The sequence below is a fragment of the Zootoca vivipara genome, chromosome 4 (genome assembly GCF_965207765.1).
Source record: "Zootoca vivipara chromosome 4, rZooViv2.hap1.1, whole genome shotgun sequence".
Lineage (NCBI taxonomy): Eukaryota > Metazoa > Chordata > Lepidosauria > Squamata > Lacertidae > Zootoca > Zootoca vivipara.
This window is the reverse complement of record NC_142587.1, coordinates 47,039,606-47,100,553: the sequence shown is the minus strand read 5'-3', so window position 1 is coordinate 47,100,553 and position 60,948 is coordinate 47,039,606. Positions and strand designations below refer to the sequence as shown.

The window sequence follows — 60,948 nt, the reverse complement described above, 5'->3', positions numbered from 1 at the left end:
TCCTCAAACACCTGCCCCCAAGAAAGAATCTGAGCACCCGACTTCCCCAGAGTTGTGCACATATTATGCTTGCTTCAATTCAGAGAGCCACAAACACAGCCAAAGTCTGTGTGCACCCATTGCTGCACTTGTGAGAGCTTCCTCCTTCTGTCCAAACACCTCCCTCCCCCTCCCCCTGCGCCAAGGTCATTAGCATCTAGAGCTGTCACTACGTCCTCCTTTGCAGAGCTCTCAAATGTTCCCTAAAAGCAGTGCGTATGTGCATTTGCGGGGAGGGTGCAATTTGCAGCAGACAAATTGCCCTTCAACAGACATAAAAATGACACAGCTTGGATGATCTGGGGTGTTTTAAATGGATACTTTAATGGCGATTCAAGGAATGTTCAAAGGCACATTTCACTAAATCACACAGATAAGAGGCACAAATCATAGCTACCATTTTACAAAGGTAGTTAACGATGAGAGCACCAACAGACTTGGATACCCTTATCACCAAATTGTCAGTTATCTACATACCTGTATAACATTACCTGAAGTAAATTGTCTTTTCCAGGAACCATTGGTCACATTATAATTGGACATTAACAACATACAAAAAAGCTGCTGGATCAGGGTAGGGGCCCATCTAGCTCAGCAACATTCTCACAGCGGCTAATCAGATGCCTGTAGGAAACCTCAAAGAGGACCTGAACACAAGGTAACTCTCCCTTCCTGTGATTTCCAGAAACTAGTATTCAGAAGCATCATGGTGGAGGCAGAGTATAGCCATCGTGGCTAGTAGCCACTGATTACCCGCAGAGTACTGTGTAAGGCTGGGGAGAACAGGGTTCAAATGCCTGTCCAGCCACCATGCTCACTAGATGACCATGAGTCAGTTTCTGGGGGGTAGTCAACCAAGTTTTACTCAGAACAGACCAATTGAAAGTAATGGATCTAACTCAGTCATGCCCGTGAATTTCAATGGGTCTACTCTGAGAAACTTAGTTTAATTCCACTCATTGTCTGTCAACTTAAACCAGGGGTCAGCAAACTTTTTCAGCAGGGGGCCGGTCCACTGTCCCTCAGACCTTGTGGGGGACAGGACTATATTTTGGGGGAAAATATGAACCAATTCCTATGCCCCACAAATAACCCAGAGATGCATTTTAAATAAAAGGACACATTCTACTCATGTAAAAACATGCTGACTCCTGGACTGTCTGCGGGCCGGATTTAGAAGGCAATTGGGCCACATCCAGCCCCTGGGCCTTAGTTTGGGGACCCCTGACTTAAACTATTCCACAGAGTTATGAGAAATAAGGACGCTTAGCAGAATACAACCCATTTTCATTTAGCTGATTTATTTTTATTTGTTTGTGTCAGAAGGGAAACATTTTGTCTAGCTTTCTACACAAATGTGACTCTACTTCCCTACATAGCTGCCAAGTTTTCCCTTTTCTCGCGAGGAAGCCTATTCAGCATAAGGGAAAATCCCTTTAAAAAGGGGATAACTTGGCAGCTATGCTTCCCTAGTTTCTATTTTTAATTAAGGGCTTTGTAAGTTACTCCTATTTCAAAAATGGCAAAGCAACATCTTATGTGTTCAGAGCATAGTGAGGGATTCTACACTTTTTTTCTGTAAAGTAGTACATGTAATATAGTTACACACATTTCGTATCATAACCCCATTTTTATTTATAGAGCCTTGGGAACCCTAAATTATCTCTTTTGCTAACTTTATTACCTTGCTTTTGCACTTAATGCTAGTTATTTCTCTTTAGTCAAATCCATGCCGAACCTTGTATCTTGTAATAACTGAAACTACATTTACAGTTACAAAATTTACAAAATTACAGTTTTGTCATTTTAAATGGCAGTAGACTAAGTACAACAGGCACTTGACAGCATAAACATCTAGTTTAATGAGCCACTAGAGTAAGCCTTTAACATTGATTTGTTCACTGTGAGACTAAAAAAAATTAATTTTTCCAAAAGCATTGTGAAATGTGCAAAGTATCTGTTCTGGCTTGTTCTCAAAAGGCATAAGGGATAAAAGGCCACTGACTTTAATCAATAAAAGTAAGTGAGGAATCATAGAATTCTGGAGTTGGAAGGGACCACGAGGGTCATCTAGTCCAACCCCCATCAATGCAGGGTTCTTTTGCCCAACATGGGGCTTGAACTAGAAAATAGAACCTTTGCTTCACTACTACTTGATTTTTAAATGGACACTAAAACTATTTTTGATGTGTTGATTCAGGTGCCCCAAAATGCTTCTCTCCAAGAACAACATTTGTTCATTAAAAATATTTATAGGCAATCTTTATGGGTAAAACTCACCCACTCAAGGCCACTTATACAGCAACAGATAAAAATACAGTTCCCACGATAAAAATACAATACCCAGCATGAAGGGCAAAATTGAAAGAGTTTATTCAGAAGCTTTCTCGGAAGATAAGTCCCTTTTTATAGGCAAGAAGTCCAGCTGCAGCCAGTGAGGTGAAGAAAGCAGAACATCCGAGGAAGCTCAAGAGGCCTGGGACAGATGGCAAGTTCCTCTCCAAAAACGTGGTAGTGATTGGGAAAGCCGGGACATCCTAGGTAGAATGTGCAGTCATTTTTAGAGAACAGCAATTTCAACAACAAAGAAAGCAACTGTACGATGCAGTTAAACAGGGCCCCAGAAAATAACTCTTGCTAGATGAAAGCTAGAAGAACCCCTATCTGGTATCTCAGCAAATGAGTGAGACTACAAGACTATCAGGAACTAGAAGGAGGTGGAGACAGGTACTATGGGATAGAGATGGGCAGTTTGAGGAGCAGAACGAGAGACTTGCAAAGCACGTGTCAGGGGGACTCCTTACAGGGACCCTCCCCCAGTCATCCTGGCCAGCACTTCGTCCAGTGACAGCACTAGCAGCGGGTCAGGAGGAGGGAATGAGGAATGGAGCAGGGTGGAGAGAGGGCTCTCGGATGCGTCAGAGCCTAGGCACCGACCCAGCTGGCCAGAGAGGGAAGGGCAGCGCAGCGAGGTGCCAGAGCCTCTGCAACACTCCAGCCAGAGGACGGAAGAAGGAATGCAGCCCTTTCCGGCACCCGAATTGAGGCGCGCGCCCACACACAGGGCTAGGGGGAGGCGCTTTGGGGTGCCCAGGCTTTTATGCTGGCCGAAGAGCCGGAAGCAGCCATTGCTGGGTTATGAATCGGACTAGGCAGTCATGTTTTCTGATACCTCTGCACTGTAAATAATATGCACAATAAAACTCTGAAAGACAGAGCGGACTGGAGCGTCTTTACTCGAGAGTAGCCGCAACAAAACAGCACAGGAGTAACTTTTCCCCCAGGACTTAACTAACTAGAAACTATTTATGTGCTATTTTCCCAGTGGGAGACTGCAGGGCTGTTTGGGCTTCTATTGATGAAATGTGCCCGCCTTGAATGCACACACTAGAAACTAGGCCAAGATTTCCATTTTAAGTTCATGGCTATTTTTCTATTAGGTATCCTCATAATAATATGGTAATAAATTATAGTGATGCAGTTATATAATCTAGACCAGGGGTGGCCAACTCCCAAGAGACTGCGATCTACTCACAGAGTTAAAAACTGGCAGTGATCTACCCCCTTTTGGGGGGTTCAGGTCAAAAGTTGTTGAGCTTTTTTTAGGGAGGAGGAAGGCCCATGGGGGGGGGGTTCTGGCCAAATTTGTTGAGTTTTTTCAAGGAGGGGGTAAAATTTCGAGCTTTTCTTAGGGGAGCCACAGTTGTTCAGCTTCTTTGGGGGGAGCCAATGACCTACCAGTGATCTACTGCAGATGTCTAATGATCTACCAGTAGATCACGATCTACCTGTTGGACATGCCTGATCTAGACAATGAAATGTTGAGTTCGGCCGTACAAAAAGAGCATGAGAGATCATACTTGCCTTTGATTCTGGTTCTGTCACCCAAATTTCATTTTTTGAAATCCTTCCCATACTGCACAGTATCTGGAAGACAGAAAATGATATCCCACTAACAGTAATTCTTTTCATCACCATGTAAGTCATGAAGGGAGAAATGAGATAAAGACAACTGAGGGCCAACTCTTGCATTGTACATGGTGTTCAGACACTGTTTCCACATACTAGAATCGCACACTGCAAGAGCGATGTCGAAGATCAGAGACAGATCATACACTTAACTTCCCTGCTAGCTCTCTTGGCTTCCCAGAAGGTACACCACTGATGTGGTAAGCACCACATTGTCTGACCATCCCAAATGATCCCAATTTCAAACATTACCAGTATGTTGGTGGTGCAAAACCAGACCATGTGGAAAAATAAACACACCACAAGGGCCACTAATAATTCAGTAGGGCAATGAGGTGAGATATGAATTGGTTCCATGTTTACTTCCCACAAATACTGCAAGCTAGGAAGATTCATAGATCCAAGTCCTCAATATCTAGCCTATACAGAAAATACCGCTGTTTACAAAAGAGGTCCAGATGTCACAAGGAAGTTAACTGACACCCACCTAATACCTTTATCGTTTGAGTCTTCTGAAGTGGTTTACTTGATAGCTGAATGGTGCACATTTGACTACTAAGAGCTATTGTTTAAATTAAAGCAGCTGCTCCACCCATTCAAGTTTATTCTGGCTTAATTAGCATTCTGTTTGAAAAAATCCTATTGTACATAAAAACTTTGATTCAGGCATTTCAAGGATACATTAAGCAACAATAGCTGGGATTCATTAGCTGCTGATTGTTATAAAAGAATGTTAGTGTCTTTGGTCCTTCTGATTTGCTGAGAATTCTTTCTTTAGCACAGTAAAATTGAGATCTGAATACCAAGCAGACCCAAAATCTCATTGGTACAGCTATTTAGGTCTTTAATGAAGATGCCCATTGAATTCTGGCGCTCTTTACCTCTCTGGCAGCTCTCTCTCCAGCTTGCACTGCACCTTCCATGTAGCCACTCCACTGAGTAGCTGTTTCTGTGCCAGCAAAGTAGACCTTACCTACTGGCTGACGAATGACCCTGTAAAACAAACATCACAACACCTAAGTCCCACTTGGTAGGCACTGAGAGCAAAGAGCTTTAGGCTACTGAACAGTAGCTGGCAGTATAGCATCAAATACTCATGATGTTCGACTTTTGCTATTGTTACAGGTCTGGTATAAATACATGTAAACACGTGTAAATAAATCATATTTCAAAGATATTGCAGACTCAACTGTGTCTCATTTTCTCCAAAGGAACAGAGACCCTGGTTGAGTGCCAAGACCCTCTTTGAAATCTCATGCACTGCTTGGCAGAGATTGGGGTGGCCATTAACACTGTGAAAGTTGTTTCAGGGAAGGTGCTAATGTTTGGAAAACTCACAGAACCTTCCACTTCACTGTTCATTTTTTCCTCCCATTCATGATTACCCCATTACCCTAATTGGCTATTGTTTCAGATGGAAAGGAAAAACATCTCTGCTTCCCAACTGTGCCACCCTTGACTGTTCTGTTGACAGCATCATTGTCAATTTGTGTTGTGCAGTAAGACTCTGCCCTCCCTCCAATTATCACCTCTAATTATGTAGTACTTATCGTTGCAGGATGTGGACTTGGTTGCACATTCAAATGTGCATCTCTGTCCACATTGTAGCCCAAATATTCTGCTAATTGTGATTGGAGCCGGAGGAGAGAACATTGGGTCCAGTTGCCCATGGTGACATGCCATCTAACCTAACACAGTAAAAAATTACCAAGGGAATGAGTGGGTGATGTGTACTGCAAGAATCAAAAACGCTGTATGAAATGCAGCCTTCCCATTTTGACTCAGCACTAGCAATCCCCAGTTCCAGAGGTTTAAATATATCCAACATCTTTTAAGAGGAATCAAACAAAAGGGAACTGGAAATATGTGGGCCATTTTGGGGGTGGGAATCTCCAAACTGCATCCCCCTGCCCCCCACAACTGTCTTCTCCTTCACAGCTCCCAAGCAACATATTTGCTAGCAATCTGTAGTTAAGCCCCATGACTGTAATTGAATTGTTTCTCTTCAATGATGCCTAAATAGGGAGCATGTTATCTACAACCTTAAAACAGATTATTATGCTTTTACAGAATGCTTTACAGCATATTACAGTATTATTTTGCCTACTGGCAAAAGCTTCAGTTTTCTGGCATTTTTCTCACTAGGAGAGTGTATTAGTATGCCTAGGTGTAGCGGGCTTCATATCTAGAAGGTTTTATAGTTCAACAAATTTCAGCTAGCAACAATGAAACAAGAGTACATTATTAGCTAGTTTTACCTTCCATATTGGCACATAATGCCTGGTGGCAAATAGGCTGAATAGCAGCCACCAGAATATTGTTCGGCACCCCAGTTCTTTTCTTCATAATGCACTGGCTGCAGGAATAAATCAAACAAAGTTAGTTAGTTTTTTAAGGCATTGATGCATGGCAGAATTAATATTGAAAATGCTGGATATTTTTCCAGGTTTCCCTTACTGGATTACAGGGAGGTGTGTTAATTTACAAACAAAATACTATTCATATAAATCAAAGAAGGAGGTTATGCTACTACACAGTGCTGACTCAATACTTTGGACTGAGCTGGGTTTCACTGTTACTAGCTATGAACAAGGCTGTGATTTTTCAAGCATTTCTCTAACACAAAGCCTGATTCATATCTCCGAAGAGCAGAGTGCTTTATAAGATTGGTAGGTAAGAGAAATGATTATTCTTGCAGTATGTCTATGAAGAAATGGTAATAATGGAGCAGAACTTTAATTTCCAGAACTTGCATTGTTTTCACATGTTGCAATCCCGTGGTATGGACTCATAGGTTATGCTTTTCAACCCCAGGGGTGGGGTCCTTGATAGAAGTGACTCCTCCCCTGCAATTTCCCCCCCTCCAGGAAAAAGTGAGAGTCTTCATGCAAATGGGGAAAAGTCTGCATTAATTTGCTCCTATCAGTATTGAACATAATCTACTTTTTCTAAACTTTATTGATTTGGCTTATTTTTATTTATTTAAATGATTTATATACTGCTTAACTATAATCATTTCTAAGATGTGTACAAGAAATGCAGTACAGAAAATATAAAAATGTGCTACAACTATAAAACCAGACTTCAGTTCAAATGTCTTTTGGAACAAGCAAAAAAAGTATTCAACAGGTATTGGAAGTTCAACGGGGGAGGGGGGCCTGCCTGACCTCAGCTGAAAGCGAATTTCATAAGATTCGAACCCAATATGCTAAAGGCACAGCATATTGGTGGATATGAGCTATTTTCATCCAAGCCATGGGCAATCGTTAATAATGACTCCTCTGAAGATTTCAGCGATGGAGCAGAGACAAGGGATTAGGCAATACTTTGTAAACAGAGTGTTTTAACAGTACAAAAGAATATGGCAGCTGCCTTCTGAAACAATGTTCTAAGGGTAACGGATAACATGTTTTAAGAAAGCATAATTCCACCTCTCAGGGTTGCCTTTGGATAGTCTATAAGATAGGCAAACAAACTCTGATCATCTTTAGATGTATAGCGATTGGTATGATTGCCATTGAGATTATGGTTGCTTCCACATAGATCCAAAGTAAAAGTAAGTTTTACCAACTAAGGTTTGCTCATAGGTAGTCCTATTGAAATTAATAAACTTAATTTAGCTTTGTTCCTATGTAAATATCGATGGAGCAACTCTGATTAAAAGGTAGTTGACTATCACTACATGGTTCTTTGGTTCTTCCTGCATCAGATCCCCAAATAACGTTCCTCAAAGATACCTGCCTCTTTCTGCCTCTGAGATTCTAAGTAATTAAAGACCATCAAGCTTCTTTTGCTAATCACCCATTTGATGCAAGATAGGCCCATACACATTAATCAAAACCATTAACAAGATTGCTGTCGTATTAGATAAATTACATTTCCCTATAACAGAAGCACTGCTTTCAAGTTAGATTTGTATTTTGCTTTACAAGGAAAAATAAACAAAAGAACACTCCATTAATCAATTACATGCTGTAAAATATATATTTCTAGATAAAAATAAAAGAATGCTTTCACAAAAAAGGGGAGTTTTCCTTATTTTTGTCTTGCATTCTAATATAAAAGGATCTTCATTCATTTTCAAAAAGATTGTTATCACATACCCTATTCCACCCATAGTGATTGTGCTAATTTACTTAACACACCTGTATCTCCTAATTTGTGGCATGCAATTCTGAATTTTTCCCTTATTGATTCTGAGGGGTCTGCTCTGAATATGACTGGATATCACCTGATATTTACATTTTAGGATTTCATTCAGATGGCAAGAGATAAAATAGTTGTCATCTATTACCTTTTCACCTAAGAACCAAATAATAATATGAACACAGACCCCAAATGTTCATATAGCTAAACCATAAAGTTGTAATAATTAATACTCCACCAATTTTAGATGCTCTTCTTCCTTACATGTAAAGCTTCTTCTGATCCAAAGACTTTTGCATAGAGTTCACAGATTTTTCTCTTCCTACATAAAGAAGGAAAAGATACAGACAAAATGTGAAAGGACCCAAGTCTATGATCATTAGGTTTTTGAAACTAATAAGATAGCAAAGAAAGATTTCAAACAACTATCAAAGCCACTGAACAAATCAAATCTTCCAGTGAGTGTATTTACTCAAAAGACTACATTTTTCGTACTAAACTGAAGTTCATACACAAAGATGGCAGACTTTCGCCTCTTCCAGAGAGTTGGAGCAATGGAGCATGCTTTTTAGTTGGTGCTCAGCTTGTTAGGTGACCTTGTCCAAGCTACTATCTCATAACAACCATGAAGTTAAGTTTGACTGTATATATCTTAAAAATCTGACTTCTGAATCTTAAAATTACAATGATCTTAGCAAGAATTAATTTTTGTTAGAGAATACAAACAGACTTTTAAATCAGAGATATGTTTAGGAGTTGCTTATTCTTACCTCTCCTCTTTGCTAAGATCTGCTAGTCTAAATGCCTTTCGTGTAAGGATAAAGCTAAACAGGGAGGAAAGTACATGTCAATATTGCACACAAAGGTACCAATTGGAAAAAAACACCACATGCCACCAAAGTGTAAAAAAAGAAGAAGAACAGCAATACGTAAGAGCTACATGTAACTAGTCTTATACTTCAGAAATTGGTAACTTCAATACTGGATTCCTGCAATGTCATGTAGATTCCCTTGTGGTATGTGGGGATTTGTGGGCACAGCAACAAGTGCTAAAAGATAATGTTTGCATGTGTGTGAAACAAAGGACAGCTCAGGACATGTATGATGGAACTAACAGCAAGGCATAAATACATCTTTCTATAGGGTTCTCTAATGTTACCTAGCATACATTCCACAACTTCACACCAGCTGGTCTTCCACAAGTCTTTCTGTCCTTATTTTTTGCATCTAATATATAAAAGCAGGCTTCATTACCCCATAATAGCAGGTACAGAGTCATCAGGTTTAGTGTCATCTAAGGTGATTGAAATTGGAGCCTCTTCGTCCAAAATCATTGCACAGCCACAAAAATCTGAAAGGAAAAATAGAATGTCCACCAGAAATACTCAAGTGTGGAGTACTATTTCCAGGCACAAATGCACATTTATTTTAACATTAAATATCTTGTTAGGCATTGCACATTTAGAACTCTTGTGCTGCATAATACTTCCTGTTCAAACTTCCAAGGAATGCACTTTCTAATCTTAACTTCTTTACAATAAACATTTTTGCTCATTGCAATACTCAAAAACTCTTTGATATGCCTCCCTGTCTCCCATTGTCATATACAATGATATTTCAATTAAACACAGTTACTGAGATAATACACTGCATATCTATGTTGTGATTAATATGAGTTAGAGAGGGAAGGTGCATCAACACTAGTGATTGTACATATTGACAGGATTACATAACTTGTGTACCCATCAGACAAAACTTAGATGCTTGATAACTCCACCCTTATCACAGTTTTACTTTGAATGTTGTTAGCTTTTTTGAGCTCTCCAGAGGCAGATTTAGGGCAGCATAACTGGTTCTGCTATAGCATAGCTGCCAAGTTATCCCTTTTTAAAAGGGATTTTCTCTTATGCTGAATAGGCTTCCTCGCGAGAAAAGGGAAAACTTGGCAGCTATGCTGCTATAGGGATGCAGGTGAAGCTGTGGTCTAAACCACAAAGCCTAGGGCTTGCCAATCAGAAGGTCGGTGGTTCGAATCCCTGCGGCGGGGTGAGCTCCCATTGCTCGGTCCCAGCTCCTGCCAACCTAGCAGTTCAAAAGCATGTCAAAGTGCAAGTAGATAAATAGGTACTGCTCTGGCGGGAAGGTAAATGGCATTTCCGTGTGCTGCTCTGGTTTCACCAGAAGCAGCTTAGTCATACTGGCTACATGACCCAGAAGCTGTATGCTGGCTCCCTTGGCCAGTAAAGTGAGATGAGCGCCACAACTCCAGAGTTGTCCGTGACTGGACCTAATGGTCAGGGATTCCTTTACCTTTACCTAACTCAGGCATTCCCAAACTTCGGCCCTCCAGATGTTTTGGACTACAATCCCCATCATCCCTGATCACTGGTCCTGTTAGCTAGGGATCATGGGAGTTGTAGGCCAAAACATCTGGAGGGCCGCAGTTTGGGGATGCCTGACCTAACTGGTTCTGCTACACTAGATGGATAGCCTAGGGGGCGCCACATGGTGCAACAAGATTTTGACCTTGCACAGTGTGCTACTCAAATTGGAAAGGCCAAAGTCCTCTCTGTTTTAGTAAGCAGAAAGTGGGATATAAATGAATCAATTCTTAATTGTGCCAGACTGAGGCACACATACCTGACTTCTTCCAAAAGGCTTCTTTGTAGTACATCATGCATTTGATAACAAAGCCCATGGGGATGCGCTGGATTAATTGGTTTCTTTTTGTTGGTAGTTCTGGCTTGAAATGGATCTTTGTGGTTAAGGCTGGTGGGATGGCACTAATCACATACTTGCTCTGTAAAATGTAAACAGGTAAACATAAGACACATATCCCAAAAGAGCAACCATGGCAGTTAAAGGCTAACGTTGCTTTGTTAAATGTTGAAAGAGTAACATTTATCGGGGGCTAAGCTTTTCATACAGATCTGTATGAGGCAATGTTACACACTTTTGAGAGATGTTCGCTCAGTACTTCAATCATTCTGACATTTACATTTGTACAGGATAAAAGCTGTGAGCACTGTAGTGGCAGTCCAGTGACATAACTATAAAAGGAAGGAAGCAAGTGACAGCAAGGACAGGAAAATGTCAGAGGCTGATGAAGCTCTCATAAATAGATCAATAAAATAGATTTCAAAGATTTCCTCAGTACTGAGAGAAGCAGAGTAACACACAAGGGTGGGGCTGATTACATTGGCTTAAAAGCTATAGCGGACATGCCCCCTATTAAATGCATACTATGTTTTATTCTTATTGGATTACCTTATATGTCTCATGGTTCAGTGTCTCCACAATGACACTATCACCTGAATGATCAATGTGGATTACAGGCCTCTCCAGTTTCACAGTGCCTTTGAGTAACGCCATTATCTTCTCTGTTATCTGTCCAGAACCCCCGACAAACTTCCTCTCCTGGGAACACCAGCACCACCAGAGAAATAAGATAACAATGTTGTTTTTTTAAAAATGGCGTAGTCCATCTTTAGTTAAGCTTGAGAGAAAAAGACATTGAAAGCTGGATTTCTCAAGTAATCAAGATCAGCAAACATCTTCAACATGTGTTTGACTTGATTGACTACTGGCGTCAGCCCTGAACCAGAAGCATATCTGGACAAAAGCATATTAGTTTTCTTCTATGGGATATGGTATCTCTAATACATTTAGTATAATTATGAAAGAGGTGATCATAGACAATCTTTTGCTATCATTTCTAGGTCAGGAGAATTCACAATTGATATGAGCACAGGGAAAGCATAAAGCTTCCAACTTATGAAATATTGCTTTCACTGGGGACAGTGTTCCTGACAAAGTGTTCCTTGAAATAGTGTCTCTTTATTACTTTCATGTTCTCAGAAATAATAAAAACTATTTTATAAATTCTGCTCTAATTGAGGGACCTTCCCAAAGACCCTTGTGATTACGTCAGGCAATTAGTAGTACTGTGCTTTGGGCGCATGTTTATTAAACTAGAGACTCTGGGCAAGGGGTGGTGGTGATGAGATACAGAATTCTTAAGAACACAGTAACTGGCTAGTAACCATAGAAACTAAACTGGATCATTATCACAGTAGCACAGTAAAGCCTCCATAGTATGGGGTGTATGAATGTGGGAGAGGAAATAATATTAATCTAATTTCAACAGGAGTCTAAATGTTCAAAATAGCATGATTTTCTGTTTGTTTATTCCAGGACTGTAAAAACACATTGAGTTCTTGTCAAATGTTCTTTCTCCATCAGTTAGAGAAGATGCAGCAGCACATTCCTCTCACAAGGAAGAATCCATGTATGATTTCACATACCTGCCCTCCATTGGTTACAGAAAATATCCTGGTTGTTCCTCCACACAGCTTCACATACCACAGGAACCAGAGAGCAGAGACCATGTGTGACTCCGAAGTGACGTTGATATCAACAAAGAGCGTAGCAAAATCCCTAGTGGTTCTTTATACAATGAAGAGGTAGAGACAACAAAGATTGAGAGCTATTGATATTAATTTGCTATTATCAACAGTACTTTTCTCTACAAATTTTTTATCTATTATTATTAGGAAAACAAACAAAGATTCTATTTAATTTGCCTTCTTGGTAGTTCTGTCACCCTCGGAAGCTTGAGGGGTGGCAATGTGAGATAAGAGTAGCCCGTAAACTGCGGAATTCCAACCAAACAGAGGTGTGCCTCCAGCAGTATCATTATTTGGCTTTTATCACGCATTGAAGATGCACTTATTTATCCAGGGCTTTGATAACGGAATGGTATTATTGTGGCCTACCTGAAAATTGTAAATTAATGTAATGATTTTCAAATATTATTATTGAGTGTTGGTTTTCTTTTGTTTTAAACTCTATTGTTTCTGCCATTATAACCTGCCCTGGGACCTTATGGTGAAGGTTAGGTAAGAAATCTAATAAATAATAGAAGAGAGTGAAGTGTTTTCTTAATCTGATGAGGAAAGATCATTTGAATGAGTGGCAGCTCCTCCTTTGCTCATTAATTTTGTAGTGCTATTGATTTGTTCAGAATTTATTGCTTTTATTACATTCCTAGATGTTATCCCTTCCACTAAAAATAAATTGTCCAAAATCTCTGTTAATTGCAAAGACGTTAAAACTGCAGATAGCATATTAATATTGGTCTAGACCAGAATTGACTAGCTGATGATCTGAGGCAGCTCCCAACTAGGCTGTTAGTCTACAATAGCAATATGAATGTACAAATCCTATGGATTCAACGTACTGTAGCCTTATTTAATCAATGGTTGCAGTCAATGATTAATATTTGCTTTGGGGAAAACCTATATTTCATATTTAGTGGTGATGTTTGCCTCTGCCCTCCAAGGAAGCCTCATTAAGCTCATCATTTATGTAGTTGAAAAGGTTTTCAGCATCTCTTTTGAACCCTCAGTACTGGTGTGTGTGGTGGGGCATGGCATGGCTGGGGCGTCATGGCTCCTTGTCTGGACAGGGGTGGGCTGGGGTGGGGCCAGGAGCATGCAGCAGCAGCAGCACTGTCACAAATCCAGCAGCTCTCCCAGTGCAACCATGTAGTCTCAACCTCACCATGGCCCTGCCAAGATAAGCAGCAATGATGTCAATAGCAGGAGGGTGGCTTTGCCTCACCACACACAGTGCAGATACCCGTCATTGTGTGGAGTCTTCCCTTGAAGTCCACCAAAGTTCTCCCTATTCCTCTCTCTCAATGCCTACATACATTGAGATGTGGGAAAACAAGTGGAACTACCCATTAAACTGTGGGGAATGGTAATTGGTACTATAATACCATATCCCAAAGCCCCTCCTTTCACCTTCAGAATCAGGAACGTGTTTTCTATACATCTTCCAGTATTCATGTTTATTATTCATTGATGCAATGAATGCACTTTTAAAAACCAGGTTTTATGGAAGTGATGGGGAAAGCACTGAAATGTGTGAGATGGACCAATGTTTACCGGGAAGAAGTGTGAACACCCTGAAAACAAATCAGAATGACTGCTCATTGTTGTATAACTGTCCACCAAAGAAATCAGAATGAATGCTCAGCAAAGACTAGGAATTGTCTAACCTGTGCATAAGTTTTGCACGAGCAAATCAGGATGGATGCTTAAGGTCACCTGGGAGTGCCCAAAGTGTTTGCATTCATAACATATGGATCTTCCAGCACATAAAATCCGGCAAGCATGTTCTGCACTTTAAGTACTGGTATATTCTACATTTTTTTTACTTTCTGCTCCTGAATGTATTTCTCTAGCAACAGTGCATATGTGTGATTGGTTATTTTATGACTTGAGGAGAGAGGCAACATGAATAAGGGTTTGATGTACCTCGGGTTACAAACGCTTCAGGTAACAAACGCTTCAGGTTACAGACTCCGCTAACCCATAATACCTCTGGTTAAGAACTTTGTTTCAGGATGAGAACAGAAATCATGCTCCGGCGGCGCAGTGGCAGCAGGAGGCCCAGGGCCGGCCCTACAGCCAGGCTGGGTGGCGCAGGGCGCCATGTTGCCCGCCCGCCCGCCCACCCACCACTCCGCCGTGCAGCAGCGCCCTTGACAGCAGCACTGAGCCCGCCCGCCCGCCCACCGCGCAGCAGCGCCCTCGCCAGCCGTATTGTGTCCTGTGCCCACCCACCCGTCGCACTGGGAAACGGGGCGGGGGCGCCAGAAGGGATCCGTCGCACCACGGCGCCAGGGCACCAGAGGTGCTTAAGATGGCCCTGAGGAGGCCCCATTAGCTAAAGTGGTGCTTCAGGTTAAGAACGGACCTCCAGAACAAATTAAGTTCTTAACCAGAGGTACCACTGTATGTAGCCTGAATATGGCATGCAGCAAGCAAAGAAGCAAGTAACACATTAAGGTAAAATTTCAAAATGAATCAAATCACCTACTTGGTCCAGCAGTGTTTGTCAATGAATTCTTTCATTGTCATTTTGTCCCATTCTGCAGCATGTGGTGCATCCCAGGGAGCATCAGCTGGAATCTGAAGACCAGGGGTGGGAGGTGGGGAAATAAGTCACTCTCCTTACTCACCAGACTACATACATCACAGTCAAAACTGACCTTCCATGCATGTACCGAAGGAGCATTCAGGCAATAGTTTCACTCCACAGCCCCAAATTCTCTCTCTCTCTCTCTCTCTCTCTCTCTCTCCTCTCTCTCTCTCTCTCTCTCTCTCTCTCTCTCTCTCTCCCCGCACACACATATACTGTATATACTTGAGTATAAGCTGACTTTTTCAGCACAAAAAATGTGCTGAAAAAGCTGCCTCGGCTAATACTCGAGTGAGGCAGGCGGTGGTGGAGAAAGGCACAGGGCAGGGGGTTCGGAGAAGCGCTGTGACTCTCCGAACCCCCATCCTATGCCTGCTCTGTGCAGATGTACAGGTGCAAAGTCTCCTTCTCTCAGCTGATCCATACAGATCAACTGGGCAGAGACCTTTATTGCCCCATCTCTGCCCCTCAGATGATCCACCTAATGACTGAGGAAGGGGCAAATTTGGATCCCTCTCAAGGCACTGGGCTCTGCCCACTCCAACACTACGTCTGTTTTATTTTCCCGTTCTTTGCTACTGTTGCCAAAAAATCTCAGGTGGAGGGAAAGAAGAAAAATTGGCTTGGACAAAGTATACACCACTAACTCTGCTTCTGGGCAAAATAGAGTGAAGCTAGGCTGGGTCACATCCAACAGAGCCAGCAAAACTTGCACACAAGAGATTTCCACTATCTGTATTTCATTATTAGGATAGTGCCGGAAAGGCAGGTCTGTGCCTCTGGCACAATTCATTTTCCTGAAGTAAAACACACTTGGTTGTTAATCATGCCAGATAATACAAACCCATTTGGCCAATACATTTCACAATTGAAGATTTCAATGTCTACACAATGACTATACAGTATAAAGAACTCTTTTTGATTCTTGATGGATTCTTACTGAATGCTGATCTACTTGCACTTGGAGGGGCTCCAAGATGGCAATGGCATGGCAAGCAGGCTTCGGAGCTCTGCAGATAACAGGACTGTAATTAGCATCAATTGCTACCCAGGGAAGTAAATTTCCTTTTTCTCCTTTTCTACTTTTAAACTTACCAACCTACTGAGATTCTATCAGCACCTTCTTATTTATACTATGAGAAACACCTGGGGCAACCTATAATGACAAGGTTCCCTGGCCAGAACCCCTCTGACATGATTTTATATCTCCTCGCAGACATAGATAAGTATGTGACCTGGCGTGTAGCACTCTTTGCAACTGCCACTTATATAGCCAAGATAGCCACAAACTGTAAAGGAGATGGAATTTATTTGACCCTACCTACATCAAGCTATATTCTATCTTCATCACCAAACTCTGAATATAATTGTACAATGTATTAATTAACATTAATTAACATTATTTTTAATATATCAGTGGCCATGTGGTGATTTTAGCCTATAAATTTTATTGTTTAAAGCTTTAACCTGTATATTAAGGTATTTCTATAGCTCTGTTAGAGTAGGGAATGCTTTGATTATATAAATATTTTAAGTTCTTTGTATTAATCTAGCATATTTCCTTTTAATTGTTGGATGATTCTGGGTACATTGCGGCAGCCTTTGGCTATGTGCAATAAAAATGACTGACTGACTACTGAATGCTATCTTCATGTAGCCTTAATGATTTTCCATATCAGCTTTTAGAAATATTGCAGATATTGATACATAGTATCCCTTCATTGCTTCTAACATACCTCTTTTCCCAGTTCATCCATTGTCCTCCAAAAATTGTTAAAATCAAGATATACGATAGGATTCCACACTGGAGGAAACGCGCCACGAAATGGATAGGACTTTCCCTGAAACAAATAAATATATGGAACAATGGATTTGTTTCCTGGCATGGATCTGAGGTCTCCATAGCAGCTATATCAGTTACAACCCACCAACAAAACTGGAAATGAATCCATAAACACAAAGTATAGAAAAGATGGATTTTTCTGAAGACATCAGCCAATAAGCAAAGCTAGTTAAGGTAGCTTTCATACACAGAAGATTCCAAAATGTAATGTCCATTTCCGGGGTGTGGGGTGTGGAATTAATCTTTCTATATGTTGTTATACCACAGTCAAAATCAAAGGAAATGTATTCCTTTTAGTGAGAATATAATATAATGTTCAAATATAAGCCAGACCGATCCCAAAACAAACCCTTTACACTACATACAGATTAATCAATAAATATTTAACTGGATACAAATATTGCTGCATCATATGTCATTTATGTGATTTCATGAATGTTCTTACTTTAGGACTATAGGGATCAGGACCACAAGAGTATGAAAGGGTTAAGGTCTGCAATTTCCTTTTGCTGACTGCATGAATGCTCTCGTGTCTTGTGAGAAGAACATAATTTTTGCTGCTGAATACTGCCAATTGATTTAATTTTGTGTCCCCAAGTTGTGATGTGGGCTTGTGTGTCCAGAATGTCAGCAAAATGCATAGCAAAAGCTGGGTTGAGGCCATGGCAAGAAAAAGCTTTGTCCTGATTTGCATGCATGTTTGAGTAAACCCTTTTACATTCATGCCATGTAGCTCATCAGATTGAAACTGCTCTTGAAAGGACTCTGAAAAGCAACATTTAAAAGTGTGCTCTATATAATTCATCTGCACAGATTAGCAGGACGTTTCAAATATTCAAAAAGCAACAGCTAACAGCCCCATTTATCCACTCCAACAAACTGAAATCAAAGAACACATGATAAAAGCAATAAACAAAGCTCAAGTTCATTGTCCAACTGCCTCAGAAATAAAAGTTAATGATTACTATGGGATGAGTATTCTGACCTCTAGGTACTGTATTGCAGAAACAAAATCTCCTGCAGAGTTTTTTCTTCTTCTCTTCCTTCAGCTGCTCTCACAGTTCTGCTTTTGCAAACTGTCCTCAATTTGATCTTTAGGACAGAAACCCAAAATTGAACACTTCCTCTCCTAAGCAAATAGAATTGCTTTCTTATACAGTGGTACCTTGGGTTACAGACGCTTCAGGTTACAGACTCCGCTAACCTAGAAATAGTACCTTAGGTTAAAAACTTTGCTTCAGGATGAGAATAGAAATCGCACGCTGGCGGCGCGGGGGCAGTGGGAGGCCCCATTAGCTAAAGTGGTGCTTCAGGTTAAGAACAGTTTCAGGTTAAGAACGGACCTCCGGAACTAATTAAGTTCTTAACCTGAGACCTACAGAGACCTGCCCCACCCATCCTGCTAATTGCTAAACTTCAGTAGAGAAAGAGGCTAGCATGCACAAATTAGGGCTTTTCCTATTAATTCCATGTCCCCTGTTTCCCTGGATGCCATAAAAACCACTGTGGTGAGGCAGAGTCACAAAGTTACCCTCCTACAGCAGGGTCACTAGATCGCTGGTTTCAGGAGGATGGGTCTGATTAGGTACATAGGGACCTGCCTTATATCAAGTCTGACTATTGCTCTATTTAGCTCAGTAGTGTCCTCACAGGTTAGTAGCATCTCTCTAGGATTACAGGCAGGGGGAATTCTCAGCCCTACCTGCAGATTCTGAGGATTAAACCTGGAACCTTCTGCATGCAAGGCAGATGCTGCAGCACTGAGCTATGGCCCTTCTGGATCTCCACTCCCCTATTGCATTGGATGTGAAATGCAGTGCTTGAATAGGAACCAAAACTACTGCTGTAACTAAATAAACATAGTGTGAGGAAACCAAATAAGAAAACTGCAGAAGACTTTTGGGATATAGATACACCGCACTTAATCCTGTGTTGCTGCTCAGAGTGACAGGGAGATAAATGTGAGTGGCAGTGCTCTAATGCAAGTTTTTATCCAAAGTAACTCAGCAGATTTTAAGCTATAAATCCAATTGGATTTACAGAAACATGAGAAAACTTGTCCAGTTATCACTGCCAAGTAGGAAACGTTCTCAACCCTTTCTAGCTCATAATCACAAGATACACACCTTCTGGGAAAGGAGGAGCATGGTCATTCACATATAACTCAAGAGGGAGGGGGAAAACGTCATCAATCAAGAAAGCAATTTCTCTTCAACAGTTAGAAATAAACATTTTGCTGTAGGCTATCTTCTAAGTGCTCTGTATTCAGATTTAAAACTCAACAGTGAACTTGTGCTTAAACCAGTGGCTAGAATTATGGTCTGAAGGTTGGGAAGGGAACAGCATGTAACGTAACCAGGGTGGCATGACAGAAGTTATTTTTTTATTGCATACAATTTTGGCTATCACACTCTATTGCTTTTTTATTTTTAAATGCCATTTGAGCTTCAAAATGTTTTTGTCTACAGTGTATTGGGGGACGGGGGGGAGATCACGCCTTGTAACTATGGAAACTCATGCATGTTTATTCAGATGTAAGTCCCACTGTGTCCTGTTGAACACACTCACAGCAAAGGATGCATAGACTTGCAAGTGCAGGGTTTTGTTCGGTTCTTCTATATCCAGTTATTGATTTTCAATAATACAATGTGTATATAAACAAACAAGAATTAAACTGACACACTCTTTCTCCATGTTTGGAGGAGTGAGAGCCTGGATATCTGCTGCTATTAGCAATTGTCATTTAATTATTCAATTTTTTTAAAAAAAATATTGTGTTGTTTTATGGAATGAAGAGACAGTTCCTCCACAGAAAGAATTTCCACTGATAAGCATTCTCTTTAATTTCTGAAACCAAGATGGGACATTTTTGTTTTGTTGGAAACACAAGAACTCACAGCACTAAAATCTGTGGTTGTCCAAAGAAGCTGGATGTTGGAGGATTCAGAACAGACAAAAGGAAGTATTTCTTTACACAGAGCAAAGTTTAACTATGTAATTTGCTACAGCAGGAGGCAGTAATGGTCAACAACTTAGATGGCTTTAAAAGAGGATTAAACCAGGCATAGGCAAACTCAGCCCTCCAGATGTTTTGGGACTACAACTACCATCATCCCTAGCTAACAGGACCAGTGGTCAGGGATGATGGGAGTTGTAGTCCCAAATGTCTGGAGGGCCGAGTTTGCCTATGCCTGGATTCAACAAATGCATGGAGGTTTTATAGAGGTAAAGGCTACCAGTGGCTGCTAGTCAGGACGGCTATGCTCTGCCTCCATGGTTGGAAGTATTCTGCTTCTGGATGCCTGTTGTTGGAAGGCACAATAGGGGAAAGTGCTCTTGCACTTGGATCCTACTTGCAGGCTTCCCATTGCCATCTGGTTGGCTACTGTGAGAACAGGATACTGGACTAGATGGGCACTGGCAGGACACAGCAAGTTTGTCTTATGTTCCAATGAGTGTTTTGGAGTTTGGGGGGGGGTTTGTTGGAGGGCAATAAAAATTTTGTTCTGCAAATCTTCAGGTTCCTGAATCTATTAAGTCATGATCAATTGCCTTCACTCAGCAGTGCTTTATGGATCATCCATATGCACTAGGTAGTTTATTATTAGAAAAAGAATGTATAAGAAACATTTCCACTCAGCTGTCAATAAACAAACAGAAAAGAGATGTTACAATGCATCAAATGTTTTCCTGTGCACAATGCTGCCAAAAGGAGATGCAGAAAATGTAATTCTTACATTTGTATGCAGGATAACTCTCTCGTTTACATTTACTTTGTATGTTTTTATGCCAAGTTCTTTAGCCAATCGCAGAATTCGGTTCTGGGTAGGTCCCACGTAGGCTCCGCCAACATCTACATAGTTTACTTGCTTGTTCTGTCAAAAGAGGAAAAAAATGCAGGAATAACAGAACCTACTGGATGTTCCACACTGGAAGAGCCAGGAAGTGCTTACGTTTCATAGCAGCAAACAAAGCTCCACCTCAGAATTAGGCCTAATTCACACAAGCAAACTTAGAACCACAGTTATGTGTTCTACATAACTTTGTGATTAAGCAGAACCTTTTGCAGAATTGTCATATTGTCATATGCTATATTTACATAAAATATGGTTATTGGCTACTTGTTTCTTACCCTAATTGTGAAAGTCCGTCCTCCAACTCTGTCACGAGCCTCTAAAACCACAACATTAACTCCAGATTCAGACAACAACTTAGCTGCCGACAGACCTAAAACAAAGACAAAACAGTATTTTATTTTATTTCCTCTACCATTAAAAAGTACTGGGTTGTCTCCAACAAAGTTGCTGCTTTCATGCAAGGACCTCCTCTCCTCTCTGTCCTCTCAAGCCCCTTGCATCTTCTCTAGAGGGTTAGGGAAACCCCAGTAGAGATTTGGGGAGTGGGGTGCATGGAGGGAGGGGGGAGTAGGAGGGGAGGGGAAGTTTATTGAATAAGTGCAAACAGAACAACCCTGTGAGATGGAGACAGTAATGACCTTTAAACACATCTTAGAATCTTTTATGTTTACCCAAACTTTCCTGGACTCTGTTAACTTTTTAATTTTTATTTTCCATTTCATACACTACTCAGTTTGATTTGTGATATACAGTAGCATTCCGTTTGTATATCGTTTTAATCTGGTTTTTAGGAATTTTATGACATGTTGAATGTTAATGTTTTTATTGAAACTCAGATAGATATAGATAGAGATATAGAGATATAGTCTAGATATATAGATATATAGATACACACACACATGTCTGCTCAGAAGTAAGTCCCATTGAATTTACTTAAACTTAGTCCTAAGTAAGTGTAGTCAATGATGTTTGTTACAGAGCAGGTATTCTAGGATTGTGCTGCAAGATGCCCAAAGGGAAGCAATATGGATTGTGCTGCAGGATGTCCCTGGAAAATGGGAAACAACCTGACAGAATGATGTACCCTCAATTTCATTTCCAGAAAACGTGGAACAAGAAAAGGCTGCCACCTATGAACCCAGGAGGGTACATAATCCTGCAGGGTTATTTCCCAATTCCCAGATCATTTGTGGTTTGGGAACACCTGCTGCTGAGCTCCCAGCTTGCCTTTTGGGGTTTAGATTAAGAAAACAAAAAAACACACAAAAAGACTGCCATCCCCTGGCCACCTTGTAAGACACACACACACACACACACACACACACACACACACACTGCAGTTGTGGGGCATGAACTGAAGGTGGTTGACCTAATAATGCAGGCCAAAATTATTGAATAGTTCATTTGATCAGGAGGTGAGAAACAAATCAAATGAACTTTCGGGGTAATCTCAAAGTGAAATAAATTATTTTGCCAGCAGTTAAATTTAAATTCTAACAATTATTTCTAAATTTGTACCTACACATAAAAATTGGCAAATGCACATTTAATGCACATTTCTGCCCTATTTTGCCCCCCTCCCTTTTATGGAGCATATTCTCCCTTTTGGCAATGTGCAAATGGACATCCTCAAAGTGAGTTTAATTTTTTTTTTATGTATAACTGCATGAGGATGGAGCTAAGTAACACAAAGAACCCCTCAAAATACAAAAACCTTCTTAAATACAAAAATGACTGGCTATGCAAAGTGTTAACTAGCCATATATTGGCTAGGAATATATTATGAGTGAGGAGGAAGTACACAAAATGTCTCAGCGCTCCCAACAATCTGAGGAAGGAAATAGGTGTACTCCCAGTCTTATAAATATGGTAATCCAGCAATTGGCTCTCTGTACTATCAGCTAGTACAGAGGCAGGAAGGAAAAGCACTTTGGAGCCCCATATATCTAGTCTCAAGGCTTAGGATCACAAGCCTGAAAAGGACCTCAGCCTGCACACAGTGCAGTCTTACAACAACCCAGAGTTCTAAACAGGAAAACGGAGCAAGCAATTTTGGAATTTTATCCTTATGCCATTTATTTTTCTCTGCTCCAGAATCTCACTAGTTCTTGGAGACTCCAGGCTTTAAGGCACTACTTTGCCTTTTCTATGAAGAACAAAGACTCCAACAATGATGGGGAGGGGAGCAAGCTACACAGGAGAAACAGGTGCATGTAACGTTTCTTTAAAATAAAAAAGCAGCTTCAGGAGTGGATGATCAGGAAGAGAGGAGGATAGGGCTTTATCCTTTCCCTGCCAGCTGTTTTTCTGTTTCCAAATTCATTTGCCTGCCACAGTGTTTCTCTTTTGCAGAGTTCCAAGTATTCCAATGCAGCTGGACACAGCAGGTGACTATATCCTCTGTGCTGACTACGTGACAGCTCACAACCATGTGGAGTCTGGCTACAGAGAGAGGGGGATTTTACTATCACCCCTCCCAGTAGTGGCCAGTGGGGCTGTGCAGCTGGGGATGCATTGCTCTCCTGGCTTCCCAATGCTGCACATTGCTGTAGTGTAGACTACCAAGACGGGGAGGGAAGGGAAGGCCAGCAGGAAGCTCAGCAGGGAGCTCAGTGTGGCACAGTGGCAGGAACATTGGATTTGCTTCCCCACTGCACTGCACTGAATACAACTCCTTCTTCTTTTAAGCACAGATAGTTCCAAGTCTGCAACTGTGTTGGAATTTTAGATGCTTTAATTGTGTGTTTGCCACCCTGGGTAACTTCAGGAGGAATGACGGGATCTTTCTTTCTTTCTTTCTTTCTTTCTTTCTTTCTTTCTTTCTTTCTTTCTTTCTTTCTTTCTTTCACTGGTGAACAGAACTCAGCTGTATCCCTCATGTCTTCCGAATGTAGTCCTAGTTTCAAAAACCTTCATGCCATTACAATTTATTATAGACCTCGGCATTTTCTGAAGAAATTAAGCCATTCCACCCAACGCAACAAAACATGACTATCACAAATTTGACTTATTTGCAAGCTCCTAGCAGAGTAGAGTCTGCTTATCATTTGGTCAGGGTAAATAAGTCATAGCCACTTGAACAGTTTGCCCAGGTGTTTCCATAGCAACGCAACTCAAGCTTGGAGGTGCTACAAAAGGGGGGGGCTGCATCCCAGTTTGATTCTACAGTGCATTCAAAGACACTAAACTCCAACTGCCACATTCAGCACCAGAACTGACCTACTTTTAGAAAAAAAAAACCTGAATCTCATTGCATCCAAACACAGATTAACAGTGATATACAGTGGTACCTCGGGTTCCAGATGCTTCAGGTTCCAGACGCTTCAGGTTACAGACTCCACTAACCCAGAAATAGTACCACGGGTTAAGAACTTTGCTTCAGGATGAGAACAGAAATCGCACGGCGGTACAGCAGCAGCGAGAGGCCCCATTAGTTAAAGTGGTACCTCAGGTTATGAACAGTTTCAGGTTAAGAACGGATCTCTGGAACCAATTAAGGTCTTAACCAGAGGTACCACTGTATACAATTTGTGCTATGATCCAGTATGATAAAAGGGGAAATAAACCAACATCAGGCTAAAGATTACAAGTCAATTCTTCACAGCTCCCCCCAGGTTTTGCTAAGATTGTAGCTAAAAGTCAAAACAAAACATCAGCAAAATCCTACAAGAGCTGCTTGTTCTCATCACCAACAAATCCTAAGTGTGTGAAGAATTGTGGGCGCTAAGTAGAAACTATCCATTTGGCTGCAGTCCACAATATGCTCTGTAGCAACCCCATTCACATTAAATTGACTTCTCTCGTGTAAACAAGCTGTAGACTGAGGGCTTTATCTTAGCATTACTTTAAAAAAAAACATGCGTAAACTGTTAGTTAACTGTATTCCATTTGCAAGGCTCCCTACTGGAACCAACTCAACAGATACAAACATGTGAAACTTGGACTGTTGTTCCAATACACAATAACTATTTAATATGTGCAGGTTTCTCTCAGCTAGAAACTGTTCTAAATGTATTTATTTATGTCAAAGCCTGTAGAGATGTAGCAAGGTGCAAGTTGACAGGAAGGAATTCAAAACACTTATTCATATATGATGTACATGGGACACTAACCCAAAGGAGTGTATAACATACATTAAAACATCATGTAGCACTCCTCTCCACCAGCTTTGAGGGGGGGATTAACCCACCAAGGCCTCTGATGACCGCTGGGGCTCCCCCTGTGCAGGTGGGCAAGAGGCTCAGAGCCGTGGGGAGCCAAGCTGCACCAGGTCGGGCCTTAGGGGCTGGGGTGCTGGCAATGCCTCCATCTCCTCTTGGTCAGCTTAGGGATGCCTGAGCATGCCCTGATCCTGGGGCTGTGGAGAGAGAAGGAGGGGTAGGGTGCCTGGCTCCTCCATGTGTCGGGGCTGTTGGAGCCACTGCATGCACACATGCTCCCTTCCAACTGCCAAGCCGCCTCCGCCTCCCTGTAATCAAGCAGCATATAAATTTTGTTAATTAAATAAAATCAATGGTTACTTCTAAGAACGGAGGAAGGTGGTTTATATGATTTTCCTGTGCAGTTCTTTACTAATTAAGCAAGATTTTTTAAAAAAACTGCTAAAGCAATGAACAGCTGAAGAAATGAGTCACGAATATGAGTTTTATGCTAGAATGATAACACAAGCATCCTCCATGAGATTATGGTTATCGTGGTGCATTTTTTAAAAAGTTATCGGCCCATTAGAGCAGTTGCCTTGCTGGTTAATGCTGAACAGTAAGCGCAGAAAATCCCTTTATGGTCTTGTCTTTGCGTTTTATTTGTGCATTTATTTCCCAACATTTCTCCTTTCTTATTCACTGTCCACATCAGTTAGTGGTAAATAAGGCTAATTATCAATGTATCTTTATTACATTAGAGCTCCACCATAATGATGCACTTTTGCCATGATTTACTTTCACTGCTTCCTCGATGGGGAATCTAATTATTCCTACACACAACTGAGAAATGAAATCTGGCAATAGCCCATCTTAACTTCAGCTCTCATTAGTCAAACAGGAATCTCTGTGCCAAGTAAAATGTGGAGCTGCCAATATGGGCCAGATAATACTTCGAAAATCCCCCCAGGGATAAACTTTCCTGTCCATTCTTCCCTTTTCCAATATGCAGTTGTGTTTTAATGGTCTTTTGTTAGAGCAGCTTACTTAAATGCATGGACTAGACTTGTTTTTCCAATGCATCTTTAGGTAGCCACCAAAAGTCAAAATCCCTTTCTTTTAATTCCCAGTGATAAACCAGTCATGAGGATGTACAGACACTGTGGACAGGCCAAAGACCATAGGCAGAATGTTTACCACACAGAAGTAATTGCATAGTAAATAAAGTTGTTGGTATTCTATCAAGTTGACTTCAATATTGTGGGAAATTGCAGTCAAACATAGCAATGCATGAGAGCTAGCTAGTGTATAAGGGGTGTGTTCTGTTCCTAAACTAGGTCACTTTCCCTTACCTCCATGAGGAAGTGAAGCTTCTTCCCCTTCCTTCCTTCCTTCCTTCCTTCCTTCCTTCCTTCCTTCCTTCCTTCCTTCCTTCCTTCCTTCCTTCCTTCCTCCTTCTCTCTCTCTCTTTTTCTTTCTTTCCCTCCACCGCCCTCCCATGTATCAAAGAAGGACATGGCTTAGAGAAAGTGTTTGGAACTATAGTCTGTATTTTCTACCCAAGAGTATTTTTCCTGCCTGCAAAGCATATATGATATTTGCAGGTGCTGTCATTGCAGAATTCACAAAGCACACCTATATTTTCTGTTTTTCATATATTTGAAAACTAGCTAAAATTATGATTTAGCTAGATGAGCAATTCTATGAAATGGAATAGGATTCAGTTTTTTTCATCTCAACTACCTGGTCTTGTTTGATAGATAAACATGGTAGGAAGCACTTTCATTTCCCACTGCTACCAGCAAATTTGAGAAGCCACTCTTCTTGACAACATGTTTTTGATGTTTCAAGCAACAAACCACTTACTAGTATATTCAGAGTCCACTCTACTAAATGAGATGATTCTAATTATGAACATAGCTCAGAGTTTCTATGTCTTAAATTTACTTAGAGATATACCTGACTGCAGGGTTCTTTTTGATGTTGCTTACATACTTCCATTATAACCCCTAGAACAAATACAAGATCACAGAATCCTGACCATGATTAAAGCAGCCCACAAATGCATTCAGGTACTTCTTCACCAATGTTATTCAGGGAAGTGGCCTGTATTAACTTCCTCTGTACTTTGATCTGCTATATCACATTGGCTCAAGCTAATGCTGCAGGATCAGAACTAGGAACAATTATTGAAACATTTCCCATTTTATTTGAACTGTGGAAATAATCAATACCACAAACTTGAGTTGGGAATCATCCAATATCCCATCAAAGATCAACACAAGTTCCCAGTTAATGCATTTTATTAAGATCTGTGGTTAGTGGCCAACGTTATGAGGTCAGAAGTACCCTGTTCAGATTTCACCTCAGTCATGATTCATGAATTGGTCTTAGGCAAGACACACATCTTCACCCTTAGTTCACCTCACCCACCGTAATATAGAGTTACTAACAATAGCCAACTTTGCTGTAAGGGTTACCAGTAGCAGGGATATGAGTGGTCAAAACACTCCATTTTCATAAAGCACAGTATAAATGTATGTATTTTAATTAATAAATAGGCAGCACCTATTTCCTGGTGCTTATCCCTGGTAAAATTTTAAGTTTTATTTATATAGTTTTATGGCGATTCCTTGTGTTGTTGTTGTTGTTGCTGCTGCTGCTTTTTTAAAAAAAGAAGCATAGGTTTTACACATTTTGTGATTTTTAAACTTTTTTGGGTTCTCTCACCAAAGGGTACTTGCCCCAAACTTGGATCTTGTCATCCAGGGAATTCTCCTTTCTATATGCATTTATTTTTCCTTGCACCAACACAAACTAGCACAGAAAATACATGAATAAAATGTACAACAGGCAGATAACAACGCTCAGAAATATGTAATGCTTGGAGAGAAGGGGGGGTTGTACTCTTACTATTATTAATTAAGCACCTCAACTGGTTCTCTTAAGTGGATATGTATGGGGATGCTGGAGGGAGTGGGTGAGATTGCTGTGCACTTCATGTAAAGCTTTTCTTGGTCCTGGCCCCTAACAAATCAGGAACTCCCTTCTGATGGATGGATGAATGCTCAAAAGTGAATTGAAATACCCATCTCCAAGTTCATGGGGAGGGTCATGTGAAATGTGCTTAGGGACTGAGATGTTAGATTGCAAGTCTTCATGGCTGGGGCCATCTTTTGTGCTGTGTGTCTCAAGACCTTCATCAGTTCACTGAACTTATAATTGCTGCCATAAAAATACAGCATAGAGTAATAATGAAATTAAGTGCCATAAATGACAAAGAAGGCTGAATTCTTATCCCAAGGCCAAACTACAGGCTAGGCTGAAAGATCCATGATTAGCTGATTCCCAAGCCTTTTTTTTTAAGTCAGCCATGGAAGAGAGGAGGTACTAATCTGATTGGGGATACAGAGAAAGGGCTTGAAGTGTTTAACCCTTGCCCCTGAACTGTCCTTCCAATCTATATCACATACACATGGAGTTTGCTCTGTCTTGAATAAAAATTCAGGTATGAAAATAAGGGACTTATATTTCTTCCCCATCCCCACTCGTGCCCCCAGCATGGAGCAATATTTAAACTGGAAAAGGGTTAAATGCCCCCATCTCCCGCACCACTTCCTGATCAAATTAGCATTCCCTGCTCCCCCAGCTGCATTTCACAAAACAACAACAGATCTCCCTTTATAACATGGAACTTGGACCTCACCCTGCTTCAAAATAGGTGACTTCTAATTCTAATAAAGCATTGCTCTGCTGCTGTAAGGTAACAACATCAACAGCGTGTGATATTGTACTTTTTACTTGCATTTCCTGCCTTATTCTATCCAGACAGAGTGGGTGTGACATAGCTGATGTAGGTGTGGAAGGTCCACTTCACTTTAGCAGGTTTATTGGGGGTGGGTGGGAATGGCAAGCACCATGGGGGGGGAGCCATTAATCAAATAATAAGCAAAGTGCTTATACTCTCTTTAGAAGAGGCAGGTTCATGGAGGATAAGGCTACTAGCCACAATGGCTATGTTCTATCTCCACTACCTCTGAATACAAGTTGCTGGGAATAACAGGTGGGGAGGGTACTGTTGCACTCAGGTCCTACTTGTGGGCTTCCCATGGCCATCTGGCTTTCCACTTTGAGAACAGGATGATGGACTTACTGATCTAACAGGATAGTGTGAGACTATCCGCGAGATTTGCATGCTTAATTTCTCAGATGAAGTGGACTGGGACTCCAGCTTGTTCAAAGTTATTCTCTGTAAACCCTACAGCCTTAAAAACCTGTTGTTTTGGGGCTGGCTGTAGCTATTCATTGGGACTATGTGGAAAGCACTCTGTACCTCCTTAGGGTGCTTAGAGGCACCATCCTTATTCTTACTCCACATGAGATCTGGGCCCTGAAAACAAATTCAGCAGGCATGTTCTAGTTACAAATGAGCACCACGCCCACTATTATTTAATAAGAGACCGCTCACTGTCCTTTAATTTAGAATAATAATGCTGCTCTCAGTCTGAAGGGCTCTGTCTGATTTTTGGTAGCTTCCTGAAATAGAGGCTTGGAGAGGTCAATCAAAGGGTTTCCACATGCTCTCACTGTGGCAGGCATCCAAGAAAGCAATATGATACAGCCAACTGCCACTGAAAAACAGGAACAAGGCTGGCACTATGTGTGTTTGCTCCCTTGGCTAACACATCCTTTCTTTTCTGATCTGAAGCACTGGAAGAAAAAAAAGAACAAATAAAAGTCTGACAGTGAATTAGCTAAATAAAGGAAGCTTTGCACCCCTATGCTATGAGGACTTCCTCAGAAGCAGCCCCTCCCCCCAAAAATCAAGAGGTACTTACTTCTTAGGCAAGTGTGTGCAAGAGTGTAGCCTAATTGTGCATTGTGCAATCCTATGTATGCCAAGCCTGAAATAAGTTGTACCAAATTCAGTAGGGTGTACTTCCTGGTATTTGTACATGGCATTCCTTATTCTGTTTATATACTGTACTGCTTTCCTATGGATGTGTTTTGTCATCTTAATTTTACAATTCCATGCTGTAGAAAAGGCTCCTTCTCCTATGTGTATGTACATTATTTGCTTTGAAAAACACCCATGCTGCCATTCTGTTAAAGTGTTCAGGGTGCTGAACAGTCTGCTCAAATAAACAATAAAAACATAAAACACCACATAGGGTTTGAATTGCACGGGCGTTCACTTTGGGATAACATTCATTTTTAAACATCCTTGAAAATATAATACAAGAGCTGGGTTATATTTATGCAAGTGCAGAATTGTTAAACAGGACAGAACTCTTAGCGCCTGCAGGGAGCATGTGTCTTTGTTATAAGGCAAGTAAGTGGGTTATAGTTTTTCCAGTGTTATATTTCTAGCATATAAGTGATTCGAAGAAGAAGAAGAAGAAGAAGAAGAAGAAGAAGAAGAAGAAGAAGAAGAAGAAGAAGAAGAAGAAGAACGCCGCCATGTGTTTCAAGTGGCCAAGGGAATTAATTTTTATGTAACAAACAGTAGCTGGGGAGCACATATTGTGCAATAGGGGTAAGCACTGTGCTTTCAAGCAACCTGTTAACTGAGCATCCATCCAGACTTGTTTGCACAGGAATTAGATGATACCAGCTATTTAAAGAGCATTGATTCTGATTTGTTCAATGGCTGTGTCAAAACAAGTGCTACCTCACACTTTCCAGTGGATTTTCCTGTCAGTTTCCTTAATGCACCGAGTCTAGTCTTTGTATGTGTGTGTGTGTGTGTGTGTGTGTGTGTGTGTGTTGCACAATACCTGCCAATCAACTATAACTGTACTGCCGAACTCAGTGGGACGTACTTCTGAGAGTAGGCACATATAGGACTGCACACAATAAAAATGCCAACCCCCTTGGCTGAGATGCAGGTATTCCATATCAGAATGCAAGTGTCTTGCCTCAGGTAGGAAAAGAAACAGAAGAGGAACTAAAGATGTGCCAGCTTTCCTGGGAGCAATGCTGCAAGTCAACTGTTTTGGTCATTTGTGTGTGTGTGTGTTTTAAAGGGGCAACTCAATGTATTGCTTTCATTATCCCTCGACGGAGCCTTTTAAACGCACACACACTGGATCACAGCATCTCATCGTGAGAAAGTCTTCCCTAGCACCTGCTCAGGTCCTGTCCTATCCTCTTTGGCGAAACCCTTCCTCTCACTGCTGATATGATCAGTCTGGTGGGTGGAAAGCGCGCTGGGCGGGGATGGGCAGAACAAGCTCCTGATCGCGGGACAAGAAACAAACAAAGGGGAAACACTGCGAAAACGAAACCCCCTTGTACTCTCTCGGCCCGCAAGAACTTCCACCTCGCGGTTGGTCCGCCTCCTGGCAGTCGCCAAACTGCCTGACAAAACTCGTTTGGATCCTCCGGATCCCGAGCCCAAAGGAAGCGGCGCGCGGCGTGACCAGCCTTCTGACTCACTCAGAGCAGAACCCGGCTCCGTCCGCAGCAGCCAACGCCGAGCCCCGGGGGTCCCTGGACAGACTTCACAGGGGGCGGGGCGAGCGTCCCTGTCCGCCGGTGGCCAGGCGCCTCCGGAGCCTCCGCCACGAAGTTCCTCTCACGAGTTCGGCCGACGACCTTTCCCCGAACCCGCCGCACCCCGGACGCCCAGCCGCCCAAACGGTCTCCCGTGACTGACAGCGCGACCCTTTCCCCGCCCTCCTCCTCGACTTCGCCTCCCTCACAAGGGTCACCCGGGCGGGCAAAGAGCGGGAAAGCTCACCGACCTGAGATGCCCGCGCCGACCACCACCACGTCGCAGTCGAGGCTCATGGCGGCTGCTGCTGCTGCGCCCTTCACAGCTCCTGGCGCCGCCAGCCTCCTCCTCGCGTGCCTCTCGTCCTGTCAGCGCCGCGCCGGGCTTCTCCACTCGGGCAAAGCGGCCGCGGCGGCAGCCCTGGGAACTTCCCAGCTGGGTCTCCCTCTATGACGCCCCGCCCCCTCGCCGGCGCGCCAATCAGGGCAGAAGGTTGGTGCCCGGGCCAAGGGGAGGGGGGATGAGGGCGGGGCGCTGCTCTTGGCCAGATAGCGGGACTCTCAGGCCCTTCTCGGGAAAGGAAGAGGGCGAAGTCCCCAAACTGGCGGGATCAGACGGTCGGGAGGCGGCCCAGGCTCTTCCCACTCATGTACACTAGTAGCCAAAATTGTGGGAACCTTTTGGAGAAAGTGTATTTCCGAGGTCTGGTGGCTCATAACATCACCTTTTTTGGGAGTAATAAAGCACTGGTAAATGCCCTCCTTATTTATGTTGTAATAAATAATCCTTCATAAAAGTTATTGCATTACATTCTTCATTAAATTATCTTTCCATTGATATATAATTTTATGGTATTACTAAAAACAAAAAAAAAAGTGGTGTTATGAGTCATCGTAGCCAAAACAAGATGACACCTGATTGGCTCTCTTAACACTCCTATTTCTGGTTATTTGGCTATATCTTTTGATAGAATACAGACAATTGAACACACCTTGTGGCATTACATTCTTTATTAAATTATCTTTCCACTGATATATAATTTTATGGAGTAATACTATAAAATTATATATCAATGGTATATAATTGGTATGCAGGTAGGCAGGTCGAGGAGCACCCACACCGACTATTCTTATTATCATTGGATCATAGGGTTGGAAGGTACCATGAGGGTCATCTAGTCCAACCCCCTGCAATGCAAGAATCTTTCACCCAAAATGGGGCTCAAACCCACGACCCTGAGATTCAGAGTCTCTTCCTGACATCTGTTGGCTGTCAGAATATCAGTCCTTTGAATAGGATCAGCTTTTCAGAGGCTCATCTATCTTTCTTTAAAGCATGATCTCCTTATCTTTTGAAGGCCATCATTTGCAACATCAATGAGATATTGATAACTGCTTTCCTTTGCAAAATTTATTATGATGTGATTATTTACTTTTAAGTATGTTCAAAGTTCTTTTGCATCGTGAGAAGTAAGGCCAAGCTCAAACTGCTAGTAAATGCCACAAATAGATAAGGAACTTGATGAGAACTGACAGAATCAGCTTTATTCTACCTATCATAAAAAGCGACACTGTATTTCCCCCCTTTTATGGGTTCAAATGCTCATTCAAAATTGGCAAAGTAACTGTGGTGAAGCAAAGCAAGAATATACCCTCTGTGCAATCAGGAGACAGGTGTAAAATGAATGCCTGAGTTCACATAATATATTGACAGTTGTTAAATACATAATCAGAGAACCAAAGAACCATAGAGTTGGAACAACCGTAAATGCCAACATCATTTCAGAGCAAGTTGATCATGGAAAGGTGTTGAGAGCCCAAGAGTATGAGGACAATAGTATGTCAATGAACCCGCCCACTTCCTCAATAATGCTACCTATGTAGCTATGTTTGCAACCTTTACCCTTGTATTTATGTATACCGGTTTATACTTTAACTGTATCAGTTAATAATAGTTGCAAACTCTGCAACAGTGTTAGAAGGGGAACTCTGTACTGTCAGTGGCATCACTGTGATGTTGTCACTGAGATTTTCTCAATTTTGGATGTTTTAGAAGGACTTGTTTCAACATTTTTTGCTTGTTTTGCGTCCTCCAAATGCTGCCTGTGCAACTTACGTAGACATAATTTATATTTGTGGTGGGTTGGGTTTTTCTGTATAACAATATATATTTTGATTGTATCACTTCATAGTAGCTGCAAAATGAGCAACATTGTTATATGTGAATGTTATGGCAGCTGCATGGCAAGCAGAATTTGAAAATTTCTATGACCAGCCTTGGTTGTTAATTATTATCTGACGAGGTTCTCAAAAAAAGGAAGGTTGCCTCCAACCTTAGCTTAGAAAACCACATGCTAAAAATAAACAAGGCTTGCACTCCGGCCAAAGTTATATGGCCAAAGTTCTGTCAGTGCAAGGATTTTCCTTAGTCAAGAGAAACTTCTCCCCCTCTCCTCTCTCTCTGTGCCCTCTAAACATGCTTTGGGTTTCCCCAACCCTCCAGAGCAGATTTGGGAATAGTGTGGGGTACATGGGGAGAGGGGATTACCATTGTGCTAGTGGGAATCCTTGTACAGTACTGGCTTCTGCTAATGCAACGGTAAGCTGGATATGAACCCAAGATACAGAAGAAGCCAACTTGCATTCATACAACCGCCCTCGTCTCAGCTGCTGATGTATACTGGGTCATTCACAACTGCAGGCTCTGGGATCACACTTTAAACTGAACAAGGGCTAGCAGTGTTCGAATGGGTCTGCCCCCTAACTCACCCCTGAGACTCCTCAAAGAGCTCTCCCCTCCATGGGCGCAGTGGCACAGGAACATAGGAACACTGGTGGCTGGTGGTCTTTGGATTGTGTGGGGCTGTTTGCTAGTCAAAGAAGTCATCTGAATTGCAGACAAGGTATTTTGCTGGCCCTGCCTGGAGGTGTCAGGGAACTATGGCCCTTCCAAATAGATGCTTTGGTACAGTTTCCCCCTTATAATGAGTCTCAGCTGCTTGCTCCCATGTACAAGCCAAGACACAGGAAGAGGGCAAAAACAGATGAAGTGCTGGAGAACTCTGGAGAATTTGTGTGTGTTGGAGTTGATGCTGGGGAGGAAGAGAGGCCAGTTCAGGAGCTGTAACACAGCTGCACACTCAGGGTTTGATGGCCCCTATGGGTGCTACTATGGGTTCAAAATTGGGAAAGGAGTACTATGGGTTCAAAATTGGGAAAGGAGTACGACAAGGTTGTATATGCAGATGACACAACCTTGATGGCAGAAAGTGAGAAGGAATTAAAAAACCTTTAAATGAGGGTGAAAGAGGAGAGCGCAAAATATGGTCTGAAGCTCAACATCAAAAAAACCAAGATCATGGCCACTGGTCCCATCACCTCCTGGCAAATAGAAGGGGAAGAAATTGAGGCAGTGAGAGATTAGACTTTCTTGGACTCCTCGATCACTGCAGATGGTGACAGCAGTCACAAAATTAAAAGACGCCTGCTTCTTGGGAGAAAAGCAATGACAAACCTAGACAGCATCTTAAAAAGCAGAGACATCACCTTGCCGACAAAGGTCCATATAGTTAAAGCTATGGTTTTTCCAGTAGTGATGTATGGAAGTGAGAGCTGGACCATAAAGAAGGCTGATTGCCGAAGAATTGATGCTTTTGAATTATGGTGCTAGAGGAGACTTGAGAGTCCCTTGGACTGCAAGAAGATCAATCCTATCAATTCTGAAGGAAATCAGCCCTGAGTGCTCACTGGAAGGACAGATCGTGAAGCTGAGGCTCCAATACTTTGGCCACCTCATGAGAAGAGAAGACTCCCTGGAAAAGACCCTGATGCTGGGAAAGATTGAGGGCACTAGGAGAAGGGGACAACAGAGGACGAGATGGTTGGACAGTGGTCTCGAAGCTAGGAACATGAGTTTGACCAAACTGCGGGAGGCAGTGGAAGACAGGAGTGCCTGGCGTGCTATGGTCCATAGGGTCACGAAGAGTCGGACACGACTAAACGACTAAACAACAACAACAATGGGTGCTACTCTTGCCCCAAATGGAATCATGGAGGGCTTCCACCACGTGTCTTGCTTCAGCAGCATGCGGCACATGGGGATAATATTTTGCTGCAGTGTAGGAAAGTGTGCTAGCTTATGCAAATGTGATGGCAGTGTGGTGTAGTGGTCAGAGTATTAGACTAGGATCTGGGCCAAATGCCTGCTAAGCCCTGAAGCTCACTGGGTGACTTTGGGCCAGCAGCTCTTGCCTTTCAGCCTCACCTACCTTAAATGGTGGTTGTGAAGATAAAATGGGTTGGGCATCATGTATGCCATCCTGAGATCCTTGGAGGGAAGGAGGAATAAAATGCAACTAAAGATAGCCAAAATTAACACGTGTATTATACTTTTTAAAAATCAACACATGTGCGCTATATACCGTATATATATATATATATAGAGAGAGAGAGAGAGAGAGAGAGAGAGAGAGAGAGAGAGAGAGAGAGAGACCAACAGTCAACACCAGAGCTAGGAATGCCATCTGAATAATCCTGGTACTATAGTATAGGACTTTGGGGTCCCATTCCTCCCTCCCCCCAATACCAGACTTGAATGTGATTTTTATTCTGAGAATCTTTTGTACAGTGTTCTGAAATCCTCTTTTTAAAGCATTTTTAAAAAATCTATAGAACAGAAGGATAACTGGAGTTCTGATTCTCTGCCAATAATATTGAAACTAGCAGAGTGGAGATTGAAGTCATGAGCTTTCCAGATGGCTGGCTGCCCTTCTTGACTGGGGGAAGCTTGTTTTGACATCAGAGTGCAGAGAACCTGGATAAAGGATGTGGAGAAGAGACTTCATAGTAAAACCAAAGACCTTATCAATCACAGTATCACAGATTTCTTTTTTACATATGGAAAGCCATAATTGGTACAACAGTTAAAAAGCATGGCATTATTTTTGAGATGCACCTGAGGCAGAGTCTAAAATAGGTCATATCTTCTGTTTTCTTTCTTTTTCATCCCTGACTTTCAGAAATGCAAGGCTTTACCATGGACACCCAACAGAACACTGATATTGGATGTTAAAACTTTCTTATCATGACTAGATATGCACTTTCTGATTAAGATTTTTAAAGTTGGGTTTTGCTAAGTTTTCGTACTTGTATTTTTATGCCACCTTTTTCTCCAAGGACCTCATAGTTCTGTTCCTCCTAATTTAATCTTCACAACAACCCTGTGAGGTTAGGCTGAGAGCCAGTAACTGTCCCAAGGTCACCCAGTGAGCTTCATAGCTGAGTGGGGATTTGAACCCTGGTCTCCCAGCTATGCAGACATAATACAGTCTCAAAGCACAGAAGTGCTTTATTTACCCACATAAGTACTTTATTTAAAGTGCTCTTCCACCCTGGAGAAGTAGCAAGACAGTCCCTGACATCAGGTTTACAGTCTAAGAGACATGACACATAAAGAAAAAGGGAAGGGGGCAGAAGAGGAAAAAGGCAAGTATGAGCACCAGTTTTTAAATTTACAGTCTATCCTTTTTGCTCCTTGGCTGGAAGTTAACATACATAGTGTGAAAGGTACAGAGCAAAGCAAGGAGGGGAATTGGTTAAGGTGGATGAGTTGCCAGGGGGGGGGGGTTGAAACTAATGGAAAGCTATTGGAAGCCCACTGTTTTTGCAAGGGACTTTGAGGATGAAATCACCTTTCTCCCTGTGGATTTGAGGGCTGGCCCTGATAGTGTCTGATATGCCATCCTATCTGATTCTGAGTTTGATTTAAGTTACTGGTGCCTGGGGTTGTGGACATTTACAGCTGCGTAGCCTCCTATATGCTCTCTTGACTGGGTAGATCTAGGGTGTGGTGAAAGCACATTATGGGTTGGTGCCTGTTGTGTGAGGAGGTAGGTGTGGCCATTCCAGAGGGGAGGGGACCACCCTGAAAACAGAGATTTGTGCCAACTTCCACCCAGTCACCAATACACCGGGGGGGGGGGAGATAATTGAGAGGGTGGGGGTTCAGATGCAGATGCTCTAAGTTGGCCCTTGTTTCCTGGATGGACAAACTTTTAAAGAATAAAACCAGAGAGTGCAACCTTGTTGCTTCTCCTGGACCTCTCAGCCGCTTCGGATGCTGTTGAGCATGGCATCCTCCTGGACTACCTCTCTGTGTTAGGAGCACAGTTTTACGTTGGTGTGAAGCCTATGTATTCCATGTAGTGGATTCCTTTAGTTACTGGACAAGATGATGAGAGCATTAATGCGGTGTGAAATAAGATTAGTCAGAATCCCCACCCACCCCTTTGCCCCAGTTCAGAACTTGCAGGTTAACCAATAAATAAGGTACTGTCCCAACAAAGGAAGAATGGCAAGTAAAGTTAATGGGCTATGCAGAAATGGTGAAACTCACAGGAAGATTAAGAAATCAAGAAGAAAGAACTTTCAACAAAGAATGGGGGATTATTGTGGATATGTGGATTATTATTATTTAAATGTAAACAATTAAATACATTAGCAGGATTAATTTAAAATCTAGCAGTTAAAAGGTGGCTTTGGAAGGAGTATAAAGAGTAATAAACAAAAGGAGTTAAGGAAGAGGTGCAGCTATGCAAATGCTCATACAGTATAGGGAACCAAGGAAGGGGAGGAGGGAAGTCTAAACAACTATGTATGCAATCATATTTGATTATTATTATTATTGTTAATTTGAAAAACTGAAAAATAGAATCATGAAAAATAAAATTAAGGTTTATTAACATACACAGCAAGCATAGAATTGCAGTCAAAGAAAAAAGGAGCAAAATGTTGGAAGGTAAATGATAGCCCAGGGGACTGAGATAGCTCTCTGGTAGAAGAAATATGGCAAGGCAAGTCTGAGCCAATACACAATCAGTGTCAAAGGTGAAGCAAAGAACACTCCTCATATATGATGACTGGAAGGTCAGCAAATACAACGTTGCCTCTTAGGAACAGGAGGCTGGCTGGATTTACAGAGGATTCTGTGTTTCATATATCTTAATACATTCCATTTCTAACGCTCCATGGCAGGTGCATGCCCCAATGAATAACAGAACCCGTGCTGACATCAATGTATGCTTGAAATATTGTCCTGCATTCCTGAGATCTGAGAGGTCTTAAAATCATAGCATTGTGTAGTTGGAAGGGATCCTGAGGATCATCTAGTCCAACCCCCTGAAATGCTGGAATATGGTCCTCCATCCAGTTTGAAAACATACTGGACCCAGCTCAGCCTTGCAAAAGTGGTAGCAGTTTTGTTGTTGCACCACTAGGAGGACAAATTTGTGCTGATTGGATATGATCCGACCAAAGTTAAACATTTGTCAGGATACCCGTACACATGTTTGCTCAAGTCCCCTTGAGTTCAGATGATACTTTTGAGGAAACATGCATAGAATCAGGCCACAACGATGTGCTTAACTCTCTCATTTAAATCAATAGGATTTCAAGGTGCTAGCCCTCTGTACCTGTACCAAGCAGTATTAAACCCCGAGAGCTTGTCCCAAGAGGGCTGAATGCTCCCAAAGCATTCTTCCACTCCCAGAGCCCCTGGGTGGAATTGTCACAAATTGTGCCAGTTCCTGCCAGTTCTGGGATTGAAAAGAAGCTGTCAGGGGCGTAGCCAGGATGAAAATCAGGGGGGGGCAAGGGGCGGGGAGCAAGGGGCGGGGCCAAGGGGCGGGGGCGGGGCCACATCGGAGCAGCCCGAAATCGGGCTGCTCCGACTCCCTCCTCCCCCTCCGCGATAGGAAGGGACGAGGGGGAGCCAGGATCAGCCCGAAATCGGGCTGCTCCGACTCCCTCCTCCCCCTCCACGATCGGAAGGGACGAGGGGGAGCCAGGATCAGCCCGAAATAGGGCTGCTCCGACTCCCTCCTCCCCCTCCGCGATAGGAAGGGACGAGGGGGAGCCAGGATCAGCCCGAAATCGGGCTGCTCCGACTCCCTCCTCCCCCTCCACGATCGGAAGGGACGAGGGGGAGCCAGGATCAGCCCGAAATCGGGCTGCTCCGACTCCCTCCTCCCCCTCCGCGATAGGAAGGGGCGAGGGGGAGCCAGGATCAGCCCGAAATCGGGCTGCTCCGACTCCCTCCTCCCCCTCCGCGATCGGAAGGGACGAGGGGGAGCCAGGATCAGCCCGAAATCGGGCTGCTCCGATCCCCTCCTCCCCCTCTGCAATCGCTGGGGCAGGTGGAGGGAAAGCCCCAGAGCCGCGCAAAGCGGTTGCCTGGCTTTCCCTCCGCCCGCCCCACAGCCAGCCGGCTAGAAGGGACGTCTCCCTTCTCCCTTGCTGGCTGTGGGGCGGAGGGAGGGAAAGCCAGCCAAACGCTTTGCGCGGCTCTGGTGCTTTCCCGCCGCCCGCCCCACAGCCAGCCAGGGAGAAGGGAGACGGCACCGGGCGGGCAGTGGGGCAGGCTGGCCAGTGGCCCTGCTTCTAGGGGGGGCAATTGCCCCCTCCTGCCCCCCCTGCCTACGCCCATGGAAGCTGTGCTGAGGCTTATGAAAACCCACCACTGCCTTCTCCTTGGTAAATTACATTGCTCTGGGGTGGGCCTCTCTCTTTCACAGTTGCACAAGTTTGACCAGTTCTCTCAAAAGGAACATTCTGGAGTGCTGCATATATGCTAATTGCATCTAATGAACTGTGGAATGAACAAAAAGGGTTGAAGACCAGGAACTCTAGTTCAGTGAGCACTATTAATTCATTAGTGGACAGCACTGATTACTTGATGCTTGAGTAGGCATGAAATTTCTCTAATAACCCTTACTTCATATTTATGCCTTTGATTGTAATATAAAATAAAAAGAAAAGGGGGGGGATGTACCCTGAGATAGCAGGGCCTCTCATCTAATTAGCTTAACTTTCAAGAACCCTTGTAATAAATTGATGCCAAGATCAATGAGATCTCTAGGACTAGATAATAGCCTTTTGCTTTAATATGCCTTCATTAAGTCTGCCTCCTTGAAATGCAATAAAGCACCAAAGAATGCATGCTGAGCCTGGTGTGTGATGCAAAACACCATATATTTTAGTCTCATAACTTTGTCCTTCAGTTTATTTCCTTAAAACATTTTAGGAAAATTAAACAAAAGAGAGAGAAAAGGAACTAATATTAACAAGAAAAAGTGTGCCATCTGGGCAGGTAGTGCATTTATAGTTGTACTTACCCTGGCTATTACTCAGATTTCAAGTTTTAAAACAATCTGTTATAAATGTGACCACACACTGCACAGGTTTATAGTTGCTTCCAAATATTTTAAACACTTTCACATTTCTACCTCTTTTAAATAGCATTCATTTTGCACTGATTTCTGTTAACAATAGACACAGTTGAGACATTTCCAAGTCCCATTGATTACCCTGGAATATATTTAAGCGCATTGCTTAAACTCCCCATTGAATAATGAGATTTAAAAGCACTGAACATTGGCTAGATCCTACCCAATATTCTGTGCACTTTTAGAACAAGGGCTTTTCAGGTTGGTCAAAGCAAGCTTCCCTTACTGTTCAAGCTTCATCCTCAAAATGCCGCTAAAAGAAAACAACAGAAGGCAGCATAGCGTGTATAAAAGTCTTTCAAAATGGAATTCAAAGTTGTGAAATGTGCAGTGTAGGGACATGTCTCCCTGACTGTCCATTTTTGTTGTTTAGTCATTTAGTCGTGTCCGACTCTTCGTGACCCCATGGACCATAGCAAAGTAAGTAAAGTAAAATCTCTCACTGCCTCCATTTCTTCCCCTTCTATTTGCCAGGAGGTGATGGGACCAGTGGCCATGATCTTGGTTTTTTTGATGTTGAGCTTCAGACCATTTCTTTCACCCTCATTAAAAGGTTTTTTTTAATTCCTCTTCACTTTCTGCCATCAAGGTTGTGTCATCTGCATATCTGAAGTTGTTGATATTTCTTCCAGCAATCTTACTTCCAGTTTGGGATTCATCCAGCCCAGCCTTTCGCATGATGAATTCTGCATATAAGTTAAATAAGCAGGGAGACAATATACAGCCTTGTCGTACTCCTTTCCCAATTTTGACTGTCCATTACAATGGGTCAAAATCTACCCAAGTATATTTTTCTTCTTGATTAAGGAAAGGCTGTTGTTAACAGGCAGACACAGCCTTCTGGCAAGGATGCACCTTTCCTAGAAATTAATGCCTATGCTCCTAACTGAGGTTTGATTACATGCTTGGTACCATTCTATCAGGCTACAGAGTGCAGGGAGAAAAGAGAAGCAGTAATTGCCTCTATTGATGCCAGATACCATTAGTCCTCCTTCAACTGTCATCCAGTTGCAGCCATTTCATCAGGCTGCCATCATGGTTCTGTCCTAGCTGGAGATGACAAGAACTGTAATTTTAAGAACTGGGCCCTGATTTTGCCCCCCCTTCCTCCCATCTCTTTTTTCTTCTGTGTTATGTTTTTTAGAATGCAGGCCTGAGGTCAGGGATTGTCTTACTAGGAAGCTTTTGTTTTGTTTTGTTTTGTTTTTGGTTAACTCATTAAATAAATAATAAACATGTTCAGACAATTGTATGCTAATATGTATTTAGTTCATAAAATAACGTGTTCACTACTTGATTGAAAAACAAACAACAAACCTCAAAGTACTTAACAAAAAAACACAACCAAAATAATAACATTAACAATAAGAATGAACAACCATAATTTTAAGACCTTCAAAAAGTTAAAATAACAACAAACTAAAAACAGATTAAAACTCACATCAACTTTCTAAATTTTTGGGCAGGCTTCTCTAAACAAAAAATGATAGCATTCTTACAAATGCAGAACAGGCATTATGTGGTACCTGTAACAGGGCCAGTTCCACAGATTGAAGCAGTCAAATGTGGTAAGGTGATTTGGTAGGCAAAGTGGCCCCAAGTTGTAAAGGGCTCTATATACTGTAAGTACAGTAACACCTTGAACTGGCCCGGTAGCATACAAGCAACCAATGCAGATCCCTGAGCACAGGTGTAATATCCTGACAAAGTGTGTTCTCCTTCATGGAGAGCACATGTTGTGGTGGGGGCAAACAAGACATCCCTCTGTTGCTGGGTGGGTTAGTTTGGATGGCCACGAATCTTATTGGGCACCTCTTGGTTGTTGGGGAGAATTTGATGTTGCAATTTATGATTGACGGCCAAGGAGCTTTTTATTCCCTGTGTGCAGCGTTGAGCTGCCTCTTTTCGCTGCACGCATCGGATCACCTGCCCAACCCGCCCCCCCTATATTTAGGGCTGTTCGTGTTGACCTTGCTATGCCTGTCATGGGGTCGTCTGCTTTGGGGCAGGGGCCTGGTAGGAATTTTTCCATTTGGCTGATTGGCCATTTGGTTTTTTGCCTATTGCGTAGCAAAATAATCACAACTTGTAAGGTTGCAGTTAGGCATTGGTTAAATTTGGTTGGTGGAGGGGGTATGGTTGGCTGTGCCCCTCCAATGCTGTTGCTGCAAGGGTATTCCGTTAAAGGAATCCAGGGGCTCGCCATGCTCTTGTCCGAACCCCTATCAAAGAGCTAGGGTCACGCAAGAGCCCCTGGGAGCATTTGGGGAGAGGTGAAGGCCTGGCACCCAGCTCTATTCTCTCCCCAAAATGTTTTCCCTTATTGACTTTTGCAGGCTTGTGGATATCAGTTCTGTTCCTGCTTCTAGGTGGGAACAGATAATCGCGAACCAATGCCTAAGCAACCACTCACATTCTGTAATCAGTAAAGTTGTGGCCAAAAAATTATGCCAAAAACCTTAAACAAAAATTCTGTATGAAGATTGTACTGATTTGGTGTAAATTTGGCATATAGGATTACCGGTATGTCAGTGCCTGAATTTTGAGAATTGGTAAAATAGGAATATTTTATTAGCACCACTAAAATCAGGGTTAAACACTCACCAGCAGAGCTGGGAGTTCACACTGACAGAACAAGGATTTCTGTTGAAGCTGAAATGACAAGCTCTGTTATTAAGGTCATTGTAGACAGGGCAAATGTCAGGGAGCTGAGCTCTCTCTCTCACTCTCTCACTCTCTCTCTCTCTCTCTCTCTCACACACACACACACACACACAAAAGGTGCTATGCATGTCGGTTCAGTTCTTGGTAAACCCAGGCAGAGCTGAAAAGGAGACTCCTCTGTGCCACCCTGGAGAACGTTTGCCAGTACATGTTGACAATGCCGAGCTAAATAGAGGAATAATCTGAGGCAACTTTCTACAGTATATGGGAATTGAATGCAGGATCAATATTGCAGAGGCTGAAACAGAGTCATTTAAGAACTACTCTCTAGGGATAGCAGGAATGTAAGAAAATGCTTGTAAAGCACATAAAAAGGTACCGTAGGAGCAGCATGTTGTAGTTTAATCCAGTCAGAAGTGTGTGGGGGGACTTTGAAAAGCAATTCTATTATGCCTCTAGTATTTGGTCATTAAAGAGTAAAATATTCTCTCCAGTTATTATGGATTGGAGCGAAGACTCCACCCTTAAGCTTGTGATTACTTTCATTTTCCTAAATAGTTGTGTGCTAACCTGTTCATCAGTTAACAGCCTCTTGTTCTGGGCCTGTAAAGTGTGCAACCTTGCTGTATATTAAATGAATAAAACACTACAATTTAACAATGCTGGTATTTACCACATGAAGTGTTTTACAAAACACAATATGCACGAGCCATTTCACCCACAGGCTGCTTCTGTGCTTAAATACCAGAGCCATTTCACCATTTATAAAGCTGAGGCTGCAGGGTGAAGCGAGATGAGGTTATGGATTAGGCTTATTTATTTATCTTTACATTCCTATCTTGGGCTTCCACAATTATGCTTAAGGCAGTGTGCAGCATGGAGCTAATAAAAAAAACATAGTGGCATTAATAACACAGATTAAACCAAGAAACCTATGCACATTAATCAGGGAATCCTAGACAAGCAACAAAACACCCAAGTGCATGGGAAACACTGGAAATTGCAGTCCCAGACATCTGGAGGGCACCAGGTTGGCAAAAGCTGGTCCAAAAACTACCTTACAGAACTGCCTATTGGTATAAGAGCAAAACCAGAAAACCCAATTGGGACTCTTCCTGGAAAGTCGGAAGGATTTGATGGTTAGCAGCATCAAAGGTTTCTGGGAAGTCTGGAAATATATCAAGGGGATCATATCCTTCCTCTGTCTTTCTGCAGATTCTCCACCAGGGCCAATTACCGGTAATTGTTTCTCTTCCACAACCAAAAATGGATATGAATTGAGTTCATCCATTACATTCATGAATATTTGAAAATGTTAAGCACCAACATCATACCCACAAGTGTCATCACGGACTTGACAGAAGCCGCCTTGGTTTCTGATCCACATCCTGAATGTCTTATTTTGGCTCCTGTGCTCTGGCCATGCCAGGACCAAAAGATGGGTTTTTGGGGTTCTGCGCTGTGGTGCAAGTCAGTTGGCTCACACCAGAGCATGGGACCAAAAAAAAAAACCAGAAGGAAAACCCTGTGCATCACCACTTTTCTTCCTCCTATTGTGTGGGGCCATCTCCTGACACTGCACAGACTGGTGCAAACTTCCAGTAGGCCATGCTTGTCCCCGCAGCATCTCCTGACTCTCCCCCTAGGCTGCAGAGGAGGAGGGGGGCAGTGGACAAAGGTAGGGGGCGAGTGGGCAGGCAAGGAAGGGCTTGGCAACAGGAAGGGGGCAAGTGATGGGGGCAGCGGGATGGGGGGTTGCCCTGAATTGCCCTCCCAAGATGTTGGGGGCTATGCAACATGTTTTACTATGTTATCCCAAAAAGGTTGACTGTAGTAAGCCTGTATGGCTGCAGCTCACATTACACCATGCCATATAGCTAATGATATCATTGGTGAGTTTGATTTTACTGCCTCTGCTCCTGGTGGGGTTGTTTTCGCCAACCCATGGGAACTCCTCTGCTTTTGTCTGTGGAATGGATGCTCTGTCACTGACCTCCAGCCCTTCCTCATCTGTACCTTTGGCTGTGCTGAGGTCAGCAGTGTTGAGCAGGATTCTGACTTACAGAAAATCTGCAATTAAGACTGCCATCAAATTACCTGGAATTCCATCTTACAAGTGTAAAAGGAGCCACCACCAAAGCACGATAAGCCATCCGGCACTGTAAACTGTCTTTTTCTTTGTTTAAACATACAGTTTACAGCAGAAGCCATTAGTGAGTCATTCTTATTTGTGTTGCCTGGATAATGACCAAATAGATCGTTAAAAGTTGATGTCAAGCTCGGGTCCTTATCACCTCCCTTTAGCTATTAATGCATAATGATCAAAAGAGGAAAATGAGATTTCATTACAGTTGGTGGTTAGTTGCCAGCTATTTAGAGTCAAACAATTGCGGCTATTAATACCTAACTGCATATTCCTATTACAAGTAGGCCTACTGTAAAAACAAGCTTATTTGTTACAGAATCACTTTGCTATTAAAATTTCTCATGTTAATGATCTTGTATGAGAATTGCTCGTGGCATAGTGTGCTGGTGTCCAGGGCACTTTAAAAAGCCATTTTATTGATTGCGGGTGGGGGTGGGGGTGGGAAGAAGGTGCAGGACTGCATATGTATGAGCAGCACAGGAAAGCATTTGTAAAAGTAACTGCTAACAAATTTCTCATTCCTATATCTTCCTTTCTTTCAGAGGTAGCCTCTTGTTCAAGGGCTCTTACTCCCCAAGCGTAAACAAGTCTGCAGAGATTTTTGTTTGAGTTTATTATACTATTATAATCTTGTTTGCAATGGGTGGCACTTCCGCAATCATTTTTTTGTTGATATAGTAGGTAGCAAAGTAGCGAATTGTTGTGAATTGTTGCCAGCCTTTTACAGATGAAAAATGTTGAATGGCAAGGTCTCCTAGCGAGGGGAAGGTTGTACAGTGGTACCTCGGGTTGCAAACACCCCGGGTCACAAACGCTTTGGGTTACAAACTCCGCTAACCCAGAAGTAGTACCTCGGGTTATGAACTTCGCCACACTATGAGAACAGAAATCACGCAGCAGCGGGAGGGCCCATTAGCTAAAGTGGTACCTCAGGTCAAGAACAGTTTCAGGTTAAGAACGGACCTCCGGAAAGAGTTAAGTTTGTAACCAGAAGTACCACTGTACTTTGCATGCAGTAGGTCCCAGGTCTAGTGTGAACAATACACAGCTAGATGGAATAATGATCTGCATCTATGACCCTGTCATGGACATGTCTACAATTGCCTGGCAAGTGTTCAGTTTGTATAGTTCAAAATACAGGTAAGTTCTGCCCCCCCCATAAACAATCACATGACACGGCACACACACACCATTTGAATGGCAATGCCCATCAACTTTGGGCTGCTTCCCTCAAAATTTTTATAGGGGAGGCCAAAGTGTCCTCAGCCCCTAGGAGTTGGCTCCATGGGCCTAGCACAGAACATGACCATGCCAAATAAATACTAAAATTACCCTCAGATCGTAAAATAAATGAAACAACATTACAGTGGTACCTTGGTTCTCAAACTTAATCCATTCCGGGAGTCCGTTCGACTCCCGAAACTGTTAAAAAACCAAGGCGCAACTTCCGATTGGTTGCAGGAGCTTCCTGCACTCAAGCGGAAGCTGCGTCAGACATTTGGCTTCCAAAAAACATTTGAAAACCGGAACACTTAGCGGCATTTGGGAGCCGATTTGTTTGGGAGCCAAGCCACTCAAGTACCAAGGTACCACTGTATACCGAAGAAAGCTAATATGTATCTGTTTTTACTAGTGCATCTGAGAGAGCACCACATTAAGTAGCTTGAGATATGAAAGAAATTCACCAACACAATGAATGCACAATAATATATACATTTTTAATTTTAAAAATAAACTTTTAAAGGAAACACAGCAATGTGAATCAGCATCTAGGTGTATGTGTGTGTGTGTGTGTGTGTGTTGCATGCCTTGAGGAATGAATGTGCTCTGACCTAATTTTACTTACTTTAATTCAGCAGGAGGGTGAAATTAGGGGTTAAAGGCTATATCTTTGTCTTTTTTCAGATTTGTAATGTGCTTTGTACAAAAGTCTGAAAATGCATTTAGAGATTAGTATTCAACTAACTGGCTCCATCAGAGCAAGGGTTTTCAATTGTGCAATGGAACTTCCCCCTTCACGCCACCCCACACCCTCCCCAAATCTGCTTTAAAGGGTTGGGGGAAGCCCCAGAAGAGATTTAGAGGGGGTGGGTAAGTTCCATTGTGAGTGGACATCCTTGCTCTGATGGAATGAATTACGTGGAACATGACTAATGAAACCATAAGGTAAATATACATTTCCACAAATTGTTTTCAGGGGGCACAGATTCCATATGTTTATGGGTAATCTGGGGAGGGTATTAAAAAAGAGAGATGTATTATAGTGACTGAACATTAGAATAACCCAAAGGATCTATAATTGCATAAAAATAAATAGATGGATTAGATTAGTGCTCATTCTGGAAGATCCCCTTTCTTAGGAAGGCTTGAGATATTTATTGGTGGATTAGATGATTGTTGGTTTTCCATGTGTATGTTTGTATCAAACAGCAGATGTTTACAGCTGGAAATGCCTGCTGGTAACTGTTCACTTAGGAAATTCCACCAGGGGGCAATAAAGGTTTAGGAAACATTGATTTTGCACAATACAAGTTCAAGGAGGATAAGGGGTGGGAAAGTGAAGCAGGATTTTTGACAAGCTATATTGGAGGCCTGCAGAGTTACTAAAATCAATTGGAATAGCAATGGGTCAAAATGAAAGTGGTTTTTGCTTTTTGTTTTTAATTTCTCCTGTTCCAGAATTGAGCATGCCGGCAAGTCACCATATATCCAATCATTTACAGTGCCAGATAGCAAACAACTCCGTTCCTCTTGTTTCTGAGAATGGTTAGGATGCTAATCATATGCATAGCTACTAGAAGCATGAGTCATGCTTCTGCATTTGCACATACTGTGAATGCCTGAAGCAGGGACTCCCTATCTCCCCCATAGGGAGGTGTGGGTATTCACTGTGTAGGCATAGCACATTCAATTCCGCACATGGGAGATGGCAAGGCTTCATTTCATATGTTAATGATATGCACGAATACAGAAAGTGCAGGTGAGTATTTTGCATATTATTAATTCCGGAATCTGCTAGTTTCGACAGACTTCTAAAGGCCTTTGTAGTTTAAAAATACTCCGCTTTCTGAATTAAAGGTCTGTTGAGTAAACTTTGCAATGAACCTTGGGAAAGTCTGTAGGATTGGAACAAAATCATTTCAAAATACTGTATCATTTTCTGCCTTGTCATGAATGCTATTTCAGAATTCAAAGAGCATTTCTTGAAGCCATTCCATAGTCAAAACTGGCACCCATGTTCGCTGATCAGAAGATCTACCACTGCAGTTAAGTCCAAAACAATGTTGGGTCAAGCCCCTCTGAATGACTTTTACCAATCCAATTCACCAAGCTACGTTATCCTGAAAGCGCCATGCAAATTGCTCACAACATGCTGCCGAGTACTCCAAAAGCCCAACCACCACTTCTGGCACAAACAGTCCTTTTTGTCTTGTGACTCAGGCAATCTAAAGGTAAAGGGGCCCCTGACCATCAGGTCCAGTCGTGTCCGACTCTGGTGTTGCGGCGCTCATCTCGCTCTATAGGCCGAGGGAGCCGGCGTTTGTCCATAGACAGCTTCCAGGTCATGTGGCCAGCATGACAAAGCTGCTTCTGGCGAACCAGAGCAGCGCACAGAAATGCCGTTTACCTTCCCGCCGGAGCGGTCCCTATTTATCTACTTGCACTTTGGTGTGCTTTTGAACTGCTAGGTGGGCAGGAGTTGGGACCGAGCAACGGGAGCTCACCCCGTTGCAGGGATTCGAACCGCCGACCTTCTGATCGGCAAGCCCTAGGCTCTGTGGTTTCACCCACAGCGCCACCTGGGTCCCTAAAGGTAAAGGTCCCTAAAGGTAAAGGTAAAGGGGCCCCTGACCATCAAGTCCAGAGCACCAATAGAGCCCAATAGAGCACCAGGAAAGTGACATGGGAGATACCATTTCTCAAATGGAGAAAAATCTCAGATAAGTCTATGATGAATAAAATTTCAGCAAAGAAACCATTATTATTAGTAGTAGTATTTTGATGGTCTTACACCCCATACAATTGACTCAAATATCTAAAACAGTTTCCCCAAACTATTGGTGAGTAGCGTAAATGACCATATTTCCACCTTTGGATGAGAATGTCTTGGATGAGAGTCTTCTTTCGGGAATCTGTGCTCACTGAAATCAATCAAACAGCAGCAGATGACTTGTTGCCGGTAGGTATATGGAGCAATGAAAACAAAGATGGGAAAAGTAAAATTTTACTCAGATTTTTTTATGGCTGCAAGAATATTAATCTTTAGCTATTGGAAATATTTGGAGAGCTTTTCTATAGAGGTGTGGTATGAAGGGGTATGGTTTTGTTGCATTTTCAGAGACACTGACTAAAAAAAAAGAAAGACACATTTTACACCATTTGATCTGACTTCATTGATTATACAGTATAGCAAGATCAGAATATCCCAATGGAATACCAGTTCATATGGAACCAATAATGTCAGCGACTTTTCTTCTGAATCTGGATGCCTCTGATAAGCACAATGAGTTGTGATGAGTTAGACATTTCTGTGAAATAGCAGGCAGATAACAAACACATTTTAAGTTTAATTAATATTTGTAGATATGATTAATATGTATGAAATGTGGTTCTGGGGGAGATGGCTAGTTGTGTGTGTGTGTGTGTGTATTTGCTTAATTCAACAAATAAGAGAGGAAGAAGAAGAGTTTGGATTTGATATCCTGCTTTATCACTACCCTAAGGAGTCTCAAAGCGGCTAACATTCTCCTTTCCCTTCCTCCCCCACAACAAACACTCTGTGAGGTGAGTGGGGCTGAGAGACTTCAAAGAAGTGTGACTAGCCCAAGGTCACCCAGCAGCTGCATGTGGAGGAGCGGAGACGCGAACCTGGCTCACCAGATTACGAGTCTACTGCTCTTAACCACTACACCACACTGGCTCTTGGTTTTTTTTTGGGGGGGGAGAGGGAACCTGGAGGGCACCAGGTTGGGGAATCCTGCTTTAAAGGGTAGGAGCAAAGGCTCTAGCATTTTCAGTTCATGGACCATTTGTGGGGGTGGGAAGTCCAACAGGGCTCCTGCCATGACCCTCTCCAACAGCATCCCTAGAAAGCAGATATTATTGTATCTTATATTAATTTGCCATCTCTGTGCTGCCATTTGATATTAGATATCCCAGTGCCACTTAAAGTAACCATTCTAATTACTGCAGTTGGCCTTCAGAAGGACAATGAACCTGGGCTACAGAGATTTTAAGGGCTGACACCATATTTTGTTTTTTAATTGGATTAGTGTTGTTTTGTTTTAAAGAAAGCATTGACTGGACTGCTGGAATTGCAAACCATTTGGGAAATAGCTGAGCTCACGTGAGACACGCTGCCTTTCCCCTTTGTAAGTCTAGATCAAAGAATGGCATGAGCTTGCTAGACATTATATTTTATGTGGCTAATATCAGGCATAGTGTGTTCTGAAAATGCATTTGACAGGCCTCGTTGATTACATGCCTCTTGAAGGACTTAAGAGTTATAGGACTCACTGGGAATTTCAGTGTTTGGCCAATGGCCATATATTTATTCTAGCACAGCTCAGGTAAAAGTCAATAGAATTCTTCTCATCTTTTTAAAGCCCTTAATAGGAAGGGATCAGGGACTGAGGTATAAACTACTAGCCTTGCGTTACCATGACTAGACAGTCATCAGCATTAGCGCAATTTAAGACAAGCAGTGACTGCATCTGGCCATTAGCATACTCCTTCCAGCAAAACTGGGTCCCCAACAGGAAGGGACAGATTTGTCCATTTCATTCTTTCTCAGTTTCTCTCTCTCTCTTTTAAAATATTAAGTGCAGTTGACCCCATTCCAGTTTGCAATTTTTCGCTCCAAAGGGGGAAAAAATGTGTGATTTTTTGTGCTCATTTTGCCTAATGTCCTCAATTTTGTATGCCATTATCCTTAATATGCACTATACTAGACCTACTCAGAGGAGACCAATTGAAATTAATTTCAATTATATTCTGAGTATAACTTAGTTGTATATAACCTGTTAGTTACATTTTTAAGGCACAGTAGAGTTGTAATAAATAATAATAATAATAATAATAATAATAATAATAATAATATATTATTATTATTATTATTATTATTATTATTATTATTATTATTATTATTATTTATACCCCGCCCATCTGGCTGGGTTTCCCAGTTAGAAATGCTGGTGCCTATTGCTGTCAATGGGCTTCAGTGTGTCTGATTAAATCAATGGGCTTAAGCATATCTATCTCTGATCAGGTCTGCTTTAGGCCCTGGGTCACAGACTTGATTTCTCAAAGCCATTTCACACATGGCATCCTACATCCTCATGTTGCAAAAATTATGTATGCCAGTGCATGCTTACAAGCAGAAAAAATGCAATGAATTAGACTAATAGGAGACTGAGCGATAAACCATATAACCTGGAACTTATGTGCAATTTGCACATAAAATCTTACTAAACATTCAGTGCAGCATTAGCCCACAATGAGTCCTTAAATAACCTTTTCTTTTTATTTCCAAGCTGCTTATCACAGCCATTAAGGAAGAGAAATGGTGGCTGCACCAAAACATCGCCAAGCCAAAATGTCAGCAATAAACAATAATGAAATTACATATATAGGCCAATGCTCAAGGGGTTAATTGTTAATCTAAACATTAATCCTAGCTATACTAATTCTTCCATGCAATGAAAGCGATAATATTCACCATCTATTTTCAGTTCTGGTTTCTGCCAAGTCAAGTCATTAAAACAGGGTATGCTGGAGATCACATTAATTCCTGCACACTTGTTATAAATTTCTGTCTTATTGACAATATCTAGTATACTTACAAAAGCCCAAACAGGAATACTTTGAAACCCAAATGGCAAAAGGGTCATTATAAAACAGAAACGTTGGCTGCTGACAGCATGTGTATGAAGTCAGGCCACTTGAGGGGAGAGTTATATGCTGTCTCACAGCTGCTAGCTCCCCTTCTTCAAGCACCATGAATGGATGAAGAGATATGTCCAGAACTTCCATGTTCTTGTCTGCCCTGACTGCTCCTCAGTGTATAGTTGAGCAGTGAAATTCTTTCCCACAAATGGAGGGATGGCCACCAACTTGGATGACTTTAAAAGAGGATTAGACTAATTCACGGAGGCTAAGGCTAGTAGCTACTGGCCGCAATGGCTGCATCCTACCTCTGCTGTTGGACGTGTTATGTCCCTGAATGTCAGTTGCTGTGAATCAAAAATGGGGAGAGCGTTGTTGCAATGAGGCCCTGCTTTTGGGCTTCCCAGAGGCTTCTGGTTGGCCACTGGGAAACAGGGTGCTGGACTAGATGGGCATCTGGCCTGATCCAGCAGGCTCTTCTTAGGTCCTCCTTGGTCCCTCACCCCAAGCCAGAAACAGGAGGAACAAGAGGAGCCTGGCAAACAAGAGAGGAGCTGTTAGCCCTTTTACTCACATGACCTACCGTGTTTCCCCTTTTTAAAGACACTGTCTTATAACTTTTTTTCTTCAAAAAAACACAGGGTGGCTTCCTTTCGGTGGGATGTCTTTTTTTTTATTATTACCGGTACGGTTTTTACGGCTCAGGGTGCTGTTGGCCTCTCTTGAGCTCGGTGCTGCAGCAGCCACCAGTTCCGGGTGGCAGGGCGGCAGGCGTCCTTGGCGGGCCAGGTGGAGGCTGCTGGCTCAGGTGCTCCGCCCGCCGCTGCAGGGCGCTCCAAGCTCCTTGGCTGGGCCAGGCAAGGAAGAAGCAGTGAGCCCAGCGGTGGCAGCAAGCACGGAAGCGGCAGGGATGGCGGTGGACGAGAAGGCAGAGCGCGGGGATGCAGCCAGCAAGGCGGGAGCGCGATCAGCTGTTAAGCGGTGCTCTTGGAGCGCCGCTTCACAGCTGATCGCGCTCCTGCAGTGCCGGCCGCATGGAGTGACTCTGTGAGTGGAGGTGCCTGTGGGGGTTGGTTTCCGCGGCGCGGAAGTATGGCTTATTTTCGGGGTATGTCTTATATTTCTCAAATGCTTAAAAAACCCTGCCATGGCTTACTTTATGACTACGTATTAAAAAATGGGAAACAGGTAGTTTTCTGTTATTCCTGTCTATAAAAATTGCTGGGGAGATTAGGGGCACTTCCAGACTGTCACTATTTTCAGGTGGGATTCAGACACATACTGGCACATTTGAGTTGTGCAATGAAAGTTGATTTGCACAACAAACCCTCCACCCCCGGTTCAGACTTTTTGTGATAAGGAAAAGTACTGGAAAGTGTAGGGGCACAGCAACTGCAAATCACATTGCTCGGCATGTTTTTGTATAAGCTCCTCATAAACAAATCAGTGTGAATGCTCCAAAAACAACTGGCACCATCTAACCTCAATGCAAACAAATCAAGATGAATGCTCAGAAAACGGAAGTGTTTTAAGACAGGAAATATTGCTCCAGAAACGGCTGGAGCCAGAGAATGGGATCTTCCAATCGACAAGCTGTTCTGTCAATTAGAAGCAAGGCAGCTTAAGATACTCCCCACACTCCGATGTTGCACCAGGCTCCATTGGGGCTTCATTCATCCGGTCACCTCATTGATCCCTAACATGGTACAAGCTAAGACTGGCCCCAATTGCTCTCTCTTAATCTCTTGCTTGCCCAAGCCCTGACTGGCCACTGGCCAGGCTGCCTATTACTATACAGTATTATTATTTCTATGTGGGTTATAGGTAGACCAGTTTTCAAAAAGTCTGTCTACAGAATGAAGAACCAGGCAGATAGCACCAAGCTTTTTAAAGAACAGCAACCTTTATTTCAACTACAACGCAGCCTAGAACATGGTTGACTAAGACCATCAGTGAGTGTATGAGAATGAGAGTGAGAGGAAAAAAGTGATTTAGGAGTAACAGCAGTGCACCCCCTAAAGATATATTCACTTATGTCGTATCTATAGTCCAGCATCTTCACTCCTAAGTCCACTCCCCCACCACAAATCACCTATGGATTTCCTAACCACAATGAAAAAACTCACAAGGAACCGAAATCTAATCCTGTTCTTATAGGCATGGTTCTTATCTGGCACGTTCCAAGAGGAATCAAATCATGTATACTTTAGTAACAGACAGAAGTGCTCACCTTCAATAATATTTTAAAGCAGACTCTGTACTAATTTGCAGTATAAGGCTTATCAGTACTTAGAATGGCCTACTTAGGTCAGCTTCTCAAAGGACTGCATGGAACCATTCTGAATAGGGAAGATTTTAAAAAATCACACCAGTCACCTTCTCAATGCTTCACCTGGTTCTATGCTAATATGTGATTTGTATAAAAATTCAAAGAAATGCAAGGTTTGCTGGACTGGCTACTACAGAGAAAAGCAGAAGACTGGCTACATTACAATGCATGAGGGATCAGATTTTTGTAGAAAGATTATTTGCTCTGTGAAATAATGAATTGCCTTAATTTGACATTAATAGCTTTGATCTGATTTGCTTTGTGACTAACCAGTGTGTCTGCCAAGCTGGAGTGCAGATGGGAAAGACATCTTACTCTTTTTTTAAAAAAATGTCCTTCTACTACATTACTTGCTCTCTCTCCCCCCCCCCTTCCAGTGGAAAATGATTGCCCTGTATTTCTAGAATGTCAGAACTCTTAGACAACACAATGGGTGACTTTTATTTCATTTTAGGGGTAACATTTGGTTTGCATATTTAGGATGAAATTTTGGTGTGTGGGTGTTAGTATTTAGTCTCTGTCAGTCTTGAAGGACTGAATATACATTATCTCAGTGCTTCTTTTATAAGGTAGGCAAGTATTATTATTCACATATGGTGTGTGAATGAAAGATAACAGCATACCAAAATATACCAAATATACCTAAATATACCAAAAAGATAACAGCATACCTAAATATACCAAAACTGAGACGAGATTTGAATCATGGCATTTTAGGTCATATCAAAGCTATTCACCAACATTTTATATTGCCTGCTGTCGAAAGCTACCTGCTTCTTGTGGCAAAGCTTCATTATCATAAGGTAAAGGTAAAGGGACCCCTGACCATTAGGTCCAGTCGTGACCGACTCTGGGGTTGCGCGCTCATCTCGCATTATTGGCCGAGGGAACCGGCGTACAGCTTCCGGGTCATGTGGAGAACCAGAGCAGCACATGGAAACGCCGTTTACCTTCCCGCTGTAGCGGTTCCTATTTATCTACTTGCACTTTGACGTGCTTTCGAACTGCTAGGTTGGCAGGAGCTGGGACCGAGCAACAGGAGCTCACCCCGTCACAGGGATTCGAACCGCCGACCTTCTGATCAGCAAGCCCTAGGCTCAGTGGTTTAACCATACCCAAACATTAATTCATCATTTGCAACAACTTGCAGCAGCATTTACAAAATAATGATGAAATGTGACAAGAGGAGATCCTACAGGGAAGGAAATGTCCAAGACGAGCTTTGGTGAAGGGCAAGTCTCTCAAAGAAGTTTTTGAGAGGCTGATATTGGCTGAGGATCCTCGGGGAGCAGGAAGCAGGCAATACATGGGTTGCAAACATGCTAGTAACAAAGAGAGCTCCTGAGATTTGTATGTCTGGTAAAACTGGTACTTAAAAGGAGTTGGGGCTTGTAGGCTGCTGGGGACTACATAAGTAGGTGTATGGCAAGTTCCTTATCATGTGTGTTGTAGTACCGTACCAGCCCTGTAAGCATCTGAACCAATGATCTGGTGAACCTTCTTTGAGCATGCTGCACTCTGAAGGGAACCCCCCCCCCCGTGTGCTCTGCTTTATTCTTCCTATCTTCCTATCTTCAAAAATGGTTTCTATGCCATTTCTTGTGCCTCTCTCATTATCTACAGTGTTTGTCCATGTGCATGTTGGGTCAGTAAGATAATTGTGACAAAGCTCTGCCACCACCACCATATGTACATTCATGTACATGTTTGCAACATGCCTAAATACATCATTTGGTCGTATGTGCAGTTGCGGGACTGTGCTTTTTGCAAATCCCCAGGGAGCACATGCAAGCCTAAGGGTGTTCATTGCACATGTGTTAAAATGCCTGATCAGTGCTGGTATATCTCACAGTTGTTCATTTAAATTCTTCTCATTATGCTGCCCAGTTTTTTTATCAATCTCCTTACCCTGAGCAGTTTCAGCATTTATATTCATGACAGCTGACCTTGTATTATTTCCCAACTGTGTTTTTTTTAAAAAAATATTATTTGATCCTGAGCACCATATTAACTCCCTCATCCAACTCTGCAGTGTCACCAAAAAGCCCTCAGTCTTTCTCAGATCTTTCATTCTTTCTGATCAACACTTGATCTCCAACAGTTCTGACACCCCTTTGCTAATCTCTCATGCAGTTCTCAAATGCTTACCCATTCAATGTATAAACTAGACTTCTGGAAAAAAATATTTTTCACACAGTCCATCATATTTATATAGCTTTAAAAAAATATTTTGGGATTGACAGATCAGTCTAAATTTGGTCTATACTATTTCTAAAAATGTTCCATTCAAACTCCCTTCTATGATTCTATTCCATCCCATTTGCATGTTAATGTGCAGATTTTATCATCTATCTATCTATCTATCTATCTATCTATCTATCTATCTATCATCTATCTATCTATCTTTCTCTCTATCTATCTATCTATCTCTGCATGCTATTCTCAAAAAAGAAATAAATTTATAATCTGATGAAGTGACCTGATAGCTGCCTTTAAAATTCATTTATTCATTCATTCATTTTATAACATTTATACCCTGCCTTTCCCCCAGGAGCTTAATGTGCATACACAGTTCTTCCCTTCCCCAGTGTGGTGTAGTGGTTAAGAGCGGTAGACTTGTAATCTGGGGAACCGGGTTCGTGTCTCCGCTCCTCCACATGCAGCTGCTGGGTGACCTTGGGCTAGTCACACTTCTCTGAAGTCTCTCAGCCCCACTCACCTCACAGAGGGTTTGTTGTGGGGGAGGAAGGGAAAGGAGATTGTGAGCCACTTTGAGACTCCTTCGGGTAGTGATAAAGCGGGATATCAAATCCAAACTCTTCTTCTTCTTCTTCTTCTTCTTCTTCTTCTTCTTCTTCTTCTTCTTCTTCTTCTTCTTCTTCTTCTTCCTCATTATTTTATCCTCACAACCAAACCTGTGAGGTAGGTTAGACTGAGAAACTGTGACTGGCCCAAAGTCACCTCACAAGGATTCGAACTATGGTCTCCCAAGGTCCTAGTCCAACATACTAAATGCTGCACTACACTGTCTCATAGCTGCTTGGAGTGGCTAGGGAACACAAGTTGCAAAGGAGTCACGAGTAAATTAGGGCCGTTAATTTCAGTAGGTCTACTCTGAGTAAAGCCTAGTTGACTACCTGGGGCTGCTATGACACAACATGCAACGAACTGAAAAGCATTCTTTACTAGTGGAGCCTGAGAGCAAGATATAGGGAAATGGTTTTGTAGCAGCAAAACCACTGCTAAAGTAAGATATGAATTGACATTTTCATATCTGCTCTTGTAGAATTTTAATCAAGATGTTGTGTTTCATGTATGGTCAATCAGTTCAGATCCCAAACTAGGTTAGCCCTGAAGATGATGCACAGGTTTCCCTAAGTGCTGAGCCAGTTGCTGTAGCAAAGTGCTGAGCCAGGTGCCTGACAAATCAGAATTGCTAGGGCACAGCAGTTATTGGAATTCCCTCACATGCAAAGATGCAAACAGAGGTGTGCTTGAAAATTACGTGCAAGCAGGATTAGGCTGATCTTCTGTTAAATCAATTCTCCTATCACACTGCTCATTATATTCTGTTATGCGATTTCAAATGTCCGGGAAGACAGATTGACTGTCCTAGGCAGTGGGCTGCCCAGTGCAGAGTTTGTTGATGCAATGAAGCTTTTGATTTTGATTGCAGAATGCTTTTGTCTGAAATATCACCTGTCAGATTGCCCTAATTATGGAGAGACATTTGCTAGCGTCAAAGTCAATATGCTACGGAAGCTATCTCTGCGAAGTGAGTTCTGACAAGAACAGTTGAGCTAAGTCATGACTTATATTAACTAATACTATGAAAACCAATGTCGGTTTACAAATTACATTTTTGTTACTATTCTGTCATATATTGATTAGGGTTACAATGTTTCGTTGATTATATGTTTAGTTAATTATAGAATCATCCTAGCCATCACTATTCAGAAGGACGTTCTACTAAATTCAGTGGAGATTGCTCCCAGTTAAGTGGGGATGGGATTGCAGCTTCAATCTATTAAAAAGCTGTCCCTGATATAACCAGACTGTTTTGTTAAAGTTCTTAATGCAATATTTTACAAATGCTTCTGTATGGAAGGGGATGCCTCTTCTAGGCAATGCAATTGTAACATGTGTTTCAGCCCTTTTCAGCTCGCCCCTCAGCTGTTGTTTTTATGTGCAAATTTATGTTAATTTTATCAATAACGAATCTATTTGTCAGCTAAAATTTCTAGCGTGGTAATCTTAATATTGATTAAATAGAGATACAGCATGTATTATTCCAAATATTCAGAAATATAATGCTACCTACCTGTTCTCAATGAGACTAGATTGAGAATAAATTTTAACTTGGAGCCATTTCATGTCCATCCAGAGATATAGGGAAAATTTATTTGCTGACCCTAGAAGTCAGAAGTAATCAATCAAAGCCGTTGATAGTCAGATGGACTCAATACATTTTGCTCTTTAATCTGGAAACTAAGCAAGGGAAGGCTTGTTTTATCTACATTCATCATCTTCTCTTGTCAATTTTGGTGGGATGGCCTACTATCATAAGTGAACTAATAGCTCTTCTTTATTAACATCATTAAGTCAATGTTGTCTTGTAAACTATCCTTTTATCTCAGTATGTAATCTTGCCTGCCCTGGAGAGTTTTTTCCTTTTCTTTTTAGAAAGAAGTTGCTTCCCAGAAGCATGCACTTCTGCATTGTGCTTGAAGACACACTGAAAGAATTGGTTTTGGGTGCAGCACTAATGTACAACGTGTGTGAGAGAGTGAGTGCGTGCGTGCATGGGAAATGCTTCTCTTAAGCTATGGGTGAAATCCAATTTTGCTACCCTGCTCACATTATGAGTTTTTGAAGAAGCGTAAAAGGATGGGAGGCAATTTTCTGCAATTGTTCTCTTCCCATTACAGCCCACTGTGCTCCCACACAAGCTGGTCAGGAAGGTTGGGGAGGAACCTACAGAATAAGTTATAAGGGGACAGTTGGGAGGAGGGATTGAGAAGATTCCTTTCCTTCCTATTACATTAGTGCAAGGATGAGGAACCTCAGGCCTGGAGGTCAAATGTGGGCCCCTAGGGCCATCTAAATGGTTGTCAGTACTCCTCCCAGGCCAGACACCATCCTGAGGTTCACCCCTCACTGACTTTGCTGTGCACCCTTCTTTAGTGTTTTTGCTTGGCTGGAATGCGCCTTGGAATTCTGATAAGAATAGTAGCGGTAGGAGAAAAGAGAGCTTACTTTCCCACCACCATTGTATCTCTAAGTAGCTGTTTGGCAGAGCTTTTCCAAGGGGTGAATGGGCTTTTGACATCTGGCCAAGAGAGTGTTGCTAAGTGTAGCTCCAGTTCATTTCCAGATATAATTCAAGGTGCTCATGTTAGCATTTAAAGCCCTAAATGCATAACCTCCAACATTTATCTGATGAAAATAGGGACATCCTATTTTTGTGAAGAAGGCGCAGTAGAGACTGTATTTTTTTGAGAATTTTAAGGAAAAACCATCTTCCACAAAAGCTGCTGCTTGCCTTCTATCACTGTGCCATACAGAGCATGCTCACGTACAGTTTATGTGTGTGGTACGGAAGCTGTACTTCTCAGGACAGAGCAGGGCTGTGTAGAATTATTAAAACAGCAGAGAGCATTATTGGCTGCTCACTCTTCACCTTAGAACAAATCTACACCACCAGGTGCCATAGAAAAGCACTAGACATATCAAGCGATCCAACGCACCCTGGTCACCATTTCTTTCAGCTCCTGCCATCAGGACGGAGATATAAAACTATGCAGGCAAGAACAAGCCGTCTCAGGAACAGTTTCTTCTCTAGAGCGATTTTGGCCTTAAATGGAAAGCCTGGACTTTGAAGTCATCTTATTTTACTTGCTATTTGTATTATATTTACTGTTTTTGATTAGGTTTTGTAATTTTGGATTATACGGAATGCTTTATCTGAGTGGATGTAGCAACCGAGTAATTTCGTTGTTCCCGCAAGGGGACAATGACAATAAAGATATCTTATCTTATAATAATTTTATTAACAATAATTTTACTATGTATACCCCACCCATCTGACTGGGTTGCCCCAGCCACTCTGGGTGGCTTCCAACATATATAAAACATTAAAAAAAATCCCCATACAGAACTGCCTTC

The 60,948-nt window shown here is 42.3% G+C and overlaps 1 protein-coding gene across 2 annotated transcripts; it reads right to left on the bottom strand.

Moving 5' to 3' along the window:
* Positions 1-344: 344 nt before the first annotated feature.
* On the bottom strand, positions 345-31,870 carry LOC118084785 (amine oxidase [flavin-containing] A). 2 transcript variants are annotated; one of them, XM_035114742.3, is made up of 15 exons: positions 31,730-31,870; positions 21,120-21,214; positions 20,725-20,862; positions 16,881-16,985; positions 15,043-15,134; positions 12,459-12,600; positions 11,422-11,571; positions 10,795-10,954; positions 9,409-9,505; positions 8,925-8,978; positions 8,419-8,476; positions 6,267-6,364; positions 4,890-5,001; positions 3,904-3,966; positions 345-2,576 (listed from the first exon to the last, which is right to left on the bottom strand). In XM_035114742.3, exons 1-15 carry the CDS (start codon positions 31,773-31,775, stop codon positions 2,415-2,417), a joined length of 1,572 nt encoding a protein of 523 aa, XP_034970633.1. In that variant the 5' UTR covers positions 31,776-31,870; the 3' UTR covers positions 345-2,414. The 2 variants fall into 2 exon arrangements, with proteins under 2 accessions (XP_034970633.1, XP_088523943.1); XM_088667817.1 differs by lacking the exon at positions 20,725-20,862.
* Between the last annotated feature and the right edge of the window lie 29,078 nt (positions 31,871-60,948).

Excerpts from the sequence above, each read along its gene's own strand:
- LOC118084785 (XM_035114742.3), bottom strand. The coding sequence starts at position 31,775 with ATGAGCCTCGACTGCGACGTGGTGGTGGTCGGCGCGGGCATCTCAG. Across the intron at positions 21,215-31,729 it reads GGTCGGCGCGGGCATCTCAG|GTCTGTCGGCAGCTAAGTTG; the intron begins GTCGGTGAGCTT and ends TCTTTGTTTTAG. Across the intron at positions 12,601-15,042 it reads GACAAACACTGCTGGACCAA|AACCACTAGGGATTTTGCTA; the intron begins GTAGGTGATTTG and ends CATTGTATAAAG.